Source organism: Pseudorca crassidens, chromosome 3 (genome assembly GCF_039906515.1).
Source record: "Pseudorca crassidens isolate mPseCra1 chromosome 3, mPseCra1.hap1, whole genome shotgun sequence".
Classification (NCBI taxonomy): domain Eukaryota; kingdom Metazoa; phylum Chordata; class Mammalia; order Artiodactyla; family Delphinidae; genus Pseudorca; species Pseudorca crassidens.
The window spans coordinates 158,046,036-158,117,878 of NC_090298.1; the positions used below are offsets into that span (position 1 = coordinate 158,046,036).

Genomic DNA, 71,843 nt, shown 5'->3' on the forward strand with positions numbered 1-71,843 from the left:
ACTGTAATAGGAGGTGTTGAACACTAAAAAGTTTAAAAGTTCATGTGCAGCTAACTGAGGAGGAAAAGGGGACTATTATGCATAAGTACCTGTTAAGTATCTCTGGCTCTGTGCTGGGGTACTTATGTAAAAAATTTTGTTTGATCCATGTGAGCCAGGTATTGTACCATCCTATCATGAGTGGAGAAACTTACCCACTGCCTCCTAGAATCTAAGTAACTTGAATGGCCAGGGTTGTTTCCCTCCTAGAAGAGTCAAAGCCTGTCCAGGGGCAAAACCGTGAAAATCAGTGAGGAGAGAGAAAAGAACAGGCAGGAAAGAAGACACACAGTAAAGCAGCTGTGTGTCCACAGGAAATGTGCCTTCCCTAAGGTTTTGTAGCAGCTGTGAAATGCCACAATGCACCCGTCTTGGAGTGACTCTTATTTTCTTACCACTGACACCCCAGATCTGCCTGCTACACTCATCTCTGACTCCACGGCTAAGTTACCCTCACCTCCTGACAACCCCTGACCCTCAGTTAACCCCACCCCTCCTGAGCCCACCTCTAAATAGCGTGCAAAGCAGAAGTGACCCCACTTCCCTGGCACCGTCCTCCTCCTCCTCCAACCTTCAGCTGCAAACAGACCTCAAGAAGACACTTTCCTTCTTCCTTTATCAAGCCTCACTCCAGCGTCCTCTATGCTCCCTCCCTCAAGGCACCAGTACAATAAATCTGGTTGTTTCAGTTAACTGAATTTGCCAAGCTACAGGCTAGTCCCTGGTGGTCTGGATGAGTCAGTATTAACACCCCAATGCTCATGAACAGCCCCCCAAACTGATGTTTGGTGTTTTGGCTTTGTTTCTTTGACCACAGCATCCACATGTGACTTCGAGGAAAGGGATGGTACCTTTTTCCAGGGAACAAGTGGGTCATTTTAGGTGCTTTCATTGGAGTCCTTAAGTAGTTGGTTATGTTGGCCTTTGTGTAGTTCTCAAAGTCTTTTTGACTTCAGCAAGAGGAACAAAACAAAATATGAAAATAGATGAGCAGCCTTCATATGACAGCTGGGAGGCCTGTATTGCGAGAAAATTAATTAAGCCAAATTCCTTCACTCAACGGATTCTCACTGAGCCCTTTTTACCAGCCATAGCCTCTGCTAGATATGGGGGACCAGGTCAGAGCCCTGCTGTCCTTGCTTCCTGGAAGCCTGTGAATAAGTCACAGTAATATTCAGCACTATTACTCTTAGAACTGCTAGTCTAAGCTACAGTTTATTGAGCATCTACTATGCCCAGAACCATGCTGACCCCTTTACAACAGAGCTTCTCAAACTGCAAAGAGCTTGGACGTCCCTGGCGGTCCAGTAGTTAAGACTCCCCGCTTCCACTGCAGGGGGCGTAGGTTTGATTCCTGGTCGGGGAACTAAGATCCCACATGCTATGAGGCGTGGCAAAAAAACCCAAAACTTCAAAGAGCTAGAGAGTCCCCCTGTATCTGGCTAACCATGCAGGCTGTGTTTGGGGCCTGAGGGTTCTATTTCTAATGAGCTCCCAGGTAAGGCAGATGTGGTTGGTCCAGGAACCAGACGGCGAGGTGGCACATCTTATACACCTGTATTTGTCATCTGTCCACAAGCATATTCTGTGGAATAATGACCTCCTCTCCGGGGGAGGATGTAAGTGCTGCCCTTCCGTATGTAGATACTAGGGTTTAGGAAAGCTACACATGGTACTTCATGGTGCACAGTTGACTTTCCACGTTTGGCATAATTTATGGTTTCCTTTCCTACAGCCCATTCACTTTCCACTCTGCCAGGTGAGCGTGTCATGTCTTCTCCTTCCTGCTCTCACACCTCTACCATCTCAGGCTCCTCACTGTTAGCCAAGGGCCCCGTGGATCAGTCAGGGTTCTCCAGGAAAACAAGACCAATAGGATATGTGTGTGTGTGTGTAAACCTGTCTTTACCCTTAAAGACTGATTGGTTGAGGCCCACCAACATTATGGAGGATAATCTGCTTTACTTAAAAGTCTACTAATTTATTTATTTTAAAATTTATTTATTTATAAATTTATTTATTTATTTTTGGCTGCATTGGGTCTTCGTTGCTGCACATGGGCTTTCTCTAGTTGCGGCGAGTGGGGGCTACTCTTCGTTACGGTGCACGGGCTTCTCATCGCAGTGGCTTCTCTTGTTGCAGAGCACGGGCTCTAGACACGTGGGCTTCAGCAGTTGTGGCACGCGGGCTCAGTAGTTGTGGCTCATGGGTTCTAGAGCTCAGGCTCAGTAGTTGTGGCGCGCGAGCTTAGCTGCTCTGTGGCACGTGGGATCTTCCCAGGCCAGGGCTCAAACCCACGTCCCCTGCATTGGCAGGCAGATTCTTAACCACTGAGCCACAAGGGATGCCCCAAAGTCTACTGATTTAAATGTTAATCTCATCTAAAAAAATATCTTCACAGCAAATCTAGACTAGTGTTTATCAAATACCTGGGCACACTGACCTTGCCAAGTTGATGCATAAAATACATCATCACACCCTGTTTCTTATTTTGCCAAAGTGTCTGAGTATTCAGAAGTCCACCATGGACTTCCACTCACCTGCTCCCTGTCAGCCTCAGGGCCCAGAGGTCACTTTGCCTTCTCCTCTCCCTTCACTGCTGCCCTTAGCTCCTGCCCAGCCCCTCCTTCTTTTAAGCCACACACTGTAATTCTCCCATCCTTAAGTTGGGACCCATGCTCCCTTGGCCACTGCCACTTTTTCTTGCCCAATTGTCTCCACTCCCTCACCTCCTTTCTCTCTCCAAACTATTCCAGCCCAGCAGCTCTACCACCTCTGCTCTGCTCAGGGGCCCTCTATACCAAATACTAGGGTCAGTATTCTTATCGGTGTTTTTCCTCATCTAATTTGTTCTTCCAGCAGCACTTATCTTCACGGAATATCCCTCTTTCTTGAAACACATTTGCCTGCCTGGGATCCCAAGGCTCGGCACTGCCCAGATTTCTCTCCCGCTCATGGTGGCTCCTCCTTCTCCTTCCCCTTTCCCCCCTTCCCCCTTTCTTCTTCTCCTCCCCCTCTGGATCTCCCTCCTCTCTTCCTAGTCTCCAAAGCTGGTGTGGCAGATCCACCCTCTCCAAGGCAGCTTCTCAACCTGCACTTGTCCATCCCAGGGTCTCAATTCCTGCTCCGTGCTAGGACAACAGATTTCCACCTCCAGCCTTGGCTTTCTCCCTGGACAGTCATAACGATTTGTCTTTTGAGCATTTCAGACGCAGCAAGTCCAAAACGCATCTTTGTCTCCTAACCCCTTCCCAGAAACCTGCTTTGCAGTCTCCTAGGCAGACCCTCCAATCACCCAACTGGGGCCAAAACTACAGCCGTTTCTCACTCCTTTGACACCCAGCAGCACACCATGGGGGAAATCACCACTGTTCACCAGCTGACTCTGGAATGGACCATGTCCTGCCTGCATTTCTGTGGCTGCTTCCAACATGGCCTCTGCCTCCTCCATCCAGCTCCAATCTGTGCTGCACAGTGATCACGTAAAATCAAAGTCCCATCAGGCCATGCCCTCACTTGAAACCCTCTAAGTGTAAAATCCAGAGTCACTCCATTCCAGCCTCCCATTTCTCCAGGGGGCGGGGGACAAGCCTCCTGCTTTATGGCCTTTGCACATGCTGTTCCCTCTGCTGGAATGTTCTTTCCGCACACCTCTGTTCAGTTTGCCCTCCACCTGCTCTCTCCTCAAATGTTACCTTCTCATGAAGGACCTACCTGACCGCCCCAGCAGGATCCTTCTTAGCCTGCTTTATTTTTTTCATGCCATCTACCATCTGATACCCCTTCCAGCTTCTAAAAGCCAGGATCTTCTGTCCACTATGGTCTCCCCAAGGTTGAAACAAATGGTGGCACACAGCAAGCCTTTCATAAAAATAGACACAATCAGCAACATAATATAAACCAAATGAAATGTACACATTAAGTGTGAGATGGCTCGATGGTCCTTGAGCAGCATTGACATTCAGGGTTCTCTTTCTGTTGCTTCACTAGTGGTATCTGTCCCAATCCCATCTCGTGTCAAGGAAAACTCCTTCCCATGGCCTCCAGTTGCCTCCCCACCTCCACCCTGAGCTCACACCCTACTGTACTTGCTCACTGGCTGCCTCACTGTGCTTCCACAACTTTAGGGCCTTTGCTCTCATGGTGGCTTCTACCTGGGACCCTGACCTCACCTAGGCTTGGGCTTGATCAACTCCCTCATCTCAGATGTCACAATCACAGTGGAACCTGTCCTGACCTCTTCTTTAATACTGTGACTGTCACCAGCTCATCCCCAGCACCCCTGTTCCCTGATGCTGCTCCACTTTCTTTTTCCTCTGCAGCATGGATCAAACATAGCAGATCATGTTATTGATTTTGCTAACTGCCCGCCCTGCCCCCTCTCAGCCATCCCCTCAGCCAACTGTGTTCACAGATGCACCCTGAGAACCTGGAATGGAGCCTAGTATAATGAACGCCTAGTAGGTACTCAGTACACATTTGTTGAACGATCTAATGGCCTTACATATTTAACAAGGTAGACAGCATCGTCCTTTTTCTGGATGAGGAAACTGAGGTGCAGAAAGGTTAAGTATACCTGAGATCACCTGGTTAGGAATTGATGAGGCAGGTTTTAACCCAGGTGCTCTGACTCATAACCCCTGTGCTAAGCGAAACGCAGAATAAACACAAAGCTTCGAAGAGATAACAGTGTACAGGGAGGTGTCAGGTCAGGGGAAGGAACTGGACAGGGCAGGGAGGATTGATCTGATGCTGTGCGCTAGGAATTTCTGGGCCCTGCATTTTATCTGCTTTAGAACTGCAGTGGGCAGAACTGTGAGCACAAATTACCAACACTCAACAGGTAGTTCCCTGCCCAGTCACAGGGCTGGGAACCCAGGCAGAGGATCTAGACTTTTAGAGCAGGTTGTGCTATTTGCCAAAGTACCTTAGTCGGACCTGCCCTGGCGAATCCTTGGCTCTTCCCCAGCTTCTCCTCCAGGCCATGGTGCCTGGCTGGTGTTCCTGAGAAGGGGGTGCACGTGAATCCTGTTAACGCTGAGTCCAGTTAAGTGGGTGGCTCCCACTTGTATCTGCAGGTTCCAGGTAAGAACTCTGGGTGGCCCTGCCGGCATCTGGCTCTATTTGGGGGAACAATCACTTTACACAAAAATGAGCGTTACTCCTTTGCTTTGATTCATCTCCTGCAAAAGTCACAGAATCCAAGCATTCGGCAAATGGTGGCTCCCAGTAACTCCCCTACTCAGGAGTGATTATTCATAATTGAGAGGAAGAAACAAAAGGCTCCCAAGTCCAAGGAAAAGCAACACTGCTAAGAAATCCCGGTCCTCAGTCCATCCACCTCTCTCCCACCTGCTCAACCAGGCCACTTTCTTTCAGGGAACTGGTATTGTCCTACTTGACCTGAGAAAAATCATTTATCTGCAGTAGTGTATCACCTCTAGGAGATGTAGACACTTCTCTGCCTTCTTCCGTGGGGGAGTCCAACTTCAGTGCCAGGCAGATGAAGAAAGAGAAGGGTTGGTGGGAATCAGGCCTGCTCAGGGACCCGATACATGCTTGCTCCCAAACCCAAGAACCTGGAAGATTAAGGATGACCCCAGGAAGACCCCTCTGAGCCCCTGAGCTATGTTCAGCATAGGGCAGTGGCAAGGAGCCCTATCTAGAGGTCCAGAGGCCCTAATTCTTCTTGCCCCTCACGGCCCCTCGACCTCAAGTCAAAGTCCCTTAACCTGTCCCTCGGCCTCGGTGTGAACAGCTAGCTACACCCTACACTTAAGGGAGCAATAAGCACTCCGACCACCCACTGGGGGCCGGGATTGACCAAAGTTCCTCTGCGCACTCCCCAGAGCTGTCCTGATGCTCAGAAGGGATGTGTAAGGGCCGCTGTGAAAGTCCACAAACCCCCCAAAAGCCGGAGCTTAAACCTTGGGCATCCGATAGATGACGAATCGGGGAGGTGACTCTTACGTTCTCCAGTCCTCCTCGTCTCTTCAGCGGCCGCGGGCCGGACCTAGAGGAGGAGTTTTGGCTGGAAAGGGGTTGGACCTGTCAGGGCGCGGGGTGCGGGGCGGTCACACCGGGATTCTGAAATGTAGCGGCCCACTGTGCGCGGCAGCCTTCTTCCTCCGCTCCCCCTCCCAATTCCAGCATTCAGCCTCGGCTCCAGTATCGTCCCTTCCGGGCGTCCCCAAGCCCGTGTGGGAGTCCGAAGGGGTAGAACAGCGAAGAGAGGAGCCCCCAGGCCAACCTTCCCACACCGGCGGCTGTCCACGGCAGGGCGCACCCGCGCGAGCCCTCCTGCTGACCGTGTTCTCTGCACCCCCCCGCTCTGCCACCCGCCTCCAGGCGCGGTCCTAGCTGAGCCTTCGACGACCCGGCCTCCCGCCCCGCCTCGACGCGCGCCCCCCGCGCGAGCCCGCGGGGAGGCAGGGCAGAGGCGGTGTGGTTGACCCACAAGGCCCCCGGCCAAGCTCCTAGGCCGGGTCGCAAGCGGAGCGGAGCGGGGCGTGGCAGGGCGGGGCGCGCCGGCCGGGCCGGGCCGGGCCGGGGGTGTCGGATGTCACCCCCAGCGCACACCTCGGCCGGGGGGCGGAGGAGCGAACCACTGAGATGCGGAGACCTCCCCGGTCCTAGAGCGGAGCAGGAAGTGTCCCAGGGGAGGGAGCCGGAGGGCTTCGGCCTTTCCTTTCCTCCGCGTCCGGCGGGCTCCGGAGGCGGTCAGGCCTGCACGGCCCGCCAACTGGGACGCGGCGCGGCGGTGAGTGCGGCCCAGGCGGCCCAGGCTTCTGTGGCCCGCGCGCCCTGCCTCGCTTCCAGGAGCCGTGCGGTGAGTCTCCGGGGAGGGGGATAAGACAACACAAATGTTGTTTTTCAGGCGCCTCCATTTGCTACCATTTCTTCCCTCCTAAGCGGAGCCGTGGTTTTCTGGATGAGCAGGAGACGGGGGCTCGGCTAGCCAGGGACGGAGTGGCCTCTGCAGAGAACCCGCCTCAGGAAGCACACCCGGGGGACCGGGCTGGAAGGATGAGGAGCTGCTGCCGCAGACTTCCGCCGCAGGAGGGATTTGAGTTAGACGCAGGGAAGGAGTTCCAGGCTGTGAGGTGAGGAGCCGGGAACTGGGTAAAGTGGAGGTGGATGTGTGTATGTGTAGGGAGGGAAAGGGAGAGAGGGAAAAGGGAGAGAGATCTGGACCGAGGAAAGGCTTGCCCTTTTTCCTGCCATAAAATGCCCATCCCCTCCTCTTTCTGCTGATCCAGCTCTGTTCCTCCGCCTAGAGCTTCTTTAAGCATGCCCCGCCCCCCTGTGGGATCTTCTTGGACCAACGTTAATTCATTCATCACACATCATTTCTGAGACTCTTATGTGCCAGGTGCTAGGGTGACAGGAACACGGCTGTCTGGTTAGGGATGATGGGCAGAGCCTAGAGCCAGATGCCCGAGAGCGGGTATCTGAGTACTGACTGAGGGTGGGGCACAGGGTGGGTGCAGACCTGAGGAACCTAGAGGCCCTGCAGGTGTGTGATGGCTGAGTTCATGGAACGTGGCAAGTGAGTAAGGCTGAGATTGGGTGTCAGATGCAGGAGCAGACACTGGAGGGACTCCGGAGGCGGGGCAAGCTGTAGCGTGTCCAGCCAGATACCCTCAAAGTCCTTTTATGCCAGTCTGTATTTGTTTTTATGTTGGAAAGCAAAGAGGTATAGAGATTTGGGTTTTTTGATTGCCATACAGTGGCTTTGTTGTTCTTCTGTGAAGAACACTTGTCTTCCTGTGAAATGGGAATGAGGCCTGCGTTTTGCACGGAACCCTTGGGGGGTGGGGGCACTGAGCTGTTAAGATTAAGGTGCTGGCATGCTGGGGAGCCTCATAAACCTGGTGAGGAGGGCAAGTGACCATGTCCAAGGATCTCAGAGGCCTTATGGTGGGGGGGGGACTGTGTGCGACCCCATGTGCCATTCATTTTCCCTAGGTCCCATAGTTTTGAGTAGTGGCCGCTACTCTCTGATGTCACTCTGTATGTGTTCACTGGGGAGGTGGAGGGGCCCCTGAGCCCCACCCTACAGATATGGAGGCTGTGCCATGAGTGCCCAACCTCTGCTCTGCCTGAGAAAGGTCTGTGAGGTGTGTGTGGTTTTCTTCATTGTGGTCTGAAGAGAAGAGAAGGCAAGATGGGTGGAGGCCAGGTGGAAGGTCCAGACATCGTTAAATATACGCTAAAGTTTACTATTCAGACTTTAGTGAGTTGGGTGGAGGTTCGTCTGAAAGCACTGATGTTTTTAAATACATGATGTTATTTTTCTGGAGGAAACTCGGGATGTGGCTGCCTCTTTTGACTTTCTCCATCTCTTGTCTGGGGATCTCCTAGGCTGTCTGCTTTATTCCCTGCTTCCCAGTGCATAGTCCGCTGAGCAAGGCCGATTCTCAGTTGGTGTTGGTCTAGCACTGATCATCAGCCCTAGCCACCAGCAGGATGAATTTCCTGGATCAGCTTTGAAGACTTTTCCTGTGCATGTCTGTCTTTGTCCTTCTAGCTCATTTTGTAAAGGTCTCAAGGGCAAGGACGGTGACTTTGGCTCTGAAGCCTCAAGATAGCGGCCTTCTCAGCTCGTCCATTTCAGGTCCTTTCCAGGAGGACCTGGACACCGAAGGTACCACAGAGCGTTAATTACATCTCTCTCCTGCATGCGGCCCTGTTGATCTCCTGGGATGCTTGGAACGCCAGTGCCACATTGAAATGCCACTGATTTTCTCCTGGACTCCCTGCCTTGTTTGTCCAGTCACCCAGTTAGGGGAATCACAAAATGATGCTTTTGGGAATGGGGTCATTCCTTCTCTCCCTTTGTTTAAGGATCATCCACACTGACACTTCTCACATGTCCCAGGGCTTCTCCCAAGGGCTGGTCTCTGTGGGCTTTTTCACTTTTCCCATCACCACCCCCAAAAAACTACTGCAGGAGACCAGAACATTGAAGCCAGTGATTTCTGTTTGGAAATAGGGTCGTCTTCTGCTGCTGACCCCCATCAAATCCCATCATGCCCACAGCCCTGTGCCCCCGAGTCTTGGCTCCGAAGGAAAGTGAGGAGCCCAGGAAAATGAGGAGCCCACCGGGAGAGAACCCTAGCCCCCAGGGTGAGCTTCCCAGCCCCGAGTCCTCCCGCCGCCTCTTCCGACGTTTCTGCTACCAGGAGGCGGCGGGCCCCAGGGAGGCCCTGCACCGCCTCTGGGACCTGTGCCGGGGCTGGCTGCGGCCTGAAAGGCACACCAAGGAGCAAATTCTGGAGCTGCTGGTGCTGGAGCAGTTTCTGGCCATCCTGCCCCGGGAGATCCAGGGCTGGGTGCGGGCCCAGGAACCTGAGAGTGGCGATCAGGCTGTGGCTGCTGTGGAGGCACTGGAACGAGAGCCGGGGAGACCCTGGCAATGGGTGAGCAGAGGGGGCTGGGCTGGGCTGGGCTGGGCTGGCTGGGAGGATGGGAAGGGAGAGGGAGAGAGTGGGGCTGGGCAGCAGGTGTGGAAAGGGGGGCCACCTTGTGCTTTGATGGTTTGGTGGGGTCACGCGTCCCCTGGCCAGGGATGAGGAATTCCATCTAGAGCTATGTGCTTCAGTTATGCCCACATTGAAGTTTGGTTTTCTAAAAAAGCAGATTCCATTCCCTAAAGGCCCTCATTGGTGGCATGGTTATGTTACCCCCGCCCCCGCACTTTATAGCCCTGTACAAGGCTGGGACTGAGCTTCTAGTGGTAGAGTCAACAGTCAGCAGGCCCAGGGAGGGAGGGGTTTGCCCAGTCCCTGGCACAGTTGCTGGTCCTCATCTGGCCAGGGACCCCTCCACTGAGCTCTGAAAAGCCCTCTCTGGGATTGCAGCTCAAGCACTGTGAAGACCCCGTGGTGATTGACGATGGGGACAGCCCTCCAGACCAGGAGCAGGAGCGGCTGCCAGCAGAACCCCAGAGTGACCTTGCAAAGAGCCAGGACGCCCAGCCCATGGCCCTGGCTCAGGGCCCCGGGCTTCCAAGCAGACTCTCGGGCCAGCTCAGCGGGGACCCAGGTAGGGAGCCCAAGGGAGTGGGGAAGGGGTGTTTGTACCTAGTCCTGTGCAATTGGAAGTAGCTCTTGACATTTTTAGTTCTCTCCTTCCCCCTAAGTAGCCTGGAACCATTTTCAGCGTCTGGTTCTTCCCTAGAGCAATTCAATCAGAATCTCATGAGAGTATCCTCTTCATGGGTGCCAGGTCTGCCCAGAGGGACCTCTACTATGGGTAGGTGTTTTTGAGGCTGCATCATCTTGTCTCTTTGAGGGCGCACCTCTCGGCTTTGTTGGTCTGGGGACAGCTGGGCACCGTCGCCATCCCAATAGGGCCTGTGTGGGGAGCTGAGCATGGCCATGTCCTCTTGTCTCTCTGAACCGCTCTTTCCCCAGCCAAGCAACTTCCGCTCTCAGGATTGTTATAATATTGCAAAGAAATATAAAAATGCTTCCTAGGGGATAGGGTGGTATCTTCAGGACTTGGAGCATGGATGTTGGCTAGACGTGTCTGAATATCTGTACAAAATGCACCAATGGCCACAGTCAGGTGGCTTTAGCAGCAGATACACTTGGCTTTGAATCCTCCAGGTATGACCCAGGGCATGCTTCTAAACTCTGCAAGCCTCAGTTTCCTGGTCTGTCCAGTGGAGATAATCTCAATAAAGTGAGTCACATGAAATTTTGGTTTCCCAGTACATAAAAAATTTGTGTTTACACTGTAGTCTATTAAGTGTCCGATAGCATTATGTCTAAAGAATCAATGTATATACTTTAATTGAAAATATTTTATTGTGGATTATCATGTGAGCCTTCAGCACGATGAAATGTTTTTGCTGGTGAAGGGTCTTGCGTCCATGCTGGTGGCTGCTGACTGATCAGGTTGGTGGTTGCTGAAGGTTGGGGTGCCTGGCAGTTTCTTAAAATAAGACCACAATGAAGTTTGCCTCATCCATTGAATCGTTCCTTTCACGAACAGTCTCTCTGTAGCACGTAATGCTGTTTTATAGCATTTTACCCACAGAACGTCTTTCCTTTTAAAATTGGAGTCAGTCCTCTCAAACTCTGCCATTGCTTTATCAACTAAGTTCAGATAATATTCTAAATCCTTTGTTGTCATTTCAGTAGTCTTCACAGCATCTTCACCAGGAGTAGATTCCATCTCAAGAAACCACTTTCTTTACTCGTCCATAAGAAGCAACTCCTCATCCATTCAAGTTTTATCATGAGATTGTCACAATTCAGTCACATCTTCAAGCTCCACTTCCAATTCTGGTTCTCTTTGCTGTTTCCACCACATCTGCAGTTTCTTCCTCCACTCAAGTCTTGAACCTCTCAAAGTTATCCATGAGGATGGGTATCACCTTCTTTCAGACTTCTGTTAATGTTGATATTTTGATCTCTTCCCATGAATGTTCTTTTTTTTCTGGCTGTGCCGCGCAGCTTGTGGGATCTTAGTTCCCCAACCAGAGATTGAACCTGGGCCCCGGCAGTGAAAGCACCGAGTCCTAACCATTGGACTGCCAGGGAATTCCCGTGAATGTTCTTACTGGCATCTAGAACGGTGAATCCTTTCCAGGAGATTTTCAGTTTACTTTGTCCAGATCCGTCAGAAGAATCACTGTGCATGGCAGCTATTACCATGTGAAATGTATTTCTTAAATGATAAGACTTGAAACTTGAAAGTACTCTTTGACCTGTGGGTTTCAGAATGGATGTTATGTTAGCAGGCATGAAAACAATGTTAATCTCGTCCATCTCATCAGGGAGCTCTTGGGTGACTAGTCAAAAAGCAGTACTATTTTGAAAGGAATCTTTTTTTCTGAGCAGTAGATCTCAACAGTGGGCTTAAAATATTCAGTAAACCATGTTGTAACCAGATGTGCTGTCATCTAGGCTTTGTTCCATTTATAGAGCACAGGCAGAGTAGATGTAGCATGATTCTTAAGGGAAGTTTTAGTAGTTTTGGAATTGTAAATGAGCACTGGTTTCAACTTATAGTCACCAAATGCATTAGCACCTAACAAGAGAGTCAGCCTGACCTTGGAAGCTTTGAAGCCGGGCATTGCCTTCTCTCTAGCTCTGATAGCCCTATAGGTGGCATCTTCTTCCAATATAAGGCTATTTTGTCTAAACTGAAAGTCTGTTGTGCAGTGTAGCCACCTTCATTTCATGATCTTGGCTAAATCTTCTGGATGACCGGCTGCTTTACCTTGGACTTTTAGGTTATGGAGACTGGCTTTTTCCCTTAAACCTCATGAACCAACCTCTGCTAGCTTCAAGCTTTTCTTTCTCAGCTTCCTCACCTCTTTCAGCCTTAATAGATTGAAGAGAACTAGGGCCTTGTTCTGGATTAGGTTTTCGCTTAAGGGAAGGTTGTGGCTGGTTTCATCTCTCCAGACCACTAAAACTTTCACCATATCAGCGATAAGGCGGTTTTGCTTTCTTTTGTGTTCATTGGAGTAGCACTTTTAATTTCTTTCAATAACTTTTTGTTTGCATTTGCAGCTTGGCTGGTGCAAGAGGCCTAGCTTTCAGCCTGTCTCAGCTTTTGACGTGCCTTCCTCACTTCGTTTAATTATTTCTGTCTTTTGATTTAAAGTGAGAGGTATGCGGCTCTTCCTTTCATGTGAACACTTAGAGGCTATTGTAGGGTTATTAATTGGCCTAATTTCAGTATTGTTGTGTCTCACAGAATAGAGAGGCCCGAGGAGAGGGAGAGAAGTATGGGAGCCACTGGAACACACACAACATTTATCAGTTAAGTTTGTTGTCTTATATGGGCATGGTTTACGGCACCCCAAAACAATTACAATAGTAACATTAAAGATCACTGATCACAGATCACCATAACAAATACAATAATGGAAAAGTTTGAAATGTTATAAGAATTACCAAAATGTGACACAGAAACATGAAGTGAGCAAATTCTTTTGGGAAAATGTTACCAGTAGGCTTGTTTGATGCAAGGTTGCCACAAACCTTCAGTTTTTAAAAAAAGTAATATCTGCAGAGTGCAATAAAATGAGGTATGCCTGGATACCCATAAAATACTGAACAGGGGGCCTGAGCTGCCCATGGTTTGTTTGGATTTTTTTGATTTTTTTTTTTTTGCTGTGCCATGCAGCATGCGGGATCTTAGTTCCCTGACCAGGGATCAAACTCGTACCCCCTGCAGTGGAATCATGGAGTCCTAACCACTGGACAACCAGGGAATTCCTGCCCATGATTTCTAGTTGAAGTAATTAATCATCATGGAAAGAAGTGGTGCTCTCAGTTTGAAGGAAGTGACCTGTAGGGTGTGAGGGTTAGTTTGGGCAGACTTGTGCTACAGTTGTGCTATAGTTATAGATGGAAAAAGAAAGTATGAGGAGACCAGGAATGCGTTCCTATGATTCACAGAAGTTGTCCTTGTCATTGTAATAAGGTTTTCAGTTTTTAAAAGTTACATATTACATTTCTTTATGTGTGAAACTATACTGATTTCTGTACAAATCAAATTAACGCTCCAGCCTCTCCTTGGTTAAAAGTCAAGACAGATGTGCTAGTTTGTTTGGGCTGCCATAATAAAGTCCCACAGACTGGGCAGCTTAAACAACAGAAATTTATTGTCTCATGGTTCTGAAAGCTGGAAGTCCTAGATCAAGGTATCAGCAGAGTTGGTTTCTCCTAAGACCTGATTCTCCTTGGCTTCTAGACAGCCATCTTCTCCCTGTTTCCTCACATGGTCTTCCCTGTGTCTGTGTCCTAATCTCCTCTTATTATAAGAGCCTCAGGCATATTGGATTAGGGCTCACCCCAATTACCTCATTGTAACTTAATTATCTCTTGAAAAGCCCTATGTCCAAATCTAGTCCCATTCTGAGGTACTGGGGGTTGGGACTTCAACATATGAATTTGGCAGGGATGCAATTCAGCCCATAACCACAGGCATGAGAAACAACCATTTGCCCAAATAAACAATGCATGTGCAAGCAGCCTGGGTTATGCAGGTTGATGATGGCCATGACAGGACCCTCAGGAGGAGGAGGTGCTTCAGGAACTGTAGCAGCCTACTCACTTCCGGGTGAAGTTCTGAGATGATCCAGCTACCATGGATGGGCTTTGGGGCAAAAGGGTCAGCGCTTCCATTTCCTTGAGCAATAATGAATGGACAAAGTAGGCATGATGAGAGTTAGCTGTTGACACCTTAAACGTTCAGGTGATTTATCATTGGGAAGCACTTCCAGTAAAAGCCATATAGTTCCTAATCTTGAAGCTTTTCCCCCAAATATAGATTTTGCTTAGAGGCTGAAAGCTGTCCAAAGTAATCGTTAAAGCGTCGATGTGCTCATTTATCATGGTGAAAGATAGGGTAGGGCTGTGTTTTATACCCCAGAAGGTGGTAGGTATGAGAGCAGAATGAAAACATGCCTTCCTCGAATCCTATGCCCACCTAGCCTGAGCTGCTGGCAGCGGAGTGATGAGGCTGCCTTCCGTGGGGAATTCTCCTCACACACCCCCACCCCAGTGTCACTGCTGGTCTGAGCTGGCTCCTGTCTCAGGCTGTCGTTCCAAATAGCCACACCTGCCCCTGCTGTTTGCCGAACGCTTTATGTCCCAGGTGTGAGAGGTGAGGAACACTGGCTTCTAATGTTAGCTTTGACACTGATTTCACATCATGAGCTGCGGGTAACCTCCCAGATTGTCTCCTAACTGAGAGGTGATAGTGCAGCTTCTTCTGTGAAAGGGGTACCTTTTTGAAACACAGCTCATTTCGACATGGCTGCACCATGGGCCAGGTATGTGGCTCACTTCTTGCAGAAGCCTGGGCACGTGCTGGTCAGGGGAGAGAAATCATATGAGAATGTAGCAGAAGCGCTTGGGAGCCCAAGATAAGGGAGAGTGAGATGATCCCAGTACTACAATGTGTACACATTTTGAGTGATGGTGGTTGGGCACTGTGGGAGGTGCTCTTCCAGGAGCATCTGATAGAGATAATAGTCTTTCTTAAAGAGCTTTGCAATTTATAAACTTATAAATGTATATACATTTATATGACACTGGAGTCCCACAATAATCTTAATTGCTAACAGCTCTTACTGACCCCTTTTACTCCATGGACCTCTAACCTTCATTTCCCTTGTATTGTGGATGATACAGCTGACGTCCCTGGACCTTCAGGGAGTCACATAGCTAGTTGGTGGCAGAGCCAACTGGACCCCAGGCATTCCCCGTTACTGCCCCCACTGACATGTCTGAAAGCAAAGTGACAGAAATCCTTATTTTGCAAGTGCTTTTTTTTTTTTTTTTTACTTAAATTATTTATTTATTCATTGGCTATGTTAGGTCTTTGTTGTTGCGTGCGGTCTTTCTCTAGTTGCAGCGAGCGGGGGCTACTCTTCATTGTGATTTGCGGTGGCTTCTCTTGTTGTGGAGCACAGGCTCTAGGTGTGCGGGCTTCAGTTGTTGTGGCTTGTGGGCTGTAGAGTGCAGGCTCAGTAGTTGCGGTGCATGGGCTTAGTTGCCCCGCAGCATGTGGGATCTTCCTGGACCAGGGATCGAACCCGTGTCCCCTGCATTGGCAGGCGGATTCTTAACCACTGTACCGCCAGGGAAGTCCCGCGGGTGCTTTTTATGTGCATCATCTGGTAATCCTCTTTCTACAGGTGAAAAAAGAGACTCAGGATTTTATGAGCTATCCATTTCTGATCTCTTTCAGTCCTGCAAGACACTTCCCTTCTTCAGGAAGCGAGTTTGAGGGACGCACAGCAGGTGACTGCCCTCCAGCTGCCCCCGGTGAGTGTTTTCTTCAAGGGTCTTTGAGAACCCCATATTTGCCTGTCTCTAAGCTGCATGGCTGCTTTTCCAGGACCCCAGCCAGTTTGCTGTCTGCCCCACAGGTTGTTCAGCCCTAGCAGAGAAAAACTAATACAGGAAGGGCATGAGTTTGTAAGATGCTCTTCTGCATCCCTCCTGCCTGTGTAGTCCTGGCTGTTTGTCACCTTTGGGAGCCTTTGTGCAGACAAAGATGGTGGAAAACAAATGCCCTGGAGTCCTCGTCTGTTGTCCTCTTGGCATCTTAGAGTTCCTTTCCTGTGAAAAAAGAGAGACCTCTTCACTCTTTTACTTCATAGGGTATTTTTTTTATTTAATAATAATCACGGTAGTAGCTATGTCAGAAATATTAGGAAATGGAGGGAAAAAGCACAGATTATTTCAGCACCGTCACACAACCGTGCAGTGAGTTGTTAGGGAATCTCCTCTGCATTTTCCCCTTCCGTGGTCCCTCACGAGGCTTACTTTCTCAGATGTCCTCACAGGATAGGGGCTGGTGTTGGTCTGGCAGGTGCTCTCACCCACCTCTTTTCAGCCCGGTTTCTGCCTTCGGCCTTGGTTTCCCACCATACCCCTTCATTTTTATTTCTAACGCTTTCCATTGGCTGGCATAAAATTTAGTTACTGTACCACAGAGTCATCTCCTCCCACAAGAATGGGCTGTGTGAAGGTATGGACTTTGTTTTGTTTCTGGTTCCCTGGCAGCTGGAAGACTGAAGGACAGTGGATGCACAGGAAACACATCTCAAGTTTGCTGTCTGCACAGTGCATTCAATAAGACTTTAAACTTGGGGAGTGGAGAGGGCTCAGAATAGGAAGGAATTAACCAGGGTACATGGGATGGGGTGTCTCTATTCCCTCAGTGCTGTACTCATGGGCCCTAGTGCTCAGCACACGTGTTTTAGCATCCTCTGTGTACTGTGGTAGTTGTTGAACACAAATGACCCAAAGGAGATGAAACTCATATTTCTTATTAAAACTTGATACCTTTGACCAGTATGACACACAAGGAGATACTGTGAATTTAATATCTAATGAGCTTTGGTATTCATCTTGTGAAAGGAAAATGTAGATTTTGATAAATCAATGCTGTTTTATCACTCTATTGAGGACAGTTTCTGCCTAGTGCACTAGAAATCACCATTGTGAAGGTCTTTTTTTTTTTAGTTTTTAAAAAAAATTCATTTGTGGTAGAATGTGCATAACATAAAATTTAGTATCTTAACCATTTCTAATGTACAGTAGTGTTTTTAAGTGTTCAGTAATGTTAAACATATTCACATTGTTGTGTAGCCAATCTCCAGTATTTTTTCATTTTGCCGAGTTGAAATTCCTCACAAATTAAGTAATTAATTCCCTCCATTCCCTCATACCCCCAGCCCCTTGAAACCACCATTCTACTTTTTCTATGATTTGACTACGCTAGATAGCTCATAAAAGTGGAATCCCACGGTATGTGTCTTTTTCTGACTGACTTATTTCATTTAGCGTAATGTCCTCAAGGTTCATCCATGACGTAACATGTGTCAGAATCTCCTTCCTTTTTAAGGCCGAATAATATTCCATGGTATGTATGTAATGCATTTGGTTTATCTGTTCATTCAGTGATGGACACACCTTTTATTATAAATAATGCTGCTATGATCATGGGTGCACATAAAGTTTATTTATTTTTTTACACAATTGTAGATTCACATGCAGTTGTAAGAAATAACAAGAGATCCCTTGTACTTTTACACTAAATGGTAACATCTTGTAAAAATATAATACAGTATCACAACTAGCACATTGACATTGATACATATAGGATACAGATCATTTGCTTCACTGGAGGATCCTTCATGTTGCCTTTTACAGCCAAACCCACTTCTCTTTTACCCCATGCTCTCATCCTTCTCTGACAACCACTAATCTGTTTTACATCTCTGTAATGTTGTCATTTCAAAAAAATTATATAAATGGATTTATCAGCATAATTCTGTGGAGCTTCAGCCAGGGTTTTACATGTATCAGTAGTCCATTCCTTTTTTAGGCTGAGCAGAATTCCTTGGATATACCACAGTTTGTTTAACCCGTTACCTGTTGAAGGACATCTAGGTTGTTTCCGGTTTGGGGCCATTTTGCATAAAGCTGCTGTAAACATTTGTGTACAGGTTTTGTGTGAACATCGGTCTTCATTTCTTTGGGTTAAATGCACAGGCATTCGGTTGTTGGGTTGAATGGCAAGTGCCTATTTAGTTTTTTAGGGAACTACTACATCCTTTTCCAGAGTGACTGTACCATTTTGCATTCCTATGAACAATGTATGACTGATCTACATTTTTCACATCCTCCCACCATTTGTTGTCACTTTTTTTATTTTAGCCATTCTGATAAGTGATATCTCATTATGGTTTAAATTTGCATTTCCCTAGTGACTAATAATGTTGTACATCTTTTCAGGTGCTCAGCTGCCATGTGAATATCCTCTTATGTGAAATGTTTCTTCATGACTTTTGCCTGTGATCTAATTGGACCATTTACTTTTTCACTGTTGTTTCAAGAGCTCAGTATATATTCTAGATACTTGTCCTTTGTTGGATATGTATTTTGCAAATGTATCCTCTCACTCTGGAACTTGTCTTTCCATCCCTTTAACAGAGTTTTTAGTAGAGCAAAAGTGTTAAATTTGGATTAAGTCCAGATTGTGAGTTTTTCCTTTTAAGGATCACGCTTTTGGTGTAAAGTCTAAGAACTCTTTTGCTTAGTCTTAGATCCCAAAGATTTTCTGCATCCCTCCTGCCTGTGTAGTCCTGGCTGTTACGTACGCATTTTGCATTTAAGTCCATGATACATTTAATCCATGATCTGTGATCCATTTACATTTAAGTCCATGATCTCTAAGTTTTGTATAAGGTGTAAGACTTAGGTCAAGATTCATGTTTTTTGCCAGTGGACGTCCAGTTGCTCCAGCACCATTTGTTGAAAACGTTCTTTCCCCCACTGAATTGCTTCTGCTCCTTTATCAAAAATCCATTGAGCATATTTGTGTGGGTCTTTTCCCAGGTTCTCTGTTCTGTTCCGTTGATCTATTTGTCTCTCTCTCTAATAGTACATAATTTTGATTACTGTACCTTATACTAAGTCTTGAAATTAGGTAGATTGATTCCTCCTTTTTTATTTTATTTTCTCAAAATTATTTTAGCTATTTTAGTCCCTTTGCCTTTCTCTGTGAATTTTAGAATAATCTTGTCCATATCTATAAAGGGTATAACTGAGATTTTGATAGGAATTTTGTTAAACCTGTGTATCAATTTGGGGAGCATTGACATTTTTATCATCTGAATCTTTCAATCTGTGAATGCAGAATCCTTCTCCATTTACTTATTTTTTTGATTTCTTTCATCACTGTTATGTAGTTCTTAGCATATAAATTTTGTATGTGTTTTGTTAGATTTATATGTAGGTACTTCATTTTTTGAGGAATTATAATTTTTATTTTTAATTTTGATGATAACACATCCATTTATAGTATAAGAAACACAATTGATTTTTGAATGTTTATTTTCTATTCTGTGACCTTGCAGGATTCATACATCAGTTTAAGGAGGGTTTGGGGTTTTTATTTTATTTTAAACAGTTCCTGGAGTTTCTCTGTAGACAATCGTGTCATCTGCAAATAAAGGCAGTTTTCTTTCTTTCTTTCCAGTTTTTATGCATTTATTTCCTTTTCTTGCCTCATTCCACTGGCTAGAACTCCCAGCACAATGTTGAATAGCAGCAGCGGGGACAGACATCCATCCTTGCCTTGTTCCCGATATTAGGGGAAATGCATTCAGTCTGTCACAATTAAGTATAATGTTAGCTGTAAATTTTAAATAAATTATCAAGTTGAGTAAGTTTCTTAATTCCTGTTTTTCTGGAGTTTTTATTATGTGTGATTGTTGAATTTGTCAAAACCTTTTCTACTTCAGTTGATATGATCACATGAATTTTCTTTAGGCTGTTAATATTATGGATTGTATTGATTGGCTTCCAAATATTGAACCAACCTTGCTTCCCTGGAATAAACGCCTTCTTGTCATGGTATAAAATTCTGTTTATATATTGCTGAATTTTATTAGCTATTATTTTGTTAAGGATTTTTTTTTTTTTTTTTTTTTTGCTAAAAAGCAATCCCATTTATTTGAGTGTACTTTTTTTAGGCAATTTTAACTTTTTCCACCGCCGTAACACCACTCTATTTCTCACTGCTGGTCTTCTCTTCAGACACTTTTTTCAGGAGAATCCTCATCACTGTTTCTGCTTCTCTGTCCTCTCCAATTAGAAGATCCAATGTATCTCCCACTTTCACCGTTCTGCTTTTCTTCCATAATTTTTTCCCGTTCAGCCTGAGTTCACCTTTGTAGAATGCATCTTCCACTTTGTTTCTGCTGATATCTAGGCCCGTCTTCAGGATAACATCATATCGGAAAGCCTGCACTACTTTGTCCAGGTCCTTATGGTCTCTGACTGCACTGGGGTCGTCCTCTGGCTCCTCTTCCTGCTCACTTATCTCATGAGTCCCCTTCATCTTCCACTTTTTGCAGAATCTTTTTAGTGGATCTTTTAGAGTTTACATTATTACTTTGGAGTCTTATGGAAAATGGGAAAGTATATTCTTTTTTTTGTTTGTTTGTTTGTTTTGTTTTTGCGGTATGCGGGCCTCTCACTGTTGTGGCCTCTCCCGTTGCGGAGCACAGGCTCCGGACGCGCAGGCTCAGCGGCCATGGCTCACGGGCCTAGCAGCTCCGCGGCATGTGAGATCCTCCTGGACTGGGGAACGAACCCGCGTCCCCTGCATCGGCAGACGGACTCTCAACCACTGCGCCACCAGGGAAGCCCATAAAATATATTCTTGAGATATAAAAAGCCCTGAGAATCTCAGTGAGAAAATGTTATGGAAAAATGTTTTATAATTTGAAGCATTTAACTTGGTACTAGACAAATATAAGTATCGATTCCAAGAAGCACAGTGTTTATGTGAAGGTGTCCCTCGTAGCGCTCTGCAGAGCCCAATCCAGGCATCTGGCTTTCTTAAAACACTTCTGGGCAATCTGAGGCTAGTCATAGCCATGGCTCGTACGATCTTCCCGGGTCCTCAAGGTCAAGGGAAACTGGACACCAGCGTCCTCGAGCTTGCGGTATGCGTCTGCAGCCAACAGGAACGGCAGGGCCCAGGGGGAGACGGCCTCGGCCCGCTGGGTTCGCAAGGCCCCTAAGAGCCCCCGGATCCACGGGGCGTCCCAAGCTGGCCCGGCTGGGGCAGGACGCCAGAGACTCACGCGGAGACCTGGCAGGAGCGCGGGCAGGGGACTGGAGCTCGCCCTGCCGGTATTTCTCATGTGCTTGCTGTGAAGCAATACCTGTCAGTGGTTTTTGTTTGTTTTCTTTACTGTCTTTGCCTAGTTTTGTTCAGGGTAATACTAGCTTCAGAAGATGAATTGGGAAGTGTCCCCTCTTCTTGTTTTCTAAAAGAGATTGTATAGAATTAGTGTTCATTCTTTGAACATTTGGTAGGATACTCTAGCGAAACTATAAGAACCTGAAGGTTTGGGGGTGGGGTGGGTTGTGTGTGGTATTTTAATTATATATTAAACTTCCTTAGTGGTTATAGGGCTGTTCATACTCTCTGTTTCATAGTGGATGAGTTGTGGTAGTATGTATTTTTCAAAGAATTGTTTCATTTCATCTAAGTTGTTAAATTTTTGTGTGTGGAGTGATTTGTAGTTTAACTTTATCATCCTTTCTGTTAATCAGCAGGGTCTGTGATATCCCTGTTTCATTCCTGATATTGAAAATTTGTGCCTTTATTTTTCTTTGTCAATCATTTCAGAGGTTTTCAATTTTATTGATATTTTCAAAGAACTAGCTCTTTATTTCATTGATTTTTCTCTATTATTTTTCTGTTTTCAATTTCATTGATTTCTGCTCTCATATTATTTTCTTCATTTAGCATGTTTGGGTTTGTTTTACTATTCCCTTTCTGGGTTCTTGAGGTGGGAGCTTAGATAATTGATTTGAGACTCAAATGTAAGCATTTCTGATGTAAGCATTTTAGTGCTATAAATTTCCCTGCTTTAGCTACCGTACTGCTTTAACAAGGTCCCACAGATTATAATACAATGTATTTTTGTTTTCAGTCACTTCAATGTATTTTTAAATTTCCCTTGAGACTTCTTCTTTATCACACTTTAGAAGTGTGGTGTTAAATTTCCAAGGGTTTGGAGATTTCCTGTTACCTTTCTACTATTGATTAATAGCTAGTTCCATTCTGTTGTTTTCAGAGAACACACGGTATTATTTCAACTCCTTCAAATTTGTTGGGAGTTTCTCCTCTCCTTCCAGGATTTCGATGACCCGGTGTATGGTCTGTCTTGGTATATATTCTGTGGCCATTTGAATAACAAAACATTTTGCTGTTGTCTAGTGAAGTGTTCTATAAATGCTGATTGGCTCCTGTTTGTTGATGGTGCTATTGAGTCCTTCTGTATCCTTGCTTATTTTCTAATTGATTGTTGTATTAGTTTTTGAGAGAGGGATGTCAAAGTCTCCAACTACAGTAGCTGATTTGTCAACTGTAGTAGTTGATTTGTCTATTTCTCTTTTCCGTTCTGTCAGTTTTTGCTTCACATATTTTGCAGCTCTTTTGTTTGAGACATACACATTTAGGATTGCTATGCCTTCTTGTTGGATTGACCCTTTTATTATTATATGTAATGTCCCCCTTTCTCTGATAATTTTCTTTATTCTGACATACCTTATCTGGTATAAATATAGCTACTCTTTCTTTTGATTAATAATTGCATATTAAATATTTTCCACCCTTTCACTTCCAACCTGTCGGTATCATTAGGTTTGAAGTGAGTTTCTTTTAGATAGCATATAGTTGGGTCATGTTTTTTAATCCATTCTGCCAATCACTGTGTTTTAACTGATGTACATAGACCATTTGTATTTAATGTAATTATTGGCATGTTAGGGCTTAAGTCTGTTCTGTTTTTTTTTCTATTTGTTCTGGTTTTTGTTTCTTCATTTTCTTTTTCTTGACTTCCTGTGGGTTACTTGAACATTCCGAAGAATTCCATTTCTGTTTGCCTAGTGCATTGTCAAGTGCATATCTTTATATTGTTAAAAAAAAATATTCAGTGACGCTTGTTACAGATGGTAAGGCAGACTGTATTCAGGACCATGTTGACAGGTATAGGGACCACTAGAATGGAATTTTACAGTGGAGGAGAGAGGTGGGGCTTAATTCCAAATACAGCATGGGCAAATGGGAACTTATAGCCAAGGAGCAGGGTGGGGTCAGCGGATGGAAAATTACTAAGAGAAAGCATCAGGGATAGAAGGGATTCTGGCTAGACCAACCTAACAGGATTCTTGCTGCAGACAGGCCAGCGTGACCAGACATCACCTAGGATGTGGAAGCCAATCAGATGTGGAAGACAGGACGTTCTGGTTAAACTGACTTATGCTGAAATTGAGTTTTACAAGGAAGTGCACAGATGGGCCCAGGGGAAGGTTCAGGAGCCTGACCAAGTTTGGTCAAGCAAAGAACCTTTGTCAATAGAGCTTTTTAGTGATTGTGTTGCAGGAAAAACGGGGCACGAGAGGATGGTCATGTCCCAGGTCTTGGGGGAGTTCCTGGGACAGCCACTAAGTGAGGGTCCTTGGCTTCGCACAGGAAAAGAATTCAAGAGCGAGCCATAGTAGTGTGAAAGCAGTTTATTTAGAGAGATACACACTCCGCAGACAGTGTAAGCCTTCTCAGAAGGCAAGAGGCAGCACTGAAATATGGGGTGGTTAGTTTTTATGGGCTGGGTAATTTCACAGGCTAAGGAGTGGGAGGATTATTCCAGTTATTTTGGGGAAGGGAGAGAGATTTCCAGGAATTGCGCCACCGCCCCGTATTTTGGCCTTTTATGGTTGGCCTCAGAACTGTTATGTGCCTGTGGGTGTGTCATTTAGCATATGCGGATGTATTACAAGGGGCATATAATGAGGCTAAAGGTACACTGGAAGTCAGATCTTCCACCATCTTGGGCGTAGTAGGTTCTAACCGGTTTTTGTGGTATCCTGTTCTTCTTAATGGTTGTGTCATTTTTTTAATGGTTGTGCCCTTCCCGCTTCCTTCCTGTCTCAGTTGCTCTAGGTATTAAATATACATAACTTTACATCCCCTCCCCCTCCTCCTTTTATAATACAATTGATTTAAATAGTTTCTCTACATACATTTAGAACCACGTCAGACATTTACAACCGTGTCAGACAATGTTATAACTGGTGCTTCAACTATCATATATTTATTTAGAAAACTTAAAAAGGAGGAGGGCAGCCTATCGCCTTCGCTCATATTTTGACTTAACTTTTTCCTCTCTTCCTTTCTTATGTTCCATAGTTCCTTCTCTTATTGTTTCCTTTCTGTTTAGAGAATTTTCTTTAGCCATTCTTTTAGGATAAGTCCGCTGTTGCAAATGTACCTTTTTTTTTTTTTTGGCAGCGTTGGGTCTTCATTGCTGTGCATGGGTTTTCTCTAGTTGCCTCGAGCGGGGGCTACTCTTCGTTGTGGTGCGCGGGCTTCTCATCGCGGTGGCTTCTCTTGTTGCGGAGCACGGCTCTAGGCATTCGGGCTTCAGTAGTTGTGGCGCACGGGCTTAGTTGCTCCGCGGCAGGTGGGATCTTCCTGGACCAGGGATCGAACCCGTGTCCCCTGCATTGGCAGGTGGATTCTTAACCACTGTGCCATCAGGAAAGTCCACAAATGTACCTTTTTTTGATTCATTTGAAAATGTCTTGGACTTCTGAGGGGGGTTGGGAGTTCCAGCTCCCCATGTGGTCTCCATTGATACAGTCTGTGTTGGGGTGGTGTGGGGGAAGGACTGTTACTAGTCAGCAGGGATGGAAGTCCCAGCTCTCTGCTTGGCCTTGGCCTTCTCTGAGACCACCAGTGGGGGTGCTGGGGCACTTCATTGCAGCCCGGTGAGGGTGGGAGTCTAGGCTCCCACCCATTCTCTGCTAGCATGAGCGAGGTTGGGGGCCATGTTTTTTTGTGGTGCTTGGCTGGACTAGAGCGGTTATTGTGTGTCTAGCTACTTTCCTGGTCCTGTGGCTGAGAGAACAGGCTTTTGTTAGGGTTGTATTTTTATCTGTGCCTGTTGGTATTTTGGGGTCACCTGCTCCTTCAGCTTCAAGTTTTTATATATGAGGCAGAAAGAAAAATCCAGGGTACTCAGCACTCTGTTGTTCCTCGCTGTATTGTCTGAGGTCCCTAGCTGGTGTGCCTTCCTCTTTCCACCTTTCAGAGAGTTTGCTGTGTTTTTTTAATATATAATTTCCTGGGGTTTTAATTATACTCAGTGGGGGGAATTAAAGGAATGTATGTCTGCTCCATCTTCGAGAAGGCAGCAGAAGTCTCCTCTGAAACTTTAATTTTAAATGGACATATTTATTTCCCCCACCCATTCTTGTTATAAAAATTGGCAAGATTTAGAAAGTGAAAGGATATTACCTGTTTCCAGTTATCTGAGAAGATCTCTGAGTGTCTTGATGAACTTCCTTCTTTTCTCTGCTGTTTTGTTTGTGCCTTTCTAGGATCATATGCTGTATTGAGTCCTGTGTGTATGCTTTGTCTCCAGTGTGTATGTAGGCATTTCTCCATATGATATAAAAGCTCCCTGGGTATCCTGCTAAGTGGCTGTGTCAGATTGTCAGTGATTGGAGCATCATTGATCCATTTCCCGGGACCTGGGACTTGGGTTTGCTTACGTGATGCTGTGAACATCCGTGCCCACCGTGTTTTGTTCCTATCGCAGTTTGGGGTAGATTCACAGACACCTATCCAAGGCTTACGGGGAAAAACAGCCATATCTGTTTTGAAAAATACGTACCTGCCAGTTTTTTCTTCAGAATCTTCAGAACCAGACACCTCTGCAGTGCTGTCTTAGAGCACTGACTTCTTTCATATTTCACCAATAGTGGCAGTTACCATCTTTTTCTCATTAAGAGACTAGTCAGGGAGGAAAAAAACTTTTTCTTCTACTCTCTAAGGTTCAGTGGCTGGGAAACTGCAAGTCGAGCTGATAAAAGACAGATTAACAGGTGAAAAATATTTATTTTATATGGCTATGGGGTGCCTCACAGAAATGAAAGGAAAACTAGAAGGCAGTCAGACCCAGAGAATTATACCATTTTAACTACAGGCAATACATTTATGGAGAAATGACAAGACAAAGAGGATTTTGAGCTTCAAGGGCTGGTAAATTGTGGGAAGGTAGCTATATGTGGAAACGAATGGAAGATAAAGGTTATTTAGTTAAATTTGTTATGCTGTCTCTGGGCTGATAAAGAGTCTAGAGTTCTGTCTGGTTATTAAGAGTCACATTGCCCACCCTGGTAGGAGGGGAGGAGTCCTTCACAAAGGAAAATTTACGCCCTGCCTTTAGGCAAGTAGGGGGAGGGTACTTCTTCTGCAGTCTTTCTGTTTCTCCATTGCCTACAGCTCAAAACAGCCCTTAGGCCAAAGTGGCATATTTTGGAGTGGTGTATTCTTAACCCCTTCAAGACCAACATCAAGTTCTTTGCTGCAAGCCCTTGTGAGGAGAGCCTGTGGCTTCCTGAGGCTTGTCTTCCACTCTGTGGAACTTGTCTTGGACAGGCTTCCCCCACACTGGCCTCTGACTAGCAGTAAAGCCATTTAAGGGCTGATAACTGTAGGCTCTCAGGCTCCACCCCAGACCTGCAGGGGCATAATGTGCATTTTTACCAGGATGCTTGAGTGATTGATATGTACATTCAAATTTGAGAAGCCCAGTTCCAAACGGATTCATCTTTGGAAAGTTTTAAAATATTATATTTATTTTTATTTTTAACTTTTGCTTTCGCATTAATATCAAGCTTGGGGGAGACTGCCAGAATAGAAATACTGCAAATACTCTTCACTTTAATTCCCGCATTCTCTGTCACTATCTCTCTCCCTCTCCCTCCTCCCTCTCTCTCTCTCTTACTCTGTCTCTGTCTCAGCCCCAACGCCCACCCCCCATTTTTTTTCCTGAATCTTTAGGGAGTTATATGCAGACATTCTTCCCCTTTTATCTCTTTGTTCATGCCAAGGGAGCATATTTCCTAAAAGCAAGGGTATTTGCTTACATAACCATAATACAGTTACTACATTCTGGAAATTCAATATTAAAATAATAGTCACAGAGCATCATGCTTCCCAATTATTAGTTGTCCTATGTGCAACATTTTCTCCTTAGAATTTCAGTGTTTGTCGCGGCATCAGTAGTTCTGAAGAGTGAAGATTAGTTGTAATGGCAGACTCTGCTCAGATAGGTTCTAACACGATGAGATTCAGGTTACACGTTTTGGTGAGAGTGCCAGGCTGGGTTGTCTTTCCCCATGTGTCACATTGAGGGCCCTGAAGTGGTGTTCCCCATATGGATCATGTAAGCTCTGATCTCTGGGGTAAGGGTCTCAGGTGGTTTTTTTGTGTGTGTGTGTTTTTTTTTAATAAAATTATTTATTTATTTATTTTTGGCCACATTGGGTCTTCGTTGCTGCACGAGGGCATTCTCTAGTTGCAGCGAGCGGGGGCTACTCTTCATTGCGGTGTGCGGGCTTCTCATTGCCGTGGCTTCTCTTGTTGAGGAGCATGGGCTCTAGGCACACGGGCTTCAGTAGTTGTGGCACGTGGGCTCAGTAGTTGTGGCTCGCGGGCTCGGTAGTTGTGGCATACAGGCTTAGTTGCTCCGCGGCACGTGGGATCTTCCCGGACCAGGGCTCGAATCCGTGTCCCCTGCATTGGTAGGCGGATTCTTAACCACTGCACCACCAGGGAAGTCCCTCTTGGGTGGTATTTTAATACGACATATATACATATATAAGTTATGTATAATTGTTCCATATTTGTTTATTTTTTATATTAACATTTTTTTAAATCTTCACCATAATGATGACCGAAAATGGTCTCTATATTTTTACTTCTTTTAATCTGTTTTTTGAGCTATAATTTGCATATACCTATTTTAAGTGCAAAGTTTAGAGAGTTTTGACAAGTGTCTACACATGTAACCATCACCCAGTCAAGATACAAAACATCTCCATCACCCCAGAAGTTCCCTTGTGCCCTTTTGCAATAAAGCTTTGCTCTCCTGCCCATGTCAGCACTGATCTCCTTTTTGTCACAATAGATTTGTTCTTCCTGTTTTAAAATTTTACATAAGTGGGATCATATAGTATGTGGTCCTTGGTGTCAGGCTTCTCTTACTCAGCCCAGTATCAGTAGTTTGTCCCTTTTTATTGTTGAGTAGTATTCCATTGTATAACTACATCACAGTTGGTTTATCCAGGGCAGTTCCCTGGTAGTCCAGTGGTTAGGACTCCATGCTCTCACTGCCGAGGGCAGGGAACTAAAATCCCGTAAGTCACGCAGGGCGGCCAAACACACACACACACACACACACACACACACACACACACACACACACACAGAGACACACACACACACACACACACACACACACACGGTTGGCTTATCCATTGACCTGTTGGTGAATATTTGGGTCACTTCCACTTTTGGCTGTTACGAATGAAGTTTGTATGAGCATTCATATACAAGTCTTTTTGTGGATGTATGTTTTCCTTTCTCTTGGGCAATTACCTAGGAGTGAAATTGTCACGGGGAAGTGTATATAATTAATTATAGGAGAATTGGCTATTTTCTATAATGATTTAACCACTTAGACTCCTACCTGCAATGAATGAAAGTTTCAGTTTTTACACATCTTCACCATATCCTGACATTGTTATTTTAAAAAACATACTTTGGCTATTGAGGTGGATATCTCAATATGGTTTTGATTTGCATTTGTCTGTTGACTAATGAAGTTGGGTATCTTTTTATGTGCTTGTGGATCATTTCTCCATCTTTTGTGAGGTGTCCAACATTTTCCCTGCTTTTTGGGTTGCTTATCTTATTGTGTTTTAAGACATATATATTCTGGATAAAGTCCTTTGTCAGATATATGTATTAGGAATAGTTTCCACTAGTCTACAGCTTGCCTTTTCATTGTTTTAACGATGTCTTTTGAAGATTGGATATCTTCAATTTTAATGAGATTGAATTTATCAATTTTTTCTTCTATCATTTAATGCTTTTTGTGTCCTGTCTAACAAATCTTTGTCTACCCCAAGGCAACAGAGATTTTCCTACTGTGTGTTTTATAGTTCTAGGTTTTACATTTAGGTCTTTGGTTCTTTTTTGTTGTTTTTGGTTGTGCTGCGTAGCACGTGGAATCTTTGTTCTGCAACCAGGGATCGAACCCGTACCCCTGCAGTGGAAGCACGGGGTCTTAACCACTGGACTGCCAGGAAAGTCCCTTTGGTTCTTTTTTTTTTTTTTTGACTGTGTTGGGTCTTTGTTGCTGTGCATGCGCTTTCTCTAGTTGCAGCGAGTTGTGGCTTCTCCTGTTGTGGAGCACGGGCTCTAGGTGCACGGGCTTAGTTGCTCTGCGGCATGTGGGATCTTCCCTGACCAGGGATCAAACCCGTGTCCCCTGCATTGGCAGGCGGATTCTTAACCACTGCACCCCTTTGGTTCCTTATAAAATTATATTTTGTGTATTGTATGAGGTGTAGGGTTGTTTTTTTTTTTTTGATGTTGATATTTAGTTGTTTATCACCATTCACTGAAAAGATTTCCCTTTCTCCCATTGAATTGCCTTGGCACCTTTGTCAAAAATTGGCTGTCCACATATGTCTGGACATCTGGGCTCTACTTGGTACCCTGATTTATGTTTTGATCCTTTATGCCAAGAACACTATAACTTTATACTTAGTTTTGCAATTGGTAGTGAGTCCTCCAATTTGACTTTTGTTTTTCAAAGTTCTTTTGGCTACTCTAAGTACTTTGTATGTCCTTATAAATTTTAGAATCAACACATCAATTAAAAATAAATAAATAAAGTCTCCTGGAGTTTTTATGTGGAATTGAACTGAATTTATAGATCATTATGGGGCAAACTGACATCTTAACATTTTGAAGTCTTCCCATCTAGGAACATGTTAAATCCTTCCATTTACTTAGTTCTTCAGTGTTTGGATGGGGTACATATTTGGTAAACATTTTCCTTAAGAATTTCATGACTTTTGATGCTATTGTAAGTGGTATGGTTTTTTAATATTTCATCTTCCACTTGTTCACATATAGAAATACAACTGATTTTTGTATACCGACCTTCTAACCAGCAACCTTGTTAATTTTACTTATTAGTATAGAAGCTTTTTTGAAGATTCCAGAGGATTTCTATGATTGGATTGTAAGAATTTTGGCCTCTAGGCTTGGGTGAAATTCATCACCTTTCTTTTTGAAACTTTATCAAAGTGAAGATTTTTTTTAATATATAAATTTATTTTTGGCTGCGTTGGGTCTTCATTGCTGTGCACAGGCTTTCTCTAGTTGTGGCGAGTGGGGGCTACTCTTTGTTGTGGTACAGGGGCTTCTCATTGCAGTGGCTTCTCTTTGTTGCAGAGCACGGGCACTAGAGTGCGTGGGCTCAGTGGTTGTGGCTCATGGGCTCTAGAGCGCAGGCTTAGTAGTTGTGGCGCACGGGCTTAGCTGCTCCGCGGCATGTGGGATCCTCCTGGACCAGGGCTAGAACCCATGTCCCTGCATTGGCAGGCGGACTCTCAACCACCGCACCACCAGGGAAGTCCCCAAAGTGAAGATTGATACTAGTCTTTTATATACATTTTTTCATGTACTAGTAAAGGTGAACTTTTTTTCATATGTTTTAAAATATTTACTTTCTTGGTTCCCTCACCTTTTTTTATTGGGATGGAAAGCTTTTCCAATTGTGGTGTAAGGGCTCCATATATTTAAAGCACTCTTTGCCTTTCATAAGTGGTGTGCCTTTATTCCCAGTTTGTCATTTGTCTTTTAGTTTCATTCATGCTTTTTCATTACTGTGGATATTCATAATTTTTATGTGGAGTATCTGCCAATTCTTCATATGGCGTCTCTATTTTTAGTGCCTGAAAGCCTTTGCGGGGGTGGGGAGGCTTCCAGTTTTTTATTTTTATATTCTTTATGATCAAGGATCAGAATCTAGTTTTATTTCTAAGTAGTTAGCCAACTGTATCAGGCACATCACATGAAAGTCATCTTTCTTTTTCCCCATTGATTAGGGTTCTGTTTTTTCCTGTAGATTAAAGTTTTAGGTATACCAAATTTTGTTTCTGGACTTTTTCTTCTCTTCTATGTTGGCCTGTTTTTGTTCCAAAGCCACATTTCTGATTTTGAAGCTCTTTTCTAAAATGGTCACCTTACTAATTTGTTGAACATTTTCTTGCAGTTCTTTATATTTCATTAATATTACTGGTTACTCATATCACCATAAAGCGATTGAAACACTTAGATTTTTTAAAAATTGAAATGGTGTTATCTTTTCTTTTATGATAGTGAAGTATATCCACAGTTGATAACAAGCTGGTTTTAAAAAAATAGGAAGAACAACTCATTAGAAAATAGAAAAATAGGCAAAGAAAATAAGCGAGCATCTTAAGACAAAACCCAACTGGCCAATAAATTCATGAAGAGATGTTCACCGAGGTAAAGGGAGTTACGCTCCTGTGATTGCTTCATACCCACAGTGCTGCTAGAACCTTAGGTATTTGACAGTGCCCAGTGCTGTTGGCAAAGGTGTGTGGAAATAGGCGTGCCAGCGTATTGCCAGTGGGAGCGTACTTTAGGTACTCCACTTGAAGAAAGATGTGGAAATACTTAATGTCGGCCAAGATGTACGTTCCCAATGTTCCCTCTGCACATCTACTCTGGAGGCACTGTTACACATGGATGGGGTGACAGAAGAGAGAGTTCACTGAGCTGGGAAAGACCTAAACATTATGACAGAAGAAATAATTCTATGAAATTGTATACATTAAAGTCAATGAACTAGACGTACGTATATCAACGTGAATAAATCTTAACTAGAATGGTGCATATAAGGCAAGTTTAACATTTAAATACTTACAAAACAGTGCTGTCCTTTCAGGCTATATTTGGATGTAGTGGGAGTTTAAAAGCCATGCATAGAATATTAAACACCAAATCCAGAGTGCAGCTTCCCTCTAGGAAGGTCTGGGAGTGGGACTGGGGTCGGGAGAAGCTCAGAGGAGACCATAATCCTACCACACCCTTTCAAGGAAAACCTGAAGCAAAGACTGTTACCTATTAATAGTTCATACATCTTACTAGCGGGTACATGGGTATTTTATTTCAGGTGTTTTTGGTTGTTTTTTTGGCCGTACCACTCAGCTTGCAGGATCTTAGTTCCCCTACCAGGGATTGAATCTGGGCCACCGCAGTGAAAGCGCTGAGGTCCTAACCACTGGACCGCCAGGGGATTCCCCAGTTTTTAATACTATTAAAATATAAATGATACGTGCTTAGGTAGGTCTTCAGACGCTAGAGAAAAGCATAAAGAAGAAAAGAAGCCTCACATATGATTCTGCAAAACACTGTGTTCTATGCTCTTTACACACATGTTTGCATACATCTCTAATGATTTCCTTAGAAACATTTCCTAGAAATAGAATTACTGGATCACAGTGTATGCTTCTGCTACATTCTCCCAAATATTGTTCAGAAATGTGCAGTTATTTCCAACCGTGTATAAAGGCCTGTTTTCCTACATCCCTAAGTACCCAGGGGAGTATCACACTTTTAATCTTTTCTGATCGAATGGACTGGGGCAAAAAAAAGTATAAATAAGTAATTGTAAACATATGCCTGTGGTAACATAAACATATGACTGTTGAATTTTATTTATATCCCAGATGACTGACATTTTAAGACAATGTATGTTTAGCAAGATTTCTAGGGGCCCATTAGAAAGCTTTTAACCCAGCAATTCCCAATCTTGACCTCTTGTCACAGTCACCCGTGAAACTCTTCAAAATATTTTTCCTTGAAAGGGTAATGCTATTTCATAATTCAGAAGACACTAGGTGATATTACTGAACCAATATTAAATTTCTCGGTTGTAGAGCAGTTTTTTTTTTCTTTTTTAATATATTCATTTATTTATTCATTTAAGAAACATTTATTGAAATCTGTTCTGTGCCAGGTATTGTGTTGGGCATTCAACGTACATTATCTCTTAGCCCTCACAATAATACCATCTATCTATCTATTTTTAGCAGTACAGTTATTATCAGTTAGCAGTACTATTATTTTTTTTTCACACTCACACACTGTATTTTATTTTTACAAGAGATAAATAAACTGACACCAAGCATTGTAAATGGATGACCACAGCAAAAGCAACAATGATTGCAATTACCAAACACGAAACACACTCATACTATGTCATGATATTGACATTCAGTCCAGGAATCCTCCGCTGTAACAGCCCCTTTACTTTGCAGTGAAAATTGATTTGTGTATTTTTTGCCTTGTAGAGCAGTCTCTTGACCATGGCTCTGTTGACATTTTGGCTGGGTAGTTCTTTGTCGAGTTGGGCCGTAGGGGTGTGTTGAGCAGCACCCTTGGCCTCCACCCGCTCGATGCCAGTAGTGCCCACCCCTCAGTGGTGACAAAAATGTCTCCAGACATTGCCCGATATCCTCTGGGTGCAGAATCAGTCCACTTGGTTGAGAGCCACTGTGCTAAAAGAATTGTGCTGATGTAGGAGACTAACATCTTTCTTAGGAGATACACTCTGTCACATGTTGGGGTAACGACCTGTGATACCTGCAACTCCCCAGATATCCAGGAGAACGAGTGAACATACCCAATCACCATATATGTGAGAGGGGGAAATGTGACAAAAGGGCCACATGTTCATTTATTGACTCTAGTTGAACAGTGGTGTATCCTTCATGTTCATTGTATTACTCTCTAGGTTTAATTTAAAAAATTAAAAAGCACGTATGTGGGGGAGGAAGGGTCCAAAGGTACCAGAGGAGTTGCATTGGAAATTCTCCTTACCCAGGTCCCCACCCACCCATCTACCCACCAACCCCCACAGCTGGCACCTGGCGCCTGGGCAACCGTATGGCAGTAACTGGTAATATTCCAGAGATTTAGCTGCAAGGACATGTGTTTAAAATATTGTGAATTCTTTTTCTTTTTTTTTAAAAAAAAGAAAAACAGATGTTAGTATATTATACAGAAGTACTGTGGGTTGCATTTTTATCCCCAAATTTTATTTTGAAGTCCTTTTCAATTAACTGTATAAAGGGCTTTTTTTTAAAAAGACAAAAAACAAACCCAAATGGAATTTTATTTTAAATGTTTTGTGATTGAAACACTTTGCAGAAAACCTGTGCTTGTTAAGCCAATATATAATGACATGCTTAGTAGAAATAATACATGTATGTATTTCTGTTCTTCTGGGATTAGAAGGTACAAACAGAAATGTCAACTAGACCAGTAGTTGTTCATCTTTTCACTTTTTTTTTTTTTTGCGGTACGCGGCCCTCTCACTGTTGTGGCCTCTCCCATTGCAGAGCACAGGCTCCAGATGCGCAGGCTCAGCGGCCATAGCTCACGGGCCCAGCCGCTCCGCAGCATGTGGGATCTTCCCGGACCGGGGCACAAACCCGTGTCCCCTGCATCGGCAGGCGGACTCTCAACCACTGCACCACTGGGGAAGCCCCATCTTTTCACATTTTACTTCTCCCAAATATTCTATCAGATGATCAAGTTTCCAGATTATTACGAACAAAACAAATAATTTTTCAATGACATTTACATATACCACCAATTGTCATATTAGTATTTAGAGGAAATTTGAGAACCTAGCTTCATGCTCTAACTGGCTAAGAATTACATTTCCATTTTGTAAATGACTTCTTTATTTTTGTGGACTCCCGGTATTATGTGGATATGCCATCATTTCAGAAATTAAAATTAATTTTTGACACATTCTCATGGTTTATAACACAGTGTAAGAAAAGTCTCCCTCCTGCACATAACCCCGGGGGTCCTAGCACCTTTTGCAGAAGCAACCGGCGGTCAAGACTTTTAGGTGCTGGGCACACAGGGACAATCTAGACAACCTCTGGCCGGGTGCTTTTCATGTAACAGTACACCTTGGAGGGCTTCCTACGCGGTACGGAGAAGCCCTTATTCTTTCTAACGAGGGTGTGATCAGGCCTTGTAGGATGTCCTGTAGCTTACTTAAATAGTTCTTTGTTGATGAGCATAGACCTTGTTTTCAGCTTTAACTATTATCTCTTATCATCAGTGCTGCAGCGAAGGAGCTCATACAGACCTCATGCTGCACATGTGAAAATAAACTGTAGAAATGGAATCTCTGCATCGAAGGGTGAACACGTGGGTAATCTGGTGGACATTTGCCTGCCTGGGAGTTGTGGGTTGCAGCCTCCCCAGCACTGTGTAGGAAGGCCTGTTCTGTACATCCTTGGCCACCCTGTGAGGCATTCACTGTTTGGATTCTGCCAAACCAGATGCATCCAAGGTGGGTCTCAGGCTAGAACTAGGGAATCAGTGTGAGCTCTGGAGCAGCCTGTCTGCTTTTTCTTTCTCCCATCTGCACATGTTGCTGGGGGCTCTGCCTCAACCCCGTCTTCCTTCCCACTTGTTTGTAGCATCCCTCCCCTAGCTTGTCCCTGGATTGAGGTGTACCTGTTCTGTGGTTTCAGAACCGGGTTTCTTCTTTCAAGGATATGATCTTCTGCTTCTCAGAAGAGGACTGGTCCCTTCTAGACCCTGCCCAGACTGGCTTCTACGGAGAGTTCATCATTGGGGAGGACTGCGGCGTCTCACTGCCTCCAGGTAAGACTTAACTCTCCTTCTCTCCTGAGACCAGGGATCTAGGGGGCCCATGTCTGACCTCACTGTTCACCCCCAAGCCCTGATGGGAGGTCACCTGTACACAGTGGCCCCAAGGCCACTCTGCAGGTTGACCATTGCCTGCTGCTGTGACGTGTAAGTTAGGCTTGTTAGCTGCCTGTTTTGCATACAAAACCAAATATAACTTGTATCCCTTGCATTTGCTTTTCTTCTGTCATTCTTGTCCTACGGATTTCTTCATTGCTGTTTTTCTGACAGCAAAGAGTTGCCCCAGGCCCACAGCTTCCCCTTTAGTGTCCTTCCTCCCCCTCCCTCTCCCTGCTTGCTCTGGTCTTTCCACTTCTCTGTGGCCCTGTGTGGCCCCTGTTGGTGTCATGGCCTGTCACATGTCCCTCCAGCTTCTCTCTTCTCTACCTGTCCCAGAGTTGCCTGGGACAGGCAGCTTCTCTCTCCTCCCACCCTGGTTTCCTGTGGGAGCAGGTCACTGATGAATGTGTATCCTTCCCTTTTCTGTGAATAGATGACCCAGCTGCCCAGCTGGATCTCTCCCAAGGAGAGGAGAATGAGCCACGTGTTCCAGAGTTGCAGGACCTCCAGGGGAAGGATGTGTCCCAGGTCTCCTACGCAGGTGAGTATTGATACCAGAACTTGGTGAATAGAGCGGGTTGGAAGGCCGCTGCCAGCCAGAGGCAGACCTGCTCCCTCTGCCAATTTTCTGCAGCCCTCTGTCACCACTGGACCATGTCTTGGTAGGACAAGTCTTGCCTCGTCCCTCATTCCTTACAGAAAGAATATGGGGATTTTAATTTTGCCAGGTGTGGGGATTGCACTTCATCAGCCAGGAACTAGGATGTAATAGGAATATCTTTCTCCTCTGCTATAACTGACACCTGGCTTGTGCTGACAACCCAGTGGCCCCTCTACCAGTGAGGTCACATGCTCTCCAGAGGTCAGGTAGGGGAGGAGGAGGGTGTGCCACCTCTTGGCCGGGCACTGGGCACAGTGCCTCTGGCCGCTTCACCTGTCTACTCCATCCAGCCACATACTGCAGGTAGTGTGAGGAAAGTGAGGCAGGGGGGTGGCGCTCGGGCTTGGTTGACATGACACAGTTCAGCAGCAGCATTTCCCAGCCCCCTCCCCACCCCCAGCTTTCCGTGTCACCAGAGCTTGTATCTGTAACCACTGTGCTGTAACGCCTCAAGATGTCTGCTCCTTCGGGGGAAAGAGTTCTGTACGGTGTCATCAGCAGACCCTTGACCCCTTCCCCTTTGGGACCTAAAGCTGGCACAGAGCAGGTCCGTATTTCACTCACTATCCCCACCGGGAACAAGCATCCAGGGCCTCTGGTGTGGCTAGCTTCCCATCCCGTCTCTACCCCAGCAGGCCCTGTCCAGGCTGCGTTTATGCAGCGTCTGCGTGGAGTACTGGAAATCCCACCACAGAAAATGGAAATGCCAGCAGGGATGGCAGTTACTTGTCCACAGTCAAGTGGAAGGGGCAGAACCAGGATCCACATTCCTCCTATCTAGCTTCAAAACCCACGTTCGTGGTGTTGGCCCATTTTGCCTGCAGATTCATTTGCTCAACAGACATTTATTGAGTGGCTGCCCTGAGAGGGAGCCTAGGCCTACTCTTGGATCACAGCCTGGCATCTGTTAAGATGCACCCCCCCACCCCCAGGTGGTGCTGCAGCTGCAGGGAAAATCAATGTTTTCATTTTCTTCTCTGGAAAGACTTCCCAAGTCTCCAGCCATTCCAGACAGAAGAAAGAAGGAAACGGGATGAGCCGCAGGTGCCGGAGTTCCAAATCTGCCAGCAGACGGTGCTCCCGCCAAGCACCTGCCCAGGTAAAGGAACGCCTGAGAGGGTGCGGGGGAGTGTGCCCCTGGCTGTGTGATGTGTGGCTTGAGTGTGCATATGTGTGTGTGTGGTGTGTATGCGAGCTTGTGTGTGCATGTAGCGTGGGGCTGTGATATGGCCTGTGGTGATGGCATGTGTGATGTATGTATAGTGTGTCTGGTGTGTTGCGTGTGTGAGCGTACGTGTGTGGTGTGTATGGTATGTGGCATCGTGTGGTATACATGTGAGCATGTCTGCATGTGTGTGGGCATACACGTGTGAGTGGTGTTTATGTACGTGATGCATGTGTGGTGCGTGCATGTGTGTATAATGTCTGTGTGTGAATGTATGCGTGCATGGTGTGTGTGTGCGTGCATGCGTGTTGGGTATGTGTATACATTTGTGCTGGTGGTAGGTTCAGGAATTGAACTTTCTGAAGTTCCTGCTGACGGTTCCTTGCCAACTGCCTGCCCTAGTTTTGTTTTGCTAGGTTCTCTTCCAGCTCACTCGCAATCTGAGACCCTCCCCTCCTTTCCTTTCTCTTGTGGGTTGAGTCAGGGTGCTGATGTAGTGCTGTTGGCCACCTAGTTTGTGTATTTCTTCCCTGAGCAAGGAAGACGGGACTCCCCAGACAAAGTGTTGGAATTAGAGAACAGGTTTACAGAATGCTGAAAGGGGGACCTCTGGAGAATGTACTCCAGCTGCCCTCGGCAGCATTTAGACTCCAAGTAATGCTGGTAAAAGTTGCCACCTCCAAAGGCGAAGACTAAAATCCCGCCATGTTTAATGTCGTCAGTGTTCAGCCATTCTTCCAAATATCACACCCGAGTCTCCGGTCCTTACTTGAACCCACTGTGTCATGGAGGACTTTTTGCAGCCATCCAGACTGACTCATGCACAATCCGTGATGCCTTTTGGAAGCAAGATTTGCATGATATTTTGGTGTTTCCACCTACCACCGTGCAGGGTTCATGACCATTTGTGTTCACCCCCTCTCCTGTGTAGACAAAAGGGATTTTATGCTTATGTAAATCTACAGTCGGTCTACATGGACAGTACTCCGTCCCCACAAGCTTTGATGCTCACCCCTGGTTTTCTAAGGAGCTTGCTGAGGATGATTTTTCATGTGTAGCCCATTCTCAGTTCTGCCTGATGAAAGCTTGATTCTCGAGATACGTTTTGTTTTTGTGGCCACGAGGCATGTGGGATCTTAGCTCCCCGACCAGGGAGTGAACCTGCACCCCCTGCCTTGGAAGGTGAAGTCTTAACCACCGGACCGCCAGGGAAGTCCCTTGAGATGCATTTAGAATCCTCTTCCGCCTCTTCCTGCCCACAGCATGTCTCAGCCCTGGCAGCATCCTTATAGAATGTGGACAGTCATTAATCCCCAGTTTTTTAGCTCCACTCTCCCTCTGCTGGGCTCTGACACAGAATATACTTTGAAATGGCAAGAAGCTAATGGTTGCTATCTGAGATCAGTGAGAGATGATAGATTGCAAAGAATAGGCACCATTTTTATTTTGGTGGCCTTGCCCACACTTCTGACAGCAGGTGAAGGGTCCACATCCACGCTCATGAGGGACCCTCCCAACTGGTTCCATTCGTGTCAGTCCAACCAGCACATTATAAAGCTGCCACTGCGATGGAATATCTTTTTTTTTAATTTATTTATTTTATTTTTTTTGCTGGGCGGGGGAACTGCGTTGGGTCTTCGTTGCTGTGCGCGGGCTTTCTCTAGGTGAGGTGAGCGGGGGCTACTCGTCATTTTGGTGCGCCGGCTTCCCACTGCAGCGGCTTCTCTTGTTGCGGAGCACGGGCTCTAGGCACGCGGGCTTCAGTAGTTGTGGCACACGGGCTCAGTAGTTGTGGCATGCAGGCTCTAGAGCGCGGGCTCAGTAGTTGTGGCGCACGGGCTTAGTTGCTCAGTGGCATGTGGGATCTTCCCGGACCAGGGCTCGAACCCGTGTCCCCTGCATTGGCAGGTGGATTCTTAACCACTGCCCCACCAGGAAGCCCAGAATATCTTTTCTTGTTTATTGCGTTTTCTCTGTGAATTGCCTAGTTAATACTCTTTAGTCCTTTTTTTCTTTTTTGCCCCTTCCCCTTTCACATTTGGTAAGCTCTATGTCTTTATGTCCAAAGCACTGCACCAGTGTAAGGTCTTTACACGATTTGTGCATTATATCCTTACTGCACCTTCTGAGATAGATACTGTCTCAGCCAGCACAGGCTACTATAGCAAAATACCATAGAGGTATTTTCTATTAAACAATAGAAATTTATTTCTCACAGTTCTGGAGATTGAGAAGTCTGAGATCAAGTCAACAGCAGGTTCATTGTATGGTGAGGGCTCTCTTCCTGGGTTGTAGTTGACTGCCTTCTCCCTGTGTGCTTGTATGACCTTTCCTCCGTGCATTCTCATGGAGACCGAGCCCTTGTCTCTTCCTCTTCTTATAAAGGTACTAATCCCATCACAAAGCTCCCACCTTCAAGACCTCATATAAACCTAATTACCTTGCAAAGGCCCCACCTCCCATACCATCACATTGGGAGTTAGTGCTTCGACAAACAGATTCTGGGGGGGACACAAACTCTTGGCCCCTAACAGGTACTATGATGTCTCCATTCTGCAGCTGGGACCCCCCAAGCTGAAGTCTCTTGCGCAGGTAGCGTCTGACACTCACAGGCTGAGTATCAGACTGAGGATCTGAACCCATGTTATAGGGCTCCAGGCCCATGCTCTTAATTCCACATTCGCTTGCCTTTTCTAAGACTTAGTAGAAACTCAAAATTGTGGGGCTCAATCTGTTGCCTCTTAGTATTTGTACATAATTCCTCCTGTTTTTTAACTTTGTTTCTGTGGGTTTTTAGGACCCACATAAGGACCTTTTAGGACTTTTAGGACATAAATGGTTTTCTAAAAACGTTTTTAGTGTGTAAATGCAGTTCTTCATCTCTTTTTTGATTTTGTGTCTTGCTTAAGAAAGCCTCCGCCTCCTAACATTATAAGAATATATTAGTTATAATGCGTTTCTTTATTTTTTAAAATCTAGCTTCCTGTCCTCCCTGCTTCTCTCCTTAGCACCCCCAGCTGACAGGGAATAATTCATTCCCAGGCCACAGATTGCCTTTCTTGAGGAATTAGCCATCAACCTGGTCATGGGCTTTCTCCCCCTGAAAACACACAGCAGCCTGGTTGTTCCCTGGCCATGGGACAGCACAGCCAGAGGCTTTGGTATGCAGCACCCACCCCCCCCACCCCAAGTTGAGCTCAATTCCCCTGAACCTTGATGTACGTTATCTCTCGGTTTTAAATTTTTCTCCTGTAAGACAGAGATAATAGTCATAGCTACCTTGTGGAGTTATGATTGTTGAGGATTAAATGATTTAATACATGTAAAAGCACTTACACCAATAACTTCCCTGTTTTCTCTACCATTATCCTCACAGCCAATTCAGCCTCCCTCTGCCCTTCTCTCCACCCGCCGCACCCCTTGCACTCATCAGTGCTGAGCTGAGACAGCCCTGGTGTTACTCTTTCTCTGTGGTGTTTTGGGCAACACATCTATGAGTTTCATCTCATCTGCTAGGAATTCTTTACACTGTTGTGTCAATGGCACACAGCACTATTGTTGATTTATTTCCCCCCCTTTTAGAAACTATGCATCTATTTTTGGCCACTTCATCTGATTTAAGGGGATGTCATCCTATATGCACTGTATTAGTCTCCTAGGACAGCTGTAATAAAGTACCACAGACTGGGAGCCTCGAACAACAGAAATTGATTTTCTCAACATTCTGGCAGCTTAGAAGATTGAGATCAAGGTTTCAGTAGAGTAGGTTTCTCCTGAGGCCTCTCTTCTTGGTTTGTAGATAGCTGTCTTCTCCCTGTGTTTTCACATGCTCATCTCTCTGCATGTCTGCGTCCTAACCTCCTCTTCTTACAAGGATACCTGTTGGATTAGGTCCTGCCCTGTTGACTTCATTTTAACATAATTACCTCTTTTTTAAAAAATTATTTATTCATTTATTTAATATTTGGCTGCATTGGGTCTTCGCTGTTGCATGCGGGTTTTCTCTAGTTGCTGCGAGCAGGGGCTACTCTTTGTTGCAGCATGCGGGCCCAGTAGTTGTGGCTCACAGGATCTAGAGCGCAGGCTCGGTAGTTGTGACGCACGGGCTTAGTTGCTCCGTGGCACGTGGGATCTTCCCGGACCAGGGCTAGATCCTGTGTCCCCACATTGGCAGGCAGATTCTTAACCACTGTGCCACCAGGGAAGCCCCCACTTAATTACCTCTTGAAAGACCTTATCTCCAAATATAGTCACATTCTGAGGTGCTAGGGGTTAAGACTTCAACATAACGTATTTTTAAGAGGAAGAGGATGCAGTTCAGCCTATAACACTTCACCCTCTGTTCCCCCATGATTCATGCTTCTCATATGCAAAATACATTCACCCTATCCCAACACTCCTTAACCTATTCCAGCATCATCAAGATTTAATCTAAATCAGGTTTGGGTGAAATTCGAGGTGTACTCACTTCCAGCTGTGAACCCGTGAATCCAGACATCGAGTTATGTGCTTCCAAAACGCAATGGTAAGACAGGCAGAGAGTAGACACTCTCATTCCAAAAGGGAAAGATTGAAAAGAAGAAAGGCTGATGGCTCCCAAGCAAGCCTGAATCCTAGCAGGGCAAATTCCGTTAGATTTTAGGGCTTGAGATTCATCTTTGGCTCAGTGCTGTGTCCACGCTCTGGGCCTGTGGATGCAGTGGCAGTCCTGTCAACCTCTGAACTGCCTTTGGGGCTGGTCTTCCTTTTCTTTCAAGGTTGATGCATGTTTGCAGCCAGATAGCTCTATTAGTTTGTTCTGGAAGTCTGAGAGCCTTCCTTCAGTTCATCCTGGCTCCTTCCTTTTTATTCCAAGATGGCAGTGTTTCGGCTCATATAATGTTCTTAGAAACACTGTAGGCCTCCCATGCAGTTTACAGTAGTTCAGACCATTCCTGGATTATCTCATCTCCATTCCTGGCTTCCGAGAAGGTTGATTGGATCCAAGGTTGTCCTGCCGCACCCTTGGTGTTCTCCCCAGAATATACTTTCTCATTTTTTGCAGTATAGGTAGACTGAAAATTTTCTAAATCTTCAAGTCTTCCCTTCCCACTACCCAGTCTCACATTCTACCCAGTCCCCCTCACACTTGTCTTGTGATGTTTGGACAGATACCCCCATGGACTCTGCCCTTCCCATTGTCTCTCCTGCTCTCTGTGGCTTTGGGTCTTCCTGCTATGCTCTGTCCGGTTTCACCTGCTCTCACATTCCCTAAGCTGCCAGAACTCTCCTCTCTCCAGCAATTAAGTCCAGAATAACCATATTCCTACTAATATCTTGAAGGGCCTGGCACCACTGCCCCCCCACCCCTGTTTTAGACCTGAGCCCCACATTTCACAAAAGTGAGGAAACAGTCCTGAGGAGAGCTGCGCAGTGGGCTCTGGGCTGCAGGCCAGGACTTCATACCAGGTTCCCCAGTGCCCACCCACTTCCTCCCCACGGTACAGCTTTCCAACATCACGGGCTTGGGATCCATTGAACGAGCTTCTTCTAGTCAGTTTATAAAGTGCAGGACATCTCTACGCATCACCACTAGTGGCTGTCGGTGGGCCTCTGATACGACACTGAGAGGGAGAGATGATCCTGGGCAGTCTGGGACCGTTGAACAGCTCTGACATCACAGCAGGGCTCAACTCCCCTTCAGCCCTGAGCCCTTGGGCACATCACCCGAGTTTGCCTATGTTTATAATGTGGCAAATAAGGTATCACTGGGTGTGTCCAGGAGCAAATGGGACTGGGCACGTCAGAAGTCTTGCACGATCCCTGGGGCATTTAAGTGCTCAGAGTATGGTAGCTGGCAGCTTCCTGGCAGTCTGTTTATAGACTATAGTGTCTTCCTCTCTCTCAAGGCTTTTAATGTACCCTGACAGATTTTTCCCCATGCCTGGTTAAGGAAGTCAAGGTTACGTGATGTGTAACTGCTCAAGACTTACATGCAGACTCTTAGAGCTTGGAGGGGTCTCAGTGGCTAGAAAAAAATATATATATATATTGGGTCTGGGGGCTTAGGAGAAAAAGGTAGGGAAGAGGGAGAGAGGAGAAAGAGGTACCGAGGATATGTTGGCACAGTGTGGCGAAGGGTTTCCTTGCCACTAGATAACACCAGAGGTATCTGCAACCGGAAGGTCCCTTGCAAAAATGTGGGTTCCTGGACCCACGCTGAACCTTCCTGGGTAGGGTTCGTAGGGGCTAGAGTGTGGCCTGGGCAGCACCACTGACCTCCATGTTGCTTTCTGGTAGCCGGAGGTGATGCACCATTTCCCGACAACAGCCTGGATGAGGAGGTGACCATCGAGATTGTTCTTTCCAGCTCTGGGGACGAGGACTCCCAGCTCGGCCCCTACTGCACAGACGAGCTGCAGAGCCCCACGGAGAAGCAGCACAGCCTCCCTACCTCCCACCGGAGCGGCCCTGAGTCAGGGGGTGAGGTGCAGACCTCCTCCAAAAAGTCCTATGTGTGCCCGAACTGTGGCAAAATCTTCCGCTGGAGGGTCAACTTCATCCGGCACCTGCGGAGTCGCAGGGAGCAGAAGCCACACGAGTGCTCGGTGTGCGGGGAGCTGTTCAGTGACAGCGAGGACCTAGATGGGCACCTGGAGACCCACGAGGTCCAGAAACCTTTTAGGTGCGGTGCCTGTGGGAAGAGCTTCCGCCTCAACTCCCACCTGCTCTCCCACAGGCGGATACACTTGCAGCCAGACAGACTCGAGCTACTGAAGAAGAGAGAGCAGGAGACATCGGGGACCGTGGGCGGGGATTCCGACGCCCTACTGGCAAAGGGCAAGGCCAAGCTGCGCTTCCAGTGCTGTGACTGCGGGAAGGTGTTCCAGCGTCCCGACCAACTGGCCCGGCACCGCAGTAGCACTCATGTGGACAAGTCCCGGCCCTTTCAGTGCCGGTACTGCGTCAAAAGCTTTTCCCAGAACTCTGACCTTCTCCGCCACCAGCGCCTGCACATGAAGCGCCGGTCCAAGCAGGCGCTGAACTCCTACTGACTCAAGGGCGCACACGTTGTTGGGTGCAGCTCCAGCCTGGGTAGAGCACATCCCGCTCGTGCTCGGTTCCAGACTCCTCCCCAGGACGGAGACCACATCCTCCTGACCTTTACTCTCAGGTAGAAATGAGATCGTGGCCAGTTGAGCATCCGTTCTGTCTCTGCTGTGCCAGAAGCTGGGAGGGCGTGTCACCACCAGCTTTGACTTGCCCAGTGTTATCGGGTCTAGGAGAACCCTGTCCAGTGCTTCCCAAGCGGTGGAGGGACCGGGGCGCCCCCTACTGCAGTGGCCCCTTGTCGGGGTGGGGGCGGTCTGTCCCTTACCAGCTAACTTTCGGTATACTCCCATCCTGTGCTGTCTGAATTCCCACCCCACCCTGAGGTCTGGAGGTAACTGTACTTTCTGCCTGACAGCAAGAAGCTGCAGATGAGGTGATGGGTTAGGAGGAAGGCAGGAAGGCGGGGTGGGACCCGTGGGCACAAGGGCAGTAGGGCCAAGCACACCAGACCATGTCATGTCATCAGCAGTCTGAGTCCTGGTCACCATCTGGTCCACAAGAGCACCTCACAATTATGAGATGGCCCTTTCAGGCTCAGAAGCCTTGGTGGGGGGCTTTACAGCTTCTTGCCAAATGGAAACCTTTTATTTGTGATGGTGGCTGGTTATTAGGGATTGTGAGCTCATGTAAGGCAAAGCCCACATCTTAAACTGTATGTTGGCACACGCTCCCCAAAGTGTCCTTTCTTTGTACCCTGAAGGTCCTTGGTGTATGCTTGTGGGTTAGAAGTGAAGTCATCGTCGTTTGAAAGGCACTTAAGTTTCCTTTCCCATTGGGTCGTGTCTAGGAAAGGGGAGCTCAGCTCCAGTGAATGAGAGGTTCCTTGGCTGGGTGAACTGAGCAGGGGAAACAACAGAACCTTTGGTGAAGTCATTCTCTACATTATATATTAACTTAGTGTGCCAGTTGTATTAGTTCCTTAGGGCTGCTGTAACAAAGTACCAAAAACTGGATGGCTTAGAACAACAGAAATTCATCGTCTCAGTTCTGGAGTCCAGAAGTCCAAGATCAGGGTGTCAGCAGGGTTGGTTTCTTGTAAAGGAAGGATCGGCTCCGTGCCTCTCCTTTAGCCTCAGTGGTTACCGACTATTGTTGATATCCTTTGTCTTGTTGAAGCATCACCCCATCTCTACCTTCATCTTTACATGGTGCTCCTGTGTATGTGTCTGTCTCCAAATTTTCCCTTTTTATAAAGACACTAGTCATATTGGATTAGGGCCTACCCTACTGTTTCCAGTATGTTCCCATCTTAACTAATTGTATCTGCAATGACCCTATTTCCAAATAAGGTCACATTCTGAGGTACTGGGGTTAGGACTTCAACATGAATTTGGGGGGGATGGGGAGACACAGTTTAACCCATAAAACTAGATAATCCTGAGGTTCTGCTGTCATTGCCGATTCACAGGTGAGTCAATACAAACTTGGGTTAGCTTACTCTCAGTTCTATTGGAAGCAGGATTCAGATCCAAGCTTCTGCTCCCAGGGTGGATGTCCTCTGCACATAGCCTTTAAATTTCATTGCCTGGGGTTCTGGGCTGGGAGTGACCACTGGTAGTAAAACCGCAAGCAATGAAAACCACGGTCTTGTTCCTGGCAGACTGGCCAGGTTGGCGCAGCTCAGTGATGAGAAAGCACAGAGGCTATAGAGTATCAGTGACTAAATCAGAAAGCCAGCCACCAGGCATGCGTTACGTATTTGTATGTCAGGTCCCATTAGCAGGCAGTGAGGCTGGGCAAATGAATGCAAGGCCCTTTGTTCCTTGCCAGCCACTTCATTGTCACGTTGAGAGACACTGCTGCCACAAACTCAGTGAAAGAGTTACACAGTTTTATAGTTACGATTACTGTGTGTAGATTCATCTACACACCCAGGAACAGTAAATGCAATAAAATAATTTGGTCATAACCCTGAAAAAGAAATAAACTATTGAGGCTCTTTGTTTTCTACATAGTTTGCCTCTTGGATTGATCTGGATTGATCTGCCAGGAAAAGGGAAAAATATGAATCTTGAAGGCCAAGGGAGGGGAAAACTCCAAATAGAACCCAGATTCCGTGTACATTTACCCCACCCACCTGTGCACTCTTGCCCAAGGATTCCATTAAGAGGGGAGGTTATGATCCCAAGAGGAACACTACTCTACTTAGTGTATTTTATCTGAAAATCTTAAGTAAGAAAGAAAGGGAATGTGACAGAATTGAAACCTTTGGGGACGCTGTGCATCGTTCAGTACCCACCAGATATTGTGAGGGAGTCCCCCATTCACTTACGCAAACCTGACCAAGGTACTTAGCTAATCAGAAGGTTACCTTCCCCCTGGATTCGGAAACCCTACTGGGTGATGCAACTCAAATCCCAGGTTCTTCCCATGCAGAAGAATCAATGCGGTTACCTGCTCTGGAGAAAGCTCCTCCGGAAGATAGGAGAACTGACTGACTTACTCCCTTCCCACCCTCCCTGGGTAGCTGGGCAGACAGGGGAGCTATGTTTCTACCTTGCCGTGGATGTTCAGAGACCCCACATCTGAAGAACATCTGTCCTCCCTGTTCATCTGATCCCTTGGCATTGTTCCCATAAATCCACAGGTGCATAATAAAATTCGACTCACTGAATTCATATTTGCGTTTGACTTTTCATTTTAGTTTAAAAAGTAACAAGTAGCACAGCTGAGAGAGATGGTCCGTTGGCCTGACAAAGAGAAGTTGAGGTGGGAGGATGCTGAAAATGGCCCTCTGGATGTCAGACATCACCTTGTGAAACTTCTGGGCCTCAGATAGATAGTTCTGGTCATCTGATCTGACTTGTCTAGAGGAGAGAGGAAGTAACTGCTTCTTTACACCAGGGATGGGATGAACTTCTGGTAACACCATAGCTGTTTCACCCAACCTCTGCCATTTTCATATAGTCTCTGTCTCCTGACCTCTTGCCACAGCTGGGAAAAACAAAGATAAAGCCAGTGGTGGGAAGGTCCCTTGCTATTCTTAAGTCAAATCATGGCACAAGTGGAAGAGAAGGCACAAGTCTGTGCCTACCTTGGACTTGGAGATTGGTCCTGGTTGCTTTTCTCCTGTGAGATAGTTTCCCTACTCTACCAAAAGCAGAGTTTTGATCAGGCACAAACACTTCTGCTTGCAGCGTAATGGAGGGAATTTGATGACATTTCTGTCAATTCCCCAGTTCCGTCTAATAAACCCAGGTGCGTTTTCTATTAGTAACAAAAGTTGATACTGTTTTGTCTTATAAGGAATGGTCAATGCCTACCAGTGCTCCAATGCAAACAAGTCTACAGATTAGGTAACATGCATAAGAAGGCAGCTTAGCCGGCAAAGGAGCATTGGGAGGAAGACTGGATGACCAGGCTCTCCTGCAGCCCTGCCCCACACCTAAGGCACCCAGCATCTGCAGGCTGGTTATTAGGGATCATAAGTTCATCAAGGGCAAAGCCCTGGGGTTCCATCCGTACCTTTTGACCATCCCATACAGATTAGGAATTTTATCCTCCCTCTGAACCATAGCCAACAACGAGAGCACCATGATTAATGTGCGTATAATCACCAAAGTACACTGCAGTATTATGAAATCCCCTAAGATGCAGAACTCTCTTAAGAAATGGAAGAGCAGATTCACACATTAATGAGAAGGGCCAGTCTTCACTCGCGTATCTTGGCCATAGCGAAGGAGATCACAAGCAGATTGGTAACCCCCTCAAGACAAAGGGCTGTCTCCTCAGCACACTAATAAATGGCAGGGGATTGCCCTTTTCCCATCACCCGCTAAAAAACGGTTTGGTACAAGTCATGTCTGTACTAGCCTATTATGTACAGGTCTTGCTACATCTTGTCAAAATGTAAAGGGGCCAGGATACCTGCCCTGAAAACGTTGCAGGTCAGAAAAGGTGCAGACTTAATAGTTGGGGTAAATCAATCCCACCCAAATCAAGCTGGATCACCTTTGAAAGTGTCTGTGTGCTCTGAGAAGAGATGGGGGCCTGCTTCCAACCCACTGAAGGTAAATTCAGAGTGATTTCTAGATTTTTAAAAAAATAAATTTATTGGGCTTCCCTGGTGGCGCAGTGGTTGAGAGTCCGCCTGCCGATGCAGGGGACACGGGTTCATGCCCCAGTCCGGGAAGATCCCACATGCCGCGGAGCGGCTGGGCCCGTGAGCCATGGCCGCTGAGCCTGCGCGTCCGGAGCCTGTGCTCTGCAACGGGAGAGGCCACAACAGTGATAGGCCCGCGTACCGCAAAAAAATAATAATAATAAATTTATTTATTTTATTTATTTATTTGTGGCTGTGTTGGGTCTTCGTTGCTCCACGCAGGCTTTCTCTAGTTTCAGTGAGTGGGGGCTACTCTTTGTTGCGGTGCGCGGGCTTCTCATTGTGGTGGCTTCTCTTGTTGCAGAGCACGGGCTATAGGTGCGCGGGCCTCAGTAGTTGTGGCTCGTGGGATCTAGAGCACAGGCTCAGTAGTTGTGGCGCACGGGCTTAGTTGCTCCGCGGCATGTGGGATCTTCCCGGACCAGGGCTTGAACCCGTGTCCCCTGCACTGACAGATTCTTAACCACTGCGCCACCAGGGAAGTCCTAGATATTTTTAAGTGTTTCTCTGAGTAAATATTTTGGAAAAGAAGATTTGGAGTGGAAAAGAGTATAAGCTCATATTGAAATCATATCAACACAGCATCTTCAGCAAACAATGACTCGTCAAGTTGCAGGTAGGGGGTGGGGTTGCTAAGAGTGGCTGGACCAAATTCATCTTGGTCTCCTTTTTTACAACTCATATTTTTCTAAAATGGCTTGGCTGGGCTTCCCTGGTGGCGTGGTGGTTAAGAATCCGCCTGCCAATGCAGGGGACACGGGTTCGAGCCCTGGTCTGGGAAGATCCCACATGCCGCGGAGCAGTTAAGCCCGTGAGCCACAACTACTGAGCCTGTGCTCCAGAGCCCGAGAGCCACAACTTCTGAAGCCTGCGCGCCTAGAGCCCTTGCTCCGCAACAAGAGAAGCCACTGATGAGAAGCCCGTGCGCTGCAACTAGAGAAAGTCTCGCGCAGCAATGAAGACCCAATGCAGCCAAATATAAATAAATAAAATAAAATTTAAATAAAAAATAAAATAAAATAAAATGGCTTGGCTGATGTCCAGATGATATTCTGTGGTCATGATCTAAAAATTTCACTAGCAACTTTCTTTTTTATTTTTATTTTTTTTTGCGGTACACGGGCCTCTCACTGTTGTGGCCTCTCCCGTTGCGGAGCACAGGCTCCGGACGCGCAGGCTCAGCGGCCATGGCTCACGGGCCCAGCCGCTCCGCGGCATGTGGGATCTTCTCGGACTGGGGCACGAACCCGCGTCCCCTGCATCGGCAGGCGGACTCTCAACCACTGCGCCACCAGGGAAGCCCGGTAGCAACTTTCTTTAACCATCTGCTCAAGAAGCCCAAAGTCTAACAGATGTGCATTCGCCAAATTTATGTAAGGAGAACCAGGTGCACCAGCAAAGATGGCCACTGAGATGAGAGATCCAGGGGCCTCAGCATCCTTAAGGCTGTCTCCTGTACCTGTGGAGATTTTCACGTAGCTGCCTTTGGTGACAGCAGAGAACTTCGGCTCAGGCACACTCTCTGTCCTTTGAGAAGGTGCTAGGCAGGTGGGCAGTCTTGGGGTTCAGAGAGGGTAGGCATAGACCCACCTTGTAGTTGGGTAGGAGAGGGTGGACAGATACCTGGTATATTCTGTCAATGTTTTCTCCACTGCTAATCACCCACCAAGAACTGAGACCTCATTGTGTTTACCTGTTTACATTGCCAGCTCAGTATCTGAATCAAAATGGGATATTGATAATGTGCGGTATAAGGTGCACCTTGTCAATTCTGCCCTCCCAAGAGAGACTGGACTCCTATTGGAGCAGGAGCTTGGAAACCAGCTTTTCCAGGTGCTGAGAAGAGCCTGCTGCTATCATAACGCCAATTCTCTGACACCAACTGGTTGTCCACTGTGGACAGGGAGTGTTGCCTGCCATTCCAGTAAACAAGGATCAAGCCATCGGCCACGGCAGCGCTGCCCCTCCCTCCCCGACTTGTGCGCCCTGAGGGGAATACAGGATAGAGAAAAACAGGGACTTCCCTGGCAGTCCAGTGGTTAAGACTCCGCACTTCCAACACAGGGGGTGTGGGTTCGATCCATGGTTGGGGAGCTAGAATCCCACATGCCAAGGTTAGAGAAAAACAGGAAGCATGATGTGCTTTGGATACTGGCCCTATAGAGTTCAGATGCTTATCTAAGGAATAAATTCAATGAGCCCAGATTCTTGCATCTTCCCTTACAGAGAAAAGTGTTAAAATCATTAATTTGAGGTGTCTGCTTTTGTGATTAGCAGTAATAAATGCAGTCACTCTCCCACTAGGGCGGACAATCTGAGAATATGGAACACATGATTTTTGGTTTTGTTACTCTTTTGGGTGAAGGTGAGATTTTTCTGAGCTGGGTTTTAAGTGGCAGAGGGAAGCAGATTCCTTTTTTGCAACTTTTCATGGTCACTTGGGAAAGAGAAGTCTGAGACAGAAGATGGTCTGAAGCCAGACAGCCTCTTTCTCCCTAAACCTGAGCTGATCTCCTTCGGCCTTGAGAAAGGGCCCTCCAGGGGATATCAGTGCTCTAGGCCATGTGCTCCACACCCCCTCCCCCACCCATGTTTGGGTCACAAGATGTGGCTGAAGAAGACAGAACCACAACCCAGGCTGAGTTTCAGGCTCTGGATAGCAAAGGTGAAGTTGAAACTGAGCAGGACCCTGTGGGGCCCTCCTGGGCACAAAAGCCTTTCTGTGTCCCCGTTTCTTATATGTAGGAAATAGGCTTCATTCGGCCTCCTTGACCTTCCCTGAGTCAAAAGGGCAGATTCAAACAGTTGCTAATCAAGGGAAGGGAGAAGAATGCGGAAACAAGGAAGGAGCTGTCAATAAACAATAGTGCAGTGTTGGGGCAGGGTCCTAGTTCCTCCTCAAGGAATATACATAACAATATCTTTGAGTTCTTCTGATGGAACTAAGGCTCCAACCCAGGTGGAAGATGGTAAGTTCATGCTGAGCACAAGATCCCTGGAATACTGCCCAGTTTCCTCAGCACCAACCAATCAGAAGAAAGTCACACACCCTGCAGCCCTCACCCCAAATTTTGCCTATGAAAACATCCCCCCCCCCCCAGAAAAGAACAGAAAACAAAAAAAGACAAAACAACTTTTCCTCCTAAACCATTGAGGAGCTCAGGGGTTTTCAGCATAGGCTACCCATTCTCTTTGCTTGACCCTGCAATAAACGTTTCTCTGCTCCAGACTCTGATGTTTCAGTTTATTTGGCGTCTGTGCATCAGGGACACAAATTGTGTTCAGTAACAAAGTCATGATAAATCCAGGGAAGAAAAAAAAATCATTTTTAATGAAAAGGCCCTGGTCGGCTTTGAAATAGGTTAAGGGTGACATATAAAGGAAGGGGGCAGGGCACAACCATTAAAAGAACGACACAACCATTAAGAAGAACAGGAAACTGGTTAGAACGTACTAGGTCCAAGATGGCGGAAGATTCAAATTCCAGTAGACCTTGAGCCTCATTATACGCTCATTGTAATACATTAGCATCTAAATGACACACCCACAGGTGCCATGACAGTTCCGGGCCGAACATAAAAGGCGGAAACGTGGGCGGTGGCCCAGTTCCTGGAAATCTCTGCCCTTTCCCCAAAATAGTTGGAATAATCCTCCCACTCGTTAGCCTATGAAATTACCCAACTCATAAAAGCTAACCACTCCCACACCTCGGGGCCACTCTCACTTTCTAAGACCCTGACCTCATGCCCTGGGGTCACCTCCCTTGCCTTCTGAGATGGCGCATACTCTGTCTACGGAGTGTGTATCTCTCGAAATAAACCTACTTTAACTTTACTTCGGCTCCCTCCTGAATTCTTTCCTGTGTGAAGCCAACCAAGGACTCTCACTTGGCGACCCGTCCCAGGGACTCACTCGAGACCTGGGACATGACCATTTTCTTGTGTCCCATTTTTCCTAGCACGTGGGGAAGAGACTTCATGAGAAGAGGACTTCTTTTACCCGGAAACACCTAGGAGTTGCCTTCACTCCTCATCCCTCTCCCTTGCTCCCTTGGTGGCTGTGAGGGACTCTTATAAAAGTCCAGACGACTTTGGCTTGGCAGCTGTGGGCAATAGATGACAATTAACTCTTGGGTGCCACCTATCTATTCCTCAGAGGGACAACTCTCTTTGGGACCCCAAAGTATCACTTTGGGGACTGGTTTATTCCAACAAGGCTACAGCAGAAGCTCCACGGTGGGGTGGGATGGGAGGCAGGGGTGGTCCGTTTCTGGGTATTGTGTATCCTAGTGCACTTTTGTCTTGATAATCAGATCAAACCTCCAACAGTCATGGAAACACTGATATCTTGGAGGTACTCGGCTCTCCCACCTATAATCTCCTGCCCCTCCCTAACCTCTGTCTGTCTTTTTGTCTTGTCTGTTTTCCGGAAAGGCGTGTGAGTGCAACAGAGAGACCTATGGAGGAGACCTGACTGGATTCTGGTCTCACCATTCTGCACAGCCCTGAGCATTTTCCTGGGAGTCTTTTAACTGCTATGAGCCTCAGGAGTCTGCTCAGTGACCTGCACGGGCAGAGGCACAGCTGTGCCTGCCAAGCTTGTAACCTGAGCTCACCCCTGCATCATCTGACCTAGAAAGGGAAAGGTACACACATAAGTTGTGCAAGATTTTATGTGAACCTCGACATGCCCCTCCCTTTGGTAGATGGTAACCCAAGAAGCAGGAAAAAAGGCTCAGGAATTTCCCTATAACTGGAAGAAACTTGTGTATTTACCTCTTATGGCAATTGGAAGAGCTTTGCCCATGTTAACTCATTTAATCTTCACAATTATTTAGCAAAATAGGCACAATTATTACCCTCATTTTATGGTTAAGGCATGGAGTGGTTAAGGAATTGGATTAGGGACACACAGCTGACCCAAGATTCCAATTCAGGCAACCTGTATAGGTAGTCCGGGCTTTTCATAGTGTGCTGAGTTACTGCTCACTAAGGCATTAAGCAACAAATTCCACAAATGGTTTTTAAATTACTGCTGTGGTAAAGGCTACAGACAAGAAATGCAGAGAGAAGATACAGGGAGGTATTCCTTAGTCTATGAGGTCAGGGAAGGCTTCCATGAGAAGTAACTTTGAAAGTGAGATGTGGCAGATGAATAAAAAGTAGCAGGAAAGCGGGCTTCCCTGGTGATGCAGTGGTTGAGAGTCCACCTGCCGATGCAGGAGACACGGGTTCGTGCCCTGGTCCGGGAAGATCCCACATGCCGCGGAGCGGCTGGGCCCATGAGCCATGGCCGCTGAGCCTGCGTGTCTGGAGCCTGTGCTCCACAGCAGGAGAGGCCACAACAGTAAGAGGCCTGCGTACCGCAAAAAAAAAAAAAAAAAAAAAGTAGCAGGAAAAAGGGAGGGCACAGGAATTTCCACATCTGGTAGGACAGAGGGGAATAGGCCAGAGTAGCACCAGACCTTGTACTTTACCTTGAGAGTCCATTTGGACAAGGATGTGACATATCAAATTTTGTGTTTTCTAAGATGTTTCTGCTGCAGTGGGGTGAAGGGGAAGGAGTACTGGGGCTACTGGAGAGGGGCAGCAGGTACAGGGGAGATAGTGAGGTATAGGGGAGGGGCAGTGCAGTTCAGTGTAAGGCAGTACAGTACACAGGAAGGGCAGTGAATTTTAGGGGTGCAGAGGAGTGGCAGTGAGTTTTAGGAGAGAAACAGTGGGGCAGTGGGGTGCAGAGGAGGGGCAGTGGGGTACATTGTAGGGGCAGTGAGTTTTAGGGTAGGGACAGTGAAGTCAGGGGAAGCGGGCAGTGCTGGGGATTTGGGGGAGGTGAGTTTCAAAGCTATTGAGCTAGGACAACTGAGATACCCATCAGGAGCTGCTAACAGCAACAGAGGTGCAGAGAAGTAGAGAGATCTGAGAAATATGTGGGAAGTAAGCAGGGGAGAACTTCCCAGTTTCTGACTTGAACAGAAGGGTGATATTTTGAGGAGGAAGGAATATTTCCACATGAGTTCGGTGTGAGACTTGCTGAGTTTCAGGGTAGCCACAGGGAGGGGCAGCAGGATATGCACATCTGGAAATCAGGGAGAACTTCAGGCTGCAGGGGATGCACTTGTCACTGTAATTAAAGGTGTGAGAGTAAATGAGATGGCCATGGGAGAAAGCACATAAGAGACCCTGGATGGAGAGTCCTAGGAAACATCTATATTTAAAAGCCTCTGTCCATACCATCAACCAAGAAAAATGCAGAAGGCTGCAAATTAGAAAAGAGTTTACTCGGAGTCTTAGAAATTGCAATTCAGGAGATAGATTCAGGTAAAACCCAAAGAGTTTTCTGGAAAAGAAAGAGTCAATGGCTTATAAAGGCAAAAGCCACAGAGCTGTTAAAGTTGTCCGGCAAGAATTATGATTAACTCTGATACAAGAAAGAAAATATTTGATGGGTTAGCTAAAGATGGTGGAGTAGAAGGACATGTGCTCACCCCCTCTTATGAAAACACCAGAATCACAACTCATGGCTGAAAAACCATCAAAAAAACAAAAAAAACAAAAACACTGGAACCTACCAAAAAAGACACCCTAGATCCAAAGACAAAGAAGCCACAATGAGGCAGTAGGAGGGGCACAATCATGGTTTAATCACATACCTGCCAGGTGGGTGACACACAGACTGGAAAACAATTATACAACAGAATTTCTCCCACTACAGTGGAAGTTCTGAGCCCCATGTCAGGCTTCCCAGCCTGGGGGTCTGGCAATGCGAGGAGGAATCCCCAGAGAATCTGGCTTTGAAGGCCAGTGGGATTCATTTGCAGGACTTCCATAGGACTGGGGGAGACAAAAACTCAACTCTTGGGGGGCACACACAAAGTCTTGTGAGCACTAGGACCCAGGGGAAAAAAGCAGTGACCCCACAAGTGACTGGCCCGACCTACCTGCTAGTATTGGAGGGTCTCCTGCAGAGGCGGGGTGGGGTGTGGGGGGGGTGGTGGTGTCTGTGGCTCACTGCAGGGACAAAGACATTGGGAACAGCAATTCTGGGAAGTACTCGTTGGTGTGAGCCTTCCTGGAGACTGCCATTAGCCCCACAAAACAGCCTGTAGGCTCCAGAGCTATGTAGCCTTAGGTCAAACAACCAACAGGGAGGGAACACAGCCCCACCCATCATCAGAGAAGTAGATTAATGCTTTACTGAGCATGGCCTTGCCCACCAGAGGGACAAGACCCAGCTCTACCCACCACTAGTCCCTCCCATCTGGAAGCTTGCACAAGTTTCTCAGATAGCCACATCCACCAAAGGGTGGACTGCAGAAGTAAGAACTACAATCCTGCAGTCTGTGGAATGAAAACCACAATCACAGAAAGTTAGACAAAATGAAACAGCAGAAGGTTATGTCCCAGATGAAGGAACAAGATAAAACCCCAGAAAAGCAACTAAGTGAAGTGAAGATAGGCAACTTTCTGGAAAAAGAATTCAGAATACTGATAATGAAGATGATCCAGGATCTCAGAAAAAGAATGGAGGCAAGGATTGAGAAGGTGCAAAAAATGTTTAACAAAGACCTAGAAGAACTAAAGAGCAAAGAGAGATGAACAGTACAATAAATGAAATGAAAAATACACTAGAAGGAATCAATAGCTGAATAACTGAGGCAGAAGAATGGATAAGTGACCTGGAAGACAGAATGGTGGAAAACACTGCCATTGAACAGAATAAAGACAAAAGAATGAAAAGAAATGAAGACAGTCTAAGAGACCTCTGCGACAACATGAAATGCACCAACATTCACATAATAGCGGTCCCAGAAGGAGAAGACAGAGAGAAGGACCTGAGAAAATATTTGAAGAAATAATAGCTGAAAACTTCCCTAATGTGGGAAAGGAAACAGTCACCCAGAGAGTCCCAGGCATGATAAAGCCAAGAAGGAACACACTGAGACACATAGTAATCAAATTGACAAAAATTAAAGACAAAGAAAATATTTTAAAAGCAACAAGGGAAAAACGACAAATAACATACAAGGGAACTCCCATAAGGTTATCAGCTGATTATTCAGCAGACATTCTGCAGGCTAGAAGGGAGTGGCAGGATATATTTAAAGTGATGAAAGGGAAGAACCTACAACCAAGGTTACTCTAACCAGCAAGGATCTCATTCAGATTTGACAAAGAAATCAAAAGCTTTACAGACAAGCAAAAACTAAGAGGATTCAGCACCACCAAACCAGCTTTACAACAAATTCTAAGGGAACTTCTCTAAGTGGGAAACACAAGAGAAGAAAAGGACCTACAGAAACAAACCCAAAACAATTAAGGAAATGGTCATAGGAACATACATATCGATAATTACCTTAACCGTGAAGGTATTAAACATAAATGGATTAAATGCTCCAACCAAAAGACACAGGCTTGCTGAATGGACACAAAAACAAGACCCATATATATGTTGTCTACAAGAGACCCACTTCAGACCTAGGGACACATACACACTGAAAGTGAGGGGATGGAAAAAGATATTCCATGCAAATGGAAATCAAAAGGAAGCTGGAGTAGCAATACACATATCACGTAATATAGACTTTAAAATAAAGAATGTTACAAGAGACAAGGAAAGACACTACATAGTGATCAAAAGATCAATCCAAGAAGAAGATATAACAATTATAAATATATATGCACCCAATATAGGAGCACCTCAATACATAAGGCAACTGCTAACAGCTGTAAAAGAGGAAATCGACAGTAACACAATAAGAGTGGGGGACTTTAACACCTCACTTACACCAATGGACAGATCATCCAAAATGAAAATAAATAAGGAAACAGAAGCTTTAAATGGCACAATAGGCCAGATAGGTTTAACTGATATTTATAGGACATTCCATCCAAAAACAGCAGATTACACTTTCTCCTCAAGTGCACACGGAACATTCTCCTGGATAGATCACATCTTGGGTCACAAATCAAGCCCAGTAAATTTAAGAAAATTGAAATCATATCAAGTATCTTTTCTGACCACAACGCTATGAGATTAGAAATGAATTACAGGGGAAAAACGTAAAAAACACAAACACATAGAGGCTAAACTCTACGTTATGAAATAACCAAGAGATCACTGAAGAAATCAAAGAGGAATCAAAAAATACTTAGAGACAAATGACAATGAAAACACGACAATCCAAAACACATGGGGTGCAGCAAAAGCAGTTCTAAGAGGGAAGTTTATAGCTATACAAGCGTACCTCAAGAAACAAGAAAAATCTCAAATAAACAATCTAACCTTACACCTAAAGGAACTAGAGAGAGAAGAACAAACAAAACCCAAAGTTAGCAGAAGGAAAGAAATCATAAAGATCAGAGCAGAAATAAATGAAATAGAAACAAAGAAAACAATAGCAAAGATCAATAAAACTAAAAGCTGGTTCTTTGAGAGGATAAACAAAATTGATAAACCATTAGCCAGACTCATCAAGAAAAAGAGGGAGAGGACTCAAATCACTAAAATTAGAAATGAAAAAGGAGAAGTTACAACAAACACTGCAGAAATACAAAGCATCCTAAGACACTACTACAAGCAACTCTATGCCAATAAAATGGACAACTGGGAAGAAATGTACAAATTCTTAGAAAGGTATAACCTTCCATGACTGAACCAAGAAGAAATAGAAAATATGAACAGACAAATCACAAGTAATGAAATTGAAACTGTGGTTAAAAATCTTCCAACAAACAAAAGTCCAGGACCAGATGGCTTCACAGGTGAATTCTATGAAACATTTAGAGAAGAGCTAACACCCATCCTTCTCAAACTCTTCCAAAAAATTGCAGAGGAAGGAACACTCCCAAACTCATTCTATGAGGCCACCATCACCCTGATACCAAAACCAGACAAAGATACTACAAAAAAGAAAATTACAGACCAATATCACTGATGAATATAGATGGAAAAATCCTCAACAAAATACGAGCAAACAGAATCCAACAGCACATTAAAAGGATCATACACCACAATCAAGTAGGATTTATCCCAGGGATGCAAGGATTCTTCAGTATATGCAAATCAATCAATGTGCTACACCATATTAACAAATTGAAGAATAAAAACCATATGACCATCTCAATAGATACAGAAAAAGCTTTTGACAAAATTCAACATCCATTTATGATAAAAACTCTCCAGAAAGTGGGCATAGAGGGAACCTACCTCAACATAATAAAGGCTATATATGACAAACCCACAGCAAACATCATTCTCAATGGTGGAAAACTGAAAGCATTTCCTCTAAGATCAGGAACAAGACAATGATGTCCAGTCTCACCACTATTATTCAACATAGTTTTGGAAGTCCTAGCCATGGCAGTCAGAGAAGAAAAAGAAATAAAAGGAATACAAATTGGAAAAGAAGAAGTAAAACTGTCACTGTTTGCATATGACATGATATTATACATAGCGAATCCTAAAGATGCCACCAGAAAACTACTAGAGCTACTCAGTGAATTTAGTAAAGTTGCAGGATACAAAATTAATGCACAGAAATCTCTTGCATTCCTATACACTAATGATGAAAAATCTGAAAGAGAAATTAAGGAAACACTCCCATTTACCATTGTAACAAAAAGAATAAAATACCTAGGAATAAACCTACCTAGGGAGGCAAAAGACCTGTATGCAGAACACTATAAGACACTGATGAAAGACATTAAAGATGATACCAACAGATGGAGAGATATACCATGTTCTTGGATTGGAAGAATCAATATTGTGAAAATGACTCTACTACCCAAAGCAATCTACAGATTCAATGCAATCCCTATCAAATTACCAATGGCATTTTTTACAGAACTAGAACAAAAAATCTTAAAATTTGTATGGAGATGCAAAAGACCCAGAATAGCCAAAGCCATCTTGAGGGAAAAAAATGGAGCTGGAGGAATCAGACTCCCTGACTTCAGACTATACTACAAAGCTACAGTAATCAAGACAATATGGTAGTGGCACAGAAACAGAAACATAGATCAATGGAACAAAATAGAAAGCCCAGAGGTAAACCCACACACCTATGGTCAACTAATCTATGACAAAGGAGGCAAGGATATACAATGGAGAAAATACAGTCTCTTCAATAAGTGGTGCTGGGAAAACTGGACAGCTACATGTAAAAGAATGAAATTCGAACACTCCCTAACACCATATACAAAAATAAACTCAAGATGGATTAGACACCTAAATGTAAGATCGAACACTGTAAAACTCTTAGGGGAAACATAAGAAGAACACTCTTTGACATAAACCACAGCAAGATCTTTTTTGATCCACCTCGTAGAGTAATGGAAATAAAAACAAAAATAAACAAATGGGACCTAATGACACTTAAAAGCTTTTGCACAGCAAAGGAAACCATAAACAAAATGAAAAGACAACCCTCAGAATGGGAGAAAATATTTAGAAATGAATCAATGGACAAAGGATTAATCTCCAAAATATATAAACAGCTCATGCAGCTCAATGTTAAAAAAACAAACAACCTAATCCAAAAATGGGCAGAAGACCTAAATAGACATTTCTTCAAAGAAGACGTACAACTGGCCAAGAAGTACATGAAAAGCTGCCCAGCATCACTAATTATTAGAGAAATGCAAATCAAAACTACAATGAGTTATCACCTCATACCAGTTAGAATGGGCTTCATCAGAAAATCTACAAACAACAAATGCTGGAGAGGGTGTGGAGAAAAGGGAACCCTCTTGTACTGTTGGTGAGAATGTAAACTGATACAGCCACTATGGAGAGCAGTATGGAGGTTCCTTAAAAATCTAAAAATAGAATTACCATATGATCCAGCAATCCCACTACTGGGCATATACCCAGAGAAAACCACAATTCAAAAAGACACATGTACCCCAGTGTTCATTGCAACACTATTTACAATAGCCAGGTCATGGAAGCAACCTAAATGCCCATTGACAGACGAATGGGTAAAGAAGATGTTGTAATATATACAATGGAATATTACTCAGCCATAAAAAGGAACGAAATTGGGTCATTTGTTGAGACGTGGATAGATCTAGAGACTGTCATACAGAGTGAAGTAAGTCAGAAAGAGAAAAACAAATATTGTACATTAACACATGTATTTGGAACCTAGAAAAATGGTACAGATGAACCGGTTTTCAGGGCAGAAATTGAGACACAGGTGTAGAGAACATATGTATGCACACCAAGAGGGGAAAGCCGTGCGTGGGGGTGGGGGTGTGATGAATTGGGCAATTGGGATTGACATGTATACACTGATGTACATAAAATTGATGACTAATAAGAACCTGCTGTATAAAAAAATAAATAAAATAAAATTCAAAAAAAAAAGATTGTACAAACTCTTTGGGGGAAGAAATAATAAAGTTTAAAAAAAATTAATGGAAATTTACAACTAATGTAATTTGACAGTCCCCAAATAATTTTACAGGTTATTTTTCTGAATAAATTCATTGAGAGTTATTACAAATTCTCTGTTATATTTGTTATATTAACCTTTGTAATGCGGTTGGCAAATACAATTGAGTCAATTGTACACACCGATTATATCTATAGGATTTTAATTTTTTGCTTTCCATTCATTTTTGCATCTCAGACTCGACTTCTGGAACCTTTGTCTTTTTCTTCAATTAAATTATTGGAAAGTATTTTATTAAACATTGATTATAGGTAAATACTCCCTCTTGATCTAAAGTGTCTAACTTTTCTTGTTTTTTTTCTTTTTTTTTTAAGCGGTACGCAGGCTTCTCACTGTTGTGGCCTCTCCCGTTGCGGAGCACAGGCTCTGGCCGCGCAGGCTCAGCGGCCATGGCTCACGGGCCTAGTCGCTCCGCGGCATGTGGGATCTTCCCGGACCGGGGCACGAACCCGTGTCCCCTGCATCGGCAGGCGGACTCTCAAACAATGCACCACCAGGGAAGCCCTCCCCTTATATATTTTTGATGTAAAAATTTACCTCTTTTTATACTGTGTATTCATTAACAAATTATAGTATTCATAGTTATTTATAATGATCTTATCCTTTAACATTTATACGATAAGTAGGTGGTTGACATGCCATTCTAATAGAGAGTTATAGTTTTCTAATTATAACTGTCTATTTTCACCATTACCAGAGTGTTGTGTACTCTCATATGTCTTTATGTTGCTGATTGATGTCTTTTCACTTCAGCTTAAAGAACTCCTTTTAACATTTCTTTCAAGGCAGATCTAGTGGTGGTGAACTCCCTCAACTTTTGTTTATATGGGAAGCCTTCATTTCCTTTTCATATCTGAAGGATAACTTTGCTGGATAAAATATTCTTGACAGGAAATTTTTATCTTTTAACACTCTGAATATGTCATTTCACTCTCTCCTGGCTTGTAGGATTTCTGCTGAGAAATCCACTGATAGCCTAATGGGAATTCCTTTTTCAGTTACTTTCTTTTCTTCTTTCACTGCCTTTAAGATTCTTTTTCTTTTTTTTAACCTTTTCATCCCTTTCATCAATTCCCTCCCCCATCCTACTCCCCTACTCTGGCTTATGGCAATTACCTATCTGTTTTCTGTATCTATGAGTTTTTATTTTTTAAGACTCCACATATAAGAGAAATCATATGGTTTTGTCTGTCTCTGTTTGACTTATTTCACTTAGCATAATGTCCTTGAGGTCTATCCATGTTGCCACAAATGACAAGATTTCATCTTTTTAAATGGCTGAATAATATCTATATTTATGTCTATATGTCTGTGTATCACATTTTCCTTAACCATTCATCTGTCAAATGGAAATTTAGGTTTTCATGGCTTGACTATTGTAAATGATGCTGCATTGAACATGGGGGTGCATATATCTTTTTGAGCTAGAGTTCTTGTTTTGTTTGGATAAATACCCAGAACTAGAATTTCTGGGTAAAGATCCTTTCTTAATCATTGATTTTTGACAGTTTTATTATAATATGTCTTGGAGAAGGTCTTTTTGCATTGAGATAATAAGGTGTTCTACTAGCTTCATGGGTTTGGATATCCAAGTCCTTCCCCATGTTTGGGAAGTTCTCAGCTATTATTTCTTTATTTATTTTTTATTTTTTTTTGGCGGTACGTGGGCCTCTCACTGCTGTGGCCTCTCCCGTTGTGGAGCACAGGCTCCGGATGCGCAGGCTCAGCGGCCATGGCTCACGGGCCCAGCCGCTCCGCGGCATGTGAGATCTTCCCATACCGGGGCTCGAACCCGTGTCCCCTGCATTGGCAGGTGGACTCTCAACCACTGCGCCACCAGGGAAGCCCTATTATTTCTTTAAATAAACTTTCTGTCTCTTTCTACTTCTCTTCTGGTACACCAATTATTCTTATATTTGCTCTTCTGATTAAATCCAATAGCTGTCACAAAATTTCTTTACTTTTAAAAATCTGAGTTTTCTCTCCTCTTATAATTGAATTATCTCTATATTCCTATCCTCCAACTCACTTATTCTTTGTTTGATCTGGTCTGCCCTGTTAGCAATATTCTCTATTTCAATCTTTATCTCATCATTGAATTCTTCAGCTTCAGAATTTCTGTTGGTTCTTTTTACTTTTCTTCTTAATAGTTTCAATACCTTTAGTAAAACTCTCCTTCATTAATTTTATTAATTTTATTCCTGAGTTTACTAAAATGTCTTTCTGAGTTTTCTTGTAGCTCACTGAATTTCTTCATAATGGCTATTTTGAATTCTTTACCAGTTAGATCAAAATATTTCATGCCTTGAGTTTGGTTGCTGGAGAATGATCATTTTCCTTTTGTGATACCATGCTTCCTTGATTTTTAAAATTCTTTTTGAAGGTATGGCCTTCTGCTTTCACAAGTGAAGTAGTAGACAACTCCTTAAGATTTCTTTATGTCTTCTTTTGTTCTTACAATTCAACAGATTGGCTATTAGAAACTTTTCTTTTCTATTCCAGGTGGTGGTGCTATATGTACAAGTTTGTTGTTCCTTTTTCCAGAGCTGGCTCTTGTGGATGCCCTTGAGCGCACACACAGAGCCAGCAGCAGAGTGTGGGGAGGTGTGGGCTTAGAACCTGAAGCTTTGTGGGTGCACATGGACTGGTGGGGGGATCGTTGAGTGGGGCACATCTAGAAGTGCATGGGCAGACCTCCTGTTGAAGTCCCAAAGCAGACAGGAGGAAACGCATCTGAAGGAAATGTGTTCCTTCAATATCCTTTGCTATTTTTATCTGCTTTCCTTCTTTTTCTCTCACTCCCCTCAGCCACGGAATTTTTTCCTCAGAAATATGGGAGCTGCTGGAGAAAAATAGGTCCTTCTACCTGCAACTCACACAACTGCTCACCAATTTTGCTTTCTTGCTCTGTAGGAGAGGCTGCTGCTTCCCACCACCTCTGCTGGAGAAGCTGCTGCTAAAGGCTCAGCCCCTTACAGTGTCACCCTGGGTGACACTTGGCAAGTGTCCACCCTCTCCTCTGCCTCCAAACTTATCTCTATTCTGCTCTGATGGCATGCCAGATTCTCCTCTCAGGCAGGCTGGACCTCCACGAATTCTCTACTGCCTGTAGGTATTCACCCAATTTGGCACTCTCTAGCTTCCCTTTTATTCTGATTGCAGGGAGTGGGGCAGGCTCACCAACTCCCTTGGTTCTGCAGCTCGCACCAAGGTCCTATCCTCCCACTTTAGGTTGCACAGGGGGATAGAAATCTTCCAGGTGCCCTGGTGTAATGTGTAAAGGCATTTATGTTTGGTTACGGATCTTCATTTAGTTGTTAATCAAAGGGGAGAGAAAAGAGGAAGGACACACACCAACATGATGCTGAAGTCACCTGAGAATATTGTTTGGGATTGTATTTTGGGGGTCACTTATTAGTTTACAAACTTTGATGTTCAAATCTCTCCCTAGGTTTACGAAGTTTTCTACCATTATTTCTTTTAATTATTAATCTCCCTCTCTGCTCCTTCTGGGATTCCATGGATACCTAGATTAGCTGTACTAATGGTGTCCCATAAGTCCTATAGACTTTTTTTCATTTGTTTTCATTTTTCTTTTTGCTTCTCTGACTGGATAATTTCAAAAGCATCAGCTGACTTATCCTTCCTTCTGCTTTGTCCTGTCTGATGTTGAATCACTCTATTAAATTCTCCAAGCCAGTCATTGTATTCTTCAGCTCCAAAATTTCTTTTCAGTGCTTTTTAATGTTTTCTATCTCATTATTGAGCTTCTCATTTTGCTTTTGTATTGTTTTCCTCACTTTGCTAACTTGTGCATCTGTGTTTTCTTGTAGCTTTCTGAACACCTTTAGAAAAATTGTTTTTATCACTTTGTTGGGCTATTTAGGTATCTCCATTTCTTTGGGTCAGTTATTGTAAGTTTACTGTGTTCCTTTCATGGTGTCATTTTCTCTGATTTTTAAACTTCTTGTCACCTTGTATAGTTACCTATGTATTTGACAAAGCAGTCACCTCTGACTTTATGGACTGATTTCTGTGATGAAAAACCTTTACCTGCATGTTGAAACATGCTGGAGCATCCGGTGACCCTAAGTTTAGTGGTGCACATCACCAAGTGTAGTTTGGTGTGTTGTGGCTCTGAGTCTGGGATATGTGTAATATTTTGTTGGGTCAGGCTGCTGTGATCCACAGCATCAACAACTCTGTGGTCCTTGGCGAGCACTGCCAGGGGTCTGCAGTGGCTGCAAGGGTGTTTGTGATCCTCAACTTTGCTCCCAGTCTAGTGGCTAGGACCAGGGTAGGCAGTGGTTGTCAGAATAGTGGTGTGCACATACTCATTTGTGGATGCCAGCTCTAAGTGCCTGTGAGTAGCAGTGGCCGACTTCTAATGTACACATAGTTGTGGGCAGTGGCCAATAACAAGGGCCTGGTCCAACTGTGGGCACACTGGCAGCTGTGGGGGCCCTCGCTATCAGCGTGCATTCCTGTGACTGCAAGTTCTTGCCATGTGTGCATGGCAGTGGGTGTCAGTGACTGAAGCTGAACCTGATCATGCAGATATACAGCTGAAGATGCTAGATGCAGGTGAGCCCAGTGGTGCAGGCCAGTGACAGGAGACAGAGCCAGATCTAGGCCTACCAGCAGCTGTTGGGTGCGGGTGTGGGAAAGGAAGTGGGAAGAGACTCAGTGACTGGTATTTGTGGGGTGAAATCCAGTTAAATCTGAAGGTAGGCCACAGCAGCTCCGCTGGCCATTGGTTTCTTCAGTGGCAAAAGTTGATGGGTTTCTCTGCAGAGCAGGTCCCTAGGAATTGTGGTTACTCTTGTTGCATGGCTGTTATTGGTATCCCCTGATATTCATTCTTGTTTCTGGCCATCCTTATACATCTCGACTTTGTCACTGTGTGGGTGGGAGGTAACCTAAGTGACACCTAATGTGGTGCCGGCTTGGGAAGCTGGTTGCTTCCTCCACTCTTCCCTTGTCAGTGAAAGAAACTCTTTCCAGATGGGGAGTTTTCTCTTGGCAATGAGCAGTGCCGGTCTGGGGTTGGGATGATGCAGGCAAAATAAAACTTCTTCTTTCTATTTTTATACAGTTATTCCCAGGGTTTCTTTTGTTTCACTGTGTTGCTGAACTTTCTTAAGTGGAGTCCTGGGCTCTCCCAGAGCTGTTTTGTTTATGGATAGCTGTCTAATTGCTGACCTTTGTGGAGAGATAGAGGTTGGGGTTTCCTACTTTATCATCTCGGTGACATCACTTCTACACTAGGGCTGTTTCTGAGTGGAACTGGTGACTTGTGCTTTTTAGATAGTTCTGGGTATTACTCCAGGGCCCCAGCTCTAAGGCTGATTGAATCCAGGCATTACCTTGTCTAGTATCCTCCTGAAACAGTCTGTCTCTTGCCACTCTTCTAACCAGTAACACTAAAGTCACAGATGTAATGTTTTCAAAGAACTTATCTTCTAAAGAACTATATCAGCCAAGCTTGTGCTTTGAGATGTTTTTTTTACAGTTATAATAGAAACCAGCTTAGCTGAACTGACTTTTTAGGGCAACGTTATGTGTCTCACACCTAAGACACTCACCCTACAGGTAGTCAGGGAATGCCATCAGCAAAGAATCCATCCAAATAATGTTAGCAAAAAGACACATGTGGTCATCAAGGTCTGCCCTATTCTGGTCAGGAGCACACTATTGATCTGGTCACTGTTGAGAAAACAGTGAGGTCGTTGATTGGTCAAAACAAGTCACATACATCTTTACCTTCTTCTGTTTGGGCAACAGAGAAACGTGTTGCATATAAGAGTGCTCATTTTAACAGAACTAAGAAGCAACTTTGTTAGATAGGCGAACATTTTAGAAATTCAGTTTTCCTACAGTGTGTGATATTCCCTGATAATATTGGTTACCATTGTCCAAACGTGTCATGTACCAGTATCCTCTTTATAAAAATAATTTTGCTGAACAGGGCATTGTAAGGTAAGCAAATTTATCTTCATTTCCTTTAACTGTACAATTCTTCTCTTATATTCATTGATACTTCTATCTCCATGGGGTACCCTGAAAAGGCCTTCCACCACCATCAACCTCTTTTCCAAAGGCTTGAAAAGATGAAAAGTTAAGATGGCTATTAATCATCAATGGGTGGGAGATTATGTAAATTCATTTAAAAATCTTTTAAAAATTCAAGATTTTATGCTAACCAATTCTTAAACACAATGTGTGTTTCTGGTTAGGTTAAATAAAAATTTTTTTCCTTGCATACAACCTTTTTGGATAAAAGATCTGAATAAAAATAAACAATGCCTTAGAAAAGGTAAAGTTTTAATTACTAAGACATACCAGACATCATTGACTATGAGACAGCACAGGAAGGCTTGAGCTCCTGCACTTTCTACCCAAAACATCTCTGGATATCACCCACACTCATGAGAAGGACAAACTGATGTCATAGACAAACAATATCATTTGAATCTAACTGCCTTGATCAGGCCCTGAGAAACTAAGGACTAAACTAATTTATTCAGGCTGCACTGGCCACCCCAGGGTAGAACTCCCTAGGACAGGAGACCACACTGGGAGCCTTGTTAACCTGATTGACTAATACATGCCTTTTTGAGGTGCCCTAACATTGTTAACTCTTTGTTTCCAGGGGTACTGCATGTACCTCCTGAGAATGTCCTTCTTGTGTGGAAACCCTGTTTATCATGACACTGCCTCTGCCCTGTCTCTTCTCTGGGGCTGGATATGGCTCCAGGGATCCAAGTTCCTGATGCACCTCTCTCTTAGTGACTTGGATGCCAAAATGCCTTGCCATTGTGCTGCACACTGCCCCCAGCGTTCTAAGTTACAACTTCAACCCACTATCACAGAAGCCACACTATTGCTTCTCTATGCCCTGCCCCCAGGGTCCTGAGTTGGGTCTTTAAGCCACCATCACTGAGCTATGATGTTGTTGCTCTGTGTCTTACACCCTGGGGCCTGATTCAGGACTCTGACCTGCCATCCCCAGGGCATGCTTCTATTGCACCCCACAGCTGGGTCCAGGCCTTTGCTATGCCTTTTAATCCCTGGTCCCATGCTGCTTCGTCCTGCTTCCCCCCAAGGACCGAGTCACTACTACAAGCTCCAGTAGCTCAGACTCTCATTCCATAGTGACTTTCACAGGTCTACATTTCACACACCACCACCACTGCCACAGCAAGTGCTCCTGTGCCGCACGCCCCAGGTGTCACTACAGTTCTGCAAAACCTTGAGTCCAGGACATGAATCTGCTGATGCTCTGAGTACCTGTGTCCCAGACCTGGCACTAAGAGGAATTTACTCAGCTAGAACTTTCCCAATGGGCAAAAAGGAGAACAAGAGGACTCCAGCAGCTTTTTGCACTGACAACCTCAATAGATTTAGCCTCCACTGTCACCACACACACCTGCAGTATTCCCTTAGTCTTGGTCACCATGGAACCCTAGAGTCTTTCCCAAAGTTGACCTCAGCTGATGGAGATTCAAGAAGACCATAACACTGCACCTTCCCTGGAACCAGAGATGATACACCCCACCTCACAGGTACCCTCACAGCCACCTTCAACTGAAGGTCTTTCCAAACTGAAGTCAGTCCATAAAGAGTGGAAGAGGTGACTGCTCACTCAAATGCACAGATATCAATGCAAAGGCATTAGGAACATGAAAAACCAAGCAAACATGACATCACCAAAGGAACAGAATAATTTTTCAGTAAACAACCCCAAAGAAATTTAGATCTGTGAGTTACCTAAAAAAAAAAAAAAAAAAAAGACTATTATAAGAGACAAAGAAGGACACTACATAACGATCAAGGGATCAATCCAAGAAGAAGCTGTAACAATTGTAAATATTTATGCACCCAACATAGGAGCACCTCAATACATAAGGCAAATGCTAACAGCCATAAAAGGGGAAATCGACAGTAACACAATCATAGGAGGGGACTTTAACACCCCACTTTCACCAATGGACAGATCAACTAAAATGAAAATAAATAAGGAAATGCAAGCTCTAAATGATACATTAAACAAGAGGGACTTAATTGATACTTATAGGACATTCCATCCAAAAGCAACAGAATACACTTTCTTCTCAAGTGCTCAAGGATAGATCATATCTTGGGTCACAAATCAAGCCTTGGTAAATTTAAGAAAATTGAAATCGTATCAAGTATCTTTTCTTTATTTTTTTTTCTTTTGTGGTACGTGGGCCTCTCACTGTTGTGGCCTCTCCAGTTGCAGAGCACAGGCTCCAGATACGCAGGCTCAGCGCCCACGGCTCACGGGCCAGGCCGCTCCATGGTATGTTGGATCTTCCCGGACTGGGGCACGAACCCGTGTCCCCTGCATCGGCAGGCGGACTCTCAACCACTGCACCAGCAGGGAAGCCCTCAAGTATCTTTTCTGACCACAATGCTATGAGACTAGATATCAATTACAGGAAAAAATCTGTAAAAAACCCCCACAAAATCATGGAGGCTAAACAATACACTACTAAATAACCAAGAGATCACTGAAGAAATCAAAGAGAAAATCACAAAAATACCTTGAAACAAATGACAATGAAAACATGGTGACCCAAAACCTATGGGATGCAGCAGAAGCAGTTCTAAGAGGGAAGCTTATAACAGGAAAATCCTACCTTAAGAAACAAGAAACATCTCAAATAAACAACCTAACCTTACACCTAAAGCAATTAGAGAAAGAAGAACAAAATATCCCCAAAGTTAGCAGAAGAAAAGAAATCATAAAGATCAGATCAGAAATAAATGAAAAAGAAATGAAGGAAACGATAGTAAAGATTAATAAAACTAAAAGCTGGTTCTTTGAGAAGGTAGACAAAATTGATAAACCATTAGCCAGATTCATCAAGAAAAAAAAGGAGAAGACTCAAATCAATAGAATTAGAAATGAAAAAGGAGAAGTAACAACTGACACTGCAAAAATACAAAGGCTCATGAGAGATTACTACAAGCAACTATATGCAAATAAAATGGACAACCTGGAGGAATGGACAAATTCTTAGAAATGCACAACATTCCGAGAATGAACCAGGAAGAAATAGAAAATATGAACAGATCAATCACAAGCACTGAAGTTGAAACTGTGTTTAAAAACCATCCAACAAACAGAAGCCCAGGACCAGATGGCTTCACAGGCGAACTGTATCAAACATTTAGAAAAGAGCTAACACCTATCCTTCTCAAACTCTTCCAAAATATAGCAGAGGGAGGAACACTCCCAAACTCATTCTATGAGGCCACCATCACCCTGATACCAAAACCAGACAAAGATGTCACAAAGAAAGAAAACTACAGGCCAATATCACTGATGAACATAGATGCAAAAATCCTCAACAAAATACTAGCAAACAGGACATTAAAAGGATCATATACCATGATCAAGTGGGATTTACCCCAGGAATGCAAGGATTCTTCAATATACACAAATCAATCAATGTGATACACCATATTAACAAATTGAAGGAGAAAAACCATATGATCACCTCAATAGATGCAGAGAAAGCTTTTGACAAAATTCAACACCCATTTATGATAAAAACCCTCCAGAAAGTAGGCAAAGAGGGAACTTACCTCAACATAATAAAGACCATATATGACAAACCCACAGCCAACATCATCCTCAGTGGTGAAAAACTGAAACCATTTCCACTAAGATCAGGAACAAGACAAGGTTGCCCACTCTCACACTATTATTCAACATAGTTTTGGAAGTTTTAGCCACAACAATCAGAGAAGAAAAAGAAATAAAAGGAATCCAAATCAGAAAAGAAGAAATAAAGCTGTCACTGTTTGCAGATGACATGATACTATACATAGAGAATCCTAAAGATGCTACCAGAAAATTACTAGAGCTCATCAATGAATTTGGTAAAGTAGCAGGATGCAAAATTAATGCACAGAAATCTCTGGCATTGCTATACACTAATGATGAAAACTCTGAAAGAGAAATTAAGAAAACACTCCCATTTACCGTTGCAATAAAAAGAATAAAATATCTAGGAATAAACCTACCTAAGGAGACAACGACCTCTATGCAGACAATTAAAGACACCGATGAAAGAACTTAAAGATGATACAAATAGATGGAGAGATATACCATGTTCTTGGATTGGAAGAATCAACATTGTGAAAATGACTATACTACCCAAAGCAATCTACAGATTCAATGCAATCCCTATCAAATTACCACTAGCATTTTTCACAGAACTGAACAAAAAATTTCACAATTTGCATGGAAACACAAAAGACCCCAAATAGCAAAAGCAATCTTGAGAAAGAAAAATAAAGCTGGAGCAATCAGGCTCCCTGGCTTCAGACTATACTACAAAGCTTCAGTAATCAAGACAGCATGGTACTGGCAAAAAACAGAAATATAGGGCTTCCCTGGAGGCGCAGTGGTTGAGAGTCCGCCTGCCGATGCAGGGGACATGGGTTCGAGCCCTGGTCCGGGAAGATCCCACATGCCGCGGAGCAGCTGGGCCCGTGAGCCATGGCCGCTGAGCCTGCGCATCCAGAGCCT

At 44.8% G+C, this 71,843-nt stretch overlaps 1 protein-coding gene and 2 pseudogenes across 2 annotated transcripts; 2 read left to right on the forward strand and 1 right to left on the reverse strand.

Annotated features, from left to right (window-relative positions):
• Positions 1–6,560: 6,560 nt before the first annotated feature.
• On the forward strand, positions 6,561–47,338 carry ZNF496 (zinc finger protein 496). Of its 2 annotated transcripts, none has more exons than XM_067732995.1 (10): positions 6,561–6,799; positions 6,917–7,142; positions 8,570–8,686; positions 9,035–9,461; positions 9,903–10,086; positions 15,763–15,839; positions 35,565–35,697; positions 36,236–36,343; positions 37,449–37,562; positions 43,908–47,338. In XM_067732995.1, the coding sequence occupies exons 4-10, from the start codon at positions 9,072–9,074 to the stop codon at positions 44,660–44,662; spliced, it is 1,761 nt and encodes a 586-aa protein (XP_067589096.1). In that variant the 5' UTR covers positions 6,561–6,799; positions 6,917–7,142; positions 8,570–8,686; positions 9,035–9,071; the 3' UTR covers positions 44,663–47,338. The 2 variants fall into 2 exon arrangements, with proteins under 2 accessions (XP_067589096.1, XP_067589097.1); XM_067732996.1 differs by having other exon boundaries at positions 35,586–35,697.
• On the reverse strand, positions 20,040–20,979 carry LOC137222180 (mitochondrial transcription rescue factor 1-like; annotated as a pseudogene).
• A 19,867-nt stretch (positions 47,339–67,205) lies between the features above and the next one.
• LOC137221052 (olfactory receptor 2T27-like) overlaps positions 67,206–71,843 on the forward strand; it is an 11,242-nt pseudogene continuing 6,604 nt past the window's right edge.

Bases quoted from the DNA above. Each gene is read 5' to 3' on its own strand.
- ZNF496 (XM_067732995.1), top strand. From the start codon at position 9,072: ATGCCCACAGCCCTGTGCCCCCGAGTCTTGGCTCCGAAGGAAAGTGAG. The intron at 9,462-9,902 runs GTGAGCAGAGGG...CTGGGATTGCAG, and splicing joins CGGGGAGACCCTGGCAATGG to CTCAAGCACTGTGAAGACCC. The intron at 15,840-35,564 runs GTGAGTGTTTTC...CTGTGGTTTCAG, and splicing joins CTGCCCTCCAGCTGCCCCCG to AACCGGGTTTCTTCTTTCAA.